This window comes from Notechis scutatus, chromosome 4, assembly GCF_049901735.1.
Source record: "Notechis scutatus isolate UNSWTSFEM ecotype Mainland chromosome 4, rNotScu1.2, whole genome shotgun sequence".
Classification (NCBI taxonomy): Eukaryota; Metazoa; Chordata; class Lepidosauria; order Squamata; family Elapidae; genus Notechis; species Notechis scutatus.
Window position 1 is genome coordinate 165,259,670 of NC_142012.1, and position 67,500 is coordinate 165,327,169.

At 46.0% G+C, this 67,500-nt stretch overlaps 3 protein-coding genes across 5 annotated transcripts in view; 1 reads left to right on the plus strand and 2 right to left on the minus strand.

Annotated features, from left to right (window-relative positions):
- Positions 1-13,893, plus strand: part of ECEL1 (endothelin converting enzyme like 1) — a 75,985-nt gene extending 62,092 nt beyond the window's left edge. Inside the window, exons 11-17 of the mRNA XM_087965558.1 lie at positions 36-87; positions 3,755-3,822; positions 4,941-5,065; positions 6,510-6,575; positions 8,691-8,786; positions 9,966-10,042; positions 13,604-13,893. Of these exons, the coding sequence (XP_087821684.1) occupies positions 36-87; positions 3,755-3,822; positions 4,941-5,065; positions 6,510-6,575; positions 8,691-8,786; positions 9,966-10,042; positions 13,604-13,703 (584 nt within the window). The 3' untranslated portion in view covers positions 13,704-13,893. The remainder of the gene's footprint in view (positions 1-35; positions 88-3,754; positions 3,823-4,940; positions 5,066-6,509; positions 6,576-8,690; positions 8,787-9,965; positions 10,043-13,603) is intronic.
- Positions 13,894-18,639: 4,746 nt separating this feature from the next.
- ALPI (alkaline phosphatase, intestinal) lies at positions 18,640-53,898 on the minus strand. Its single transcript, XM_026689488.2, has 11 exons — positions 53,673-53,898; positions 35,220-35,336; positions 31,258-31,373; positions 29,972-30,146; positions 28,766-28,938; positions 26,989-27,123; positions 26,166-26,238; positions 24,844-24,978; positions 23,785-23,976; positions 22,554-22,670; positions 18,640-19,266 (listed from the first exon to the last, which is right to left on the minus strand). The coding sequence occupies exons 1-11, from the start codon at positions 53,728-53,730 to the stop codon at positions 18,995-18,997; spliced, it is 1,563 nt and encodes a 520-aa protein (XP_026545273.2). The 5' UTR covers positions 53,731-53,898; the 3' UTR covers positions 18,640-18,994.
- A 10,579-nt stretch (positions 53,899-64,477) lies between these two features.
- The window catches only part of DIS3L2 (DIS3 like 3'-5' exoribonuclease 2), a 241,485-nt gene continuing 238,462 nt past the window's right edge, over positions 64,478-67,500 (minus strand). For all 3 annotated transcript variants that reach the window (XM_087965561.1, XM_087965559.1, XM_087965560.1), the window contains one exon: positions 64,478-65,494. In XM_087965561.1, coding sequence (XP_087821687.1) covers positions 65,396-65,494 — 99 coding nt within the window. In that variant the 3' untranslated portion in view covers positions 64,478-65,395. The remainder of the gene's footprint in view (positions 65,495-67,500) is intronic.

Consider the following 67,500-nt stretch of genomic DNA (forward strand, 5'->3'; position numbering starts at 1 on the left):
GTCTCTGTCCGCTAACTTGTGTTTTATTTCTTCAGTGTTCCCAGCTGGAATTCTTCAGCCTACACTCTATGATCCTGAATTCCCACAGTAAGTAATATTTTTCTCATCCAGGAAACATTTTATATATAAAATGTACATACATACATACAGACATACTACTTACAAAAAACCAATGGCTCCCTAGGACACACCATCCACCGGAAGAAACACACACCAACCTCTACTTAAATGCACAATCCCATCACCACCCTGCACAGATCAACTCCGTAGCCAAGACCCTCATCTCCAGAAGCAAACGCCTAGCCGACAAAGACCACCTGAGAACAGAATTACACACCCTCACAAACATATTAATTTCCAATGGATTCCAAAGAAGCACAATTACCAACCTAATCCTAAGGGAGACACCCCCAGAAACCGAGACACAAAAGGACAACGGTATCGCCTCCTCCCCTACATCAAAGGCACCACAGATAAAATCAGCAAAATTCTCCACAAACACAATATCAGGACAGCCTTCGGCACTGACCAAAAATAGCTAACATCCTAAGAAATCCCAAAGACAAGATCCAGCTAGAAAACCAAGGAGTTTATGAAATACCATGCAACAATTGCCCAGCCACATACATTGGACAAACCAACAGGAGAATAAATGCACACATACGCAGAACACAAAAACGCAGTCAGAAGAGAAGAAAATACTTTCCTCCCTCTTCCAGCACCTTAAAGCCTACAGGACATGAAATTAATTTTGAGGGAACCAAATTAATCTCCAATACTGAACACTTCAACAAGAGTATAATCAGGCAAGCCATCGAAATAGAGAAACACCCCCATAACATGAATAAACAGGATGATGCCTCCTGCCTACCAGACATCTGGAAACTTGCCCTCACCAACAAACGAGTCCCAGCCATGAAAACCAACACCGGACCCAAAACAACACATGACACCACCACCATTCTCCCTCACCAGACTAAACCCAAACCCATCCCATAGATGAAAGACAACCACCGTCCAGAAACCAGACCACGGCTGCATCACCAGCTGCCACACACCCCGACCCCCAAACCAAGCAAACGGACACACGCCATGAACACATATCCAGGCCTCAAACTCGAAGCCAAACCAAAACCCAGAACGTCACATCACAGCCACCCGCTCAGGATATCACATCACAGAACTCAGGATATCATACCACAAAACCTCAGGATGTTGCAACACAGCCAACAACCCAGGAGATTACAGCACAAGACCCAGGATACCACAACAATACCGTGTTTCTCAAAAAATAAGGCCGGACCTTATTTTTTTTTTACCCCCCCAAAAACAGCTAGGCCGTCTTTTCGGGGGTGACTTAATTCCCCCACCCCCGCATCCTCAGGCAGGCGGGCGACGACAGCTTGGATGTTGACCTCAGCGTTGGTGGGGCACTTCGTATCGGGAGACCTTCCGCCACCGTTGCTTTCCCTTCTCCCCGTGCTGCTGCGGCATTTAGAGCAATGCCGCGGTGTTTGGCGCAGCCGCGCGTGGCCAGCCAGGGCTCCTCCCTGCAACCGGAGCCTGGTGGAGACACTCGGCTTTAGGCGCTCCTGTCGCCGCCTTCCCTTCACCTTCGAAGGCAAAGCCAATTCTTTTAAAAACAATGCCCTACTACCAGTACGACAAAGCCTCCCCTGCCCAAGAGGGCAGCCCAACCCCACGTGGGGAGGCGAATCTCCCGGGGCCGCAGCGCAGGGAGAAGCGCCCAGCCGTCATCCCTGCCTGGCGCCGGGCAGAGCGCAAAGAGCTTCACCTGGGGCACCCAGCGCAGCTAACATGCAGGCCCTCCTGCCTGGCGGCGGAGCTCTCGTGAAGGCAGCAAGCACCTCCCTGCCGGGCCCTCCGCTCATCCCGCCAGGGCCACGCCAGAGCTGTGCGGGCTGGGCAGAGCCGGGAAAGCGAGCCGTGGGTGCACGCCTGCCTGCCAAGCGAAAGAGCCGGGCCGCCCCGAGCTTGGCTTCCTTCCCAAGTCCCTCCATCCCAAACCTGAAGGGGCCACCAGGAGAGGCCACCTGAGGCAGTGATAGTGCCCACCCATCTGTGGACAGGGAGGCAATGCGACGGCCTGGGCCGCGTCCTCCTCCGAGCTGAGCCCCGCCGAGTGAGCGCCTCTGCCCGATGTCTGTGCCGCTGCAGTGTTTGGAGCTGCCAGCGCATTTGGAGATGCGTGGGGACAGGGATGGGCTGGGCGATGGGTGGAAAGGACGGGCGGCTTCGGGCTCTCTCTGCCGGACCCGCCGGCCAGGGAAGCAGCACTGCCATCGCCTCGCCTCCCTCAGCCACACATGTTCTTACGAAAAAGCCAGCCAATCTGCAAACATCAACTCCACCAACCAATCAAGAAATGACAACACAGCCAACCTCCACACCAGTATATAGGGAGAGGCAGCTCCGATCACGTTTTGCTCGCACAAGCACGAAGCCGAAAGCATCAGCCTGAAGATGGCGAGTGGGACCTCGTCGAAACATTGCCAAGATACTCTCAATCTTACACGGGACAAGACCCAAACACACCAAGGCCTGCATACCTGTACCCATGAAAATCTACGAAAACAAATACATACATATGTATATATTTGTTTTCTTAAGTTTTCACGAGTATTTATAGGTACGGGTATTCAGCTTTGTTCGGTATTTCCCACGTCATTACAAGCCGGACAAGCTTGATGATGGCAGATGAGATTCTGCCGAAACATTGCTACACAACTTTAAAAGCACAACTATAATGACGTGGGAAAATACCCGAACAGAGCTGAATGCCATATATGTGTGTGTGTGTGTGTGTGTGTGTGTGTGTGTGTGTGTGTGTGTGTGTGTGTGTTTTCTTAAGTTTTCATGGGTACTTACATGTATGGCATTCAGCTTTGTTTTATATATATATATATATATATAAGGCAAACACCTGGGCACAAACATCTGATACCTCCAGCTCAAACACACCCCAACCAGGCACCCAGATGAAACCCAGCTTCCTAACTAATGATAGCCGTCCATTTACCCGAAGCCAAGCTGCACTAAAGGCCTCCAATAAAGTAACACAATGTTGCCAGCCAATCAAGATACAAAAAGAGCCAAAAAAACAGACAGAAGATATTAGAAGCAGAACACAGCAAACTCCGAGACCAATAAACACAGACCAAGACTCCCAACCAATCAGGATGAAGAAAAAACCATTCTGGCACAGCAATAGGCTGCCCCAAATTTAAATCTGAAACCACTGTAAAAGTCTGACTCACAGATGAACACTATACAGAAGCCTGATAATGGCAGATGAGATTCTGCTGAAACATTGCTACAACTTTAAAAGTACAACTACTATGACGTGGGAAAATACCCGAACAAAGCCGAATGCCATACATGTAAGTACACAGCAAACTGAAGAAAACAATACACACACACACACACACACACACACACACACACACACACACACACACACACACACATATTTCTTACGTACAATATATACTGAAGATGGCATTTAATTTCATTGCACTACTTAGTGCTTCTGTCCTGCTTCAATTGGAGGCCATCCCTTCCTCTTTCCGGATTCCACAAAATCCCATTATTTGCAAGGGTTTTTCTGGTCAGATGCAGATTAATAGAGTTGGAAGGGACCTTGTAGGTCATCTAGTCCAACCCCCCCCTCCCCAAGCAGTTGATTGTCCTCTTCACCCGTCCCCAACTCACCGTGCTTGTCTCACCCCTACAGGTCTTTGAATTATGGGGGAATTGGTACAATTATCGGGCACGAGCTGACCCACGGCTACGATGACTGGGGTGAGCCTTCCTCTTTCTTTCTCAGCGCCATGAAAGGGAAGTTGCCTTGTGCCAAATTGTCAAAGACCCTCCCATGGAGGCCCCGACCCAGAGCCAGGTGTCCTGCTACTCCCACTGCCCCACCTGCCACTTCAAGGAAGAAAGAAGATGCGAGAAGGAAGGGAGGGAGGGAGGGAGGGAGGGAGGGAGGAGAGGGAGGGAGGAAAGAGAGAGAGAGAAGGAAGGAAGGAAGGAAGAAGGAAGGAAGGAAGGAAGGAAGGAAGGAAGAAAGAAAGAAAGAAAGAAAGAAAGAAAGAAAGAAAGAAGGAAGGAAGGAAGGAAGGAAGGAAGGAAGGAAGGAAGGAAGGAAGGGAGGAAGGAGGGAGAAGAAAGAAAGGAAGGAAGGAAGGAAGGAAGGAAGGAAGGAAGGGAAGGAGGGAGAAGAAAAAGAAAGAAGGAAGGAAGGAAGGGAAAGGGAGGGAGGAAGAAGAAAAAGAAAGAAGGAAAGAAGGAAGCAAGGAAGGAAGGGGAAGGGAGGGAAAGGGAGGAAGGAAGGAAGGAAGGAAGGAAAGGAAAGAAAGAAGGAAAGAAAGGAAGAAAGAAAAGAAAGAAAAGAAAGAAAAAGAAAGAAAGAAAGAAAGAAAGAAAGAAAGAAAGAAAGAAAGAAAGAAAGAAAGAAAGAAAGAAAGAAAGAAAGAAAGAAAGAGTGGGGAGGGTAGGAAAGGGAGGGGAGGGAGGGAGGAAGTAGGAAGGAAGAAAAGAAAGAAAGAAAGAAAGAAAGTAAGTAAGTATGGAGGGAGGGAGGGAAAGGGAGGGAGGAAGGAAGGGAAGAAAGAAAAAAAAAGAAAGAAAGGAAGAACGAAGGGAAAGAAAGAAGGAAGGAAGGAAGGAAGGAAGGAAGGAAGGAAGGAAGGAAGGAAGGAAGGAAGGAAGGAAGGAAGGAAGGAAGGAAGGAAGGAAAGAAAGAAAGAAATTCTGCAGGAGACAAATCAGGTTCTACGTAAACCAGAAATCAGAAGTAGAAATCACGGTAGGCTCTTTTCCAAAGGCAGGTGTGTATGTGCCATGTGTATGCGTGCGCGTGTGTGCACGAAAGCCACATCACAACCATGTCATTCCCCCAAGCGCTTGCTTTGCAGGCGGACAGTACGACCGGTACGGCAACCTGGTGCACTGGTGGACCGACGCCTCCTACAGCCGGTTCCGCCAGAAGGCCGAGTGCATCGTGAATCTCTACGACAACTTCACTGTCTATAACCAGAGGGTGAGTCCAGGGAGGCACAGCGCTCCCTTCCGCCCCCCCTGCCCCACCCCCCGAATTGGCAATCTAAAAATAGAGGGAGTCCTCCACTTACGACCACAACAGAGCCCAACACTTCCGTCGTTAAGCAAGCCAGTTGTTAAGGGAGGGGGTTTTTTGCCCCATTTTGCGACCTTTCTTGCCACAGTTGTTAAGGGAATCCATGCAGTTGTTAAGTGAGGAACCCGGTCATTAAGCGAATCTGGCTTCCCCGTTGACTTCGCCAAAAGGGGATCACCCGACACCCCTCCCCCGGGGACACTGCGACCGTCGTAAATATGAGTCAATCACCAAGCGTCTGGATTTTGATCACCTGACCACGGGGTTGTTGCAATAGTCGTAAGTGTGAATAAAGGCCCTAAGTCACTTTTTTTTCAGTGCTGTTGTAACTTTGAGCAGTTGCTATATGAACCATTATAAGCCAAGGACTGCCTGTACAGAGTGGAATGATGTTTCCCTATAAGATTCCTTGCATGCAGAAATCCAGCAGGGTGGGAACGGTCACTAAATGAACCGTTATAAGTCGAGGACTAACCTGTATTTTAACCATCCTGTATCTAATGTTGGAGGTGTCAGGATTCTGGCAATTAAATCCTGAGTCTCGAGACAAACTTCTTTTTCCTGGTTACCTTCTGGGCTGGAGAAAAACTGTCCCAGGAACATCCTTTGGCTGCAGAGAATCAAGTCCAAAACAGGGTAAACACAAACTGTAACTTAAACAAACCAAACTGTAGTAATTAGTTTGGTAGGGCAGAAGCAAGAATTCCAGACTTGAAGGCACGGCAAAACTCACTCAGTTGGGAAGACACCAGGAACACAGATAAGCCAAACAACACAAGATAAACTCACGTTTGCTCCCAACAGCCTGCCACACGCAGCCTGCCTTTCTTATTAACTCTCATTCCCAGCTGCGGCTAATGAAGGGAATCAGGGCCCTTTCCTCCCCGTAAGCCATGCCACCCACGTTGCTCCCTTCTCCGTTCCTCCCTGCGTGCCCTAGGATGAAGAGGGGGTGCGCCTGGGTCTTCCTCTGAACTCCCTCTCCCTTGTTCTACCTCTTCCCTGCTCTGCCCAGCCGGACTTTGGCCCTTCCCCAGTTTCCTCCACAGCCAATGGAGCCACACTCCCGTTTCCTGTCAGCTGTTCGTCTTCCTCCTCAGATTCAGACTCTGACAGGGACATGACCGGAAGCTTCAGATATTTTGCCTTGAAGTTTACGTTGAATCTTGAAAAAAAACAAAACACCTGGATTTGATTCCAGACAGTTCCCTAAACGAATGGTTGTAAGTCAAGGATTACCTATATTAACATGCCGTGTTAGGAGAATCTAGAAAACCAACTTAAGCATGTCCAAGGATGTAAAATTTGATTTTATTTTCCCCTCCCTTCTCTTCTCTTCTTCGTGCAGGTGAATGGGAAACACACACTGGGAGAAAACATCGCAGACATGGGAGGATTGAAACTGGCCTACTACGTGAGTTTATTCGTTTTATTTATTTAATGCATGGCCAAGACCACCCCTCTCTTATGTAGGCTGGGCCGCTAACCATTAAAATAAAAACAGAGTTTTTTTTAAAAAAACCACGCAACCGATAATGAAAAGCATAATTCCTCCCACTCTCCTCTGGAGAGAAAGAACTACCGATAAAATAGAATATTTGTAGCTCAGGGTTGACACGAGGGGTCCTTGGTGCTCTCTGAGCTTGGTGGTTTTCTTGCAGACGTTTCATGACCCAGCTAGGGAACATCATCAGTGCTGGAAGGGAGTGGGGTTTGGGGGGAGGAGGAGGGGGGAGGGGGAGGTTAGCACTGTGGGGGTCTTTGGTATTCTCTGAGCTTGGTTGTTTTCTTGCAGATATTTCTCTCAAACTCTCTCTCCTTTCCTCTCCTCTCCTCTCCTCTCCTTTCCTTTCCATCTCTTTCATTCCTCCACTCTCCTTTCCTTTCTCCATTCCTCTATTTCCCTTCCTTTCTTTCATTCTCCACTCCACTTTCCTTTCCTTTTCCTTCCTTCTTTTATATCTTCCTTCCTCTCCTCTCCCTTCCTTCCTTCCCTTTTCCTTCCCTCCCTCTCTCTTCCTTTTCCTTCCTTCTTTTATATCTTCCTTCCTCTCCTCTTCCTCCCTCCCTCTCTTCCCTTTTCCTTCCCTCCCCTCTCTTCCTTTTCCTTCCTTCTTTTCTATCTTCCTTCCTCTCCCTCCTCCTTCCTCCTACCTTCCTTCTTCTTCCCCTTTTTCCTTCCCTTCCTTTCCTTTCCCTTCCTTCTTTTCTATCTTCCTTCCTCTCCTCTCCCCTTCCCTCCTTCTCCTTTTCCTTCCTTCTTTCCTTCCTTCCCCTTTTCCTTTTCTATCTTCCCTTCCTCTCCTTTCCTCCCTCCTTCTTTTCTATCCTTCCTTCCTTCCTTCTTCCTTCCTTCCTTCCTTCCCCCTTTTCCATCCCTTCCCTTTCCTCTCCTTCCCTATTTTCTACCTCTCCAATCTCTCCTTCCTTTCCTCTCCTCTTCCTTCCCCTTCCTTTGTTCCTTCCGGAGGGTGTGTGTGTCAAAACTCAAGCGGGGCACAGTTTCGCGATCCAAGCCCTGCCCTGCACCCAGATCTGAACAGGCGGCCCCCACCCCATAACCCAGGACCCCCACCATGGCCTTCCTTCCTTCCTTCCTTCCTTCCTTCCTTCCTTCCTTCCTTCCTTCCCTTCCTTCCTTCCTTCCTTCCTTCCTTCTTCTTTCCCCCATCTCCTCTCCTCCTAACTCCTGTCCTCCATCCTCCTTCCTTCCCTCTCCTTCCCATCTCCTTCCTTCCTTCCTTCCTTCCTTCCTTCCTTCCCTCCCTCCCCTCCCTCCCTCCCTCCCTCCCAAAAGATATAAAGCAGTGTATAAGTTTAAGGGCTATTGCCTTCCTTCCTTCAAGGTATATAAGCGGTATATAAGTCTAAGGGACCTTCCTTCCTTCCTTCCTTCCTTCCTTCCTTCCTTCCATCCCTTCCTTCCTTCCTTCCTCTCCTACCCTATTATTCTACCTTCTAAATCTTCCTTCCCTTCCTTCCCTTCCTTCCCTTCCTTCCCTTCCCTTCCTTCCTTGCACTCTTCCTTCCAAGCCTTCTTCCCCCATCTCCCTCTCCTCCTAACTCCTGTCCTCCATCCCTCCTTCCTTCCCTCTCATTCCCATCTCCTTCCTTCCTTCCTTCCTTCCTTCCTTCCTTCCTTCCTTCCCTCCCTCCCTCCCTCCCTCCATCTCCCTCCCAAAGATATATCCTAAGCAGTGTATAAGTTTAAGGGCTATTCCCTTCCTTCCTTCTCAACGTATATAAAGCGGTATATAAGTCCTAAGGCCCATTGCCCTTCCTTCCTTCCTTCCTTCCTTCCTTCCTCCCTCCCTCCCTCCCTCCCTCCCTCCCTCCCTCCCTTCCAAAAGATATATAAAGCAGTGTATAAGTTTAAGGGCTATTGCCCTTCCTTCCTTCAAGGTATATAAAGCGGTATATAAGTCTAAGGCCCATTGCCCGCCCTTCCTTCCTTCCTTCCACCCTGAAGCGAACCGTGTCCAACTTGCCGGATGCGTTGTGTGTTTTTTCCCTCCCCTCCCCCTCGCAGGCGTACCAGAAATGGGTGCGAGAACACGGCCCCGAAAACCCCCTCCTCTGGCTGAAATACACCCACGAGCAGCTCTTCTTCATCGCCTTCGCTCAGGTAACGTCCCTTGGCAAGGCACTGGCCAGAATCCAGCCAGAACGAGACCCGGGTGGTCCTTGACTTACGACGGTTCGTTTAGTGACCGCTCACAGTTGCAACTTAGAGTGCACTTAGCGCCGTTTCTCACCCTTGCCAGCCTCGCCACGGTCACCTGATCCAAATTCAGATGCTGGGCAAACGATTCATATTTATGACGGTCGCAGTGTCCCCGGGGGGGAGGGTCATGCGATCCCCATTTGCGACCGTCTGATGAGCAAAGTCAATGCAGGAAGCTGGATTCACTTAACGATTGTGTTAGGTACTAAAAAACGGCAGTGTTTCACTTAACAACCGGGGCAAGAAAGGCCGTAAAATGGGGCCCTTAACCAATATCTCGCTTAGCGACAGAAATTTTTTGGCTCAATTGTGGTCATCATTCGAGGACTATCTGTATTAATAACTATATATATATATATATATATATATATATATATATATATATATATATATTTGTTTTCTTAAGTTTATATACTTATATGTATGGTGTTCGGCTTGGTTTGGGTATTTTCCCACGTCATTGTAGTTCTTTTAAAGTTATAGCAACGTTTCAGCAGAATCTCATCTGCCATCATCAGGCTTCTGTATTGTGTGTCCGTCTGTATATTCTGTATATATATTCTGAGGTTCTCGCGGGTATTTGTATGTGGATCTTTGGTTATTCGGGTTTTCTCCCGCGTAAGATTGGAAGTATCTAGGCAACTTTTCGATGAAGTCTCATTCATCATCTTCAGGCTTGTGTCTTCGGCTCTGTGCTTCTCAGTGTGTGTGTGTGTGTGTGTGTGTGTGTGTATATTCTTAAGTTTTCGCGGGTACTTACATGTATGGCATTCAGCTTTGTTCGGGTATTTTCCCACGTCATTGTAGTTGTGCTTTTAAAGTTGTAGCAACGTTTCGGCAGAATCTCATCTGCCATCATCAGGCTTCTGTATTGTGTTTGTCTGTTGTGTTTGTCTGTTTGTCCATATATATAATATGTTTCCTTGCAGACGTTTCGTTACTGAACTAGATAACGTCATCAGTGCCAGGAGGGAGGAAGTTTGCAGTTAGGGGTGAGGGAGTCTACCTTTTAATCGCCTCTTTTGTAAGAGGCTCTGAGAAACGAGATCGGCATCAAAATGTTTCCCTTCCTCCCTGCAGAACTGGTGCATTAAACGGCGCTCACAGTCCATCTATCTCCAGGTGCTGACCGACAAACACGCCCCTGAACATTACAGGTACCAGCAGGGGCATCCGGGAAACCCCGATTCGGGAGGGTGGCGGGGGGCGGGGTCAAAGATGGGGAAGACATTATACACTGAGGGCCGCCTTTCCCCACTCACAGCCTCTGGCTGGGGAATTCTGGGAGTTGAAGTCCGCCCCGTTTGGAAGCAAGCGGAAAGCGGCTTCCATTCGGGAGGAAGCCACACAAGGGGCCCCAAAGTACTTTTTTTGATGAATAGTTTTATTATTGCTGTTTTGTTTTGTTTATTTTATTATTTTGTTTATTATTTTATTATTTTATCATATTACTTACTTTATTTTCTTTATTCGACCTTATTATTTATTCACTTTATTTTATTATTTACTTTATTTTATTATTTATGTTATTTTATCATTTTATTTTAATTATAATTTTATAAATAACAGAGGCTGCTTCCTCCTCCTATTTTCCCCATAACAAGAACCCTTTGAGGTGGAATGGGATGAGAGACAATGATTGGCCCAAAGTTACCCAGTTGGCTTTTAATGCCTAAGGGGGGACTAGAACTCCCAATCTCCTGGTGATTCACCAAAGTTACCCAGCTCGCTTTTTAATGCCTAAGGGGGACTAGAACTCCCAATCTCCTGGTGATTGGCCCAAAGACACCCAGCTGGCTTTTAATGCCTAAGGGGGAACTAGAACTCCCAATCTCCTGGTAATTGGCCCAAAGTCACCCAGCTGGCTTTTAATGCCTAAGGGGACTAGAATTCCCAATCTCCTGGTGATTGGCCCAAAGTCACCCAGCTGGCTTTTAATGCCTAAGGGGGATTAGAATTCCCAATCTCCTGGTGATTGGCCCAAAGTCACCCAGCTGGCTTTTAATGCCTAAGGGGAACTAGAACTCCCAATCTCCTGGTGATTGGCCCAAAGTCACCCAGCTGGCTTTTAATGCCTATGGGGGGACTAGAATTCCCAATCTCCTGGTGATTGGCCCAAAGTCACCCAGCTGGCTTTTAATGCCTAAGGGGGATTAGAATTCCCAATCTCCTGGTGATTGGCCCAAAGTCACCCAGCTGGCTTTTAATGCCTAAGGGGGACTAGAATTCCCAATCTCCTGGTGATTGGCCCAAAGTCACCCAGCTGGCTTTTAATGCCTAAGGGGGAACTAGAACTCCCAATCTCCTGGTGATTGGCCCAAAGTCACCCAGCTGGCTTTTAATGCCTAAGGGGGACTAGAATTCCCAATCTCCTGGTGATTGGCCCAAAGTCACCCAGCTGGCTTTTAATGCCTAAGGGGAACTAGAACTCCCAATCTCCTGGTGATTGGCCCAAAGTCACCCAGCTGGTTTTTAATGCCTAAGGGGGAACTAGAACTCCCAATCTCCTGGTAATTGGCCCAAAGTCACCCAGCTGGCTTTTAATGCTTAAGGGGGGACTAGAATTCCCAATCTCCTGGTGATTGGCCCAAAGTCACCCAGCTGGCTTTTAATGCCTAAGGGGGGAACTAGAATTCCCAATCTCCTGGTGATTGGCCCAAAGTCACCCAGCTGGTTTTTTAATGCCTAAGGGGGGACTAGAACTCCCAAACTCCTGGTGATTGGCCCAAAGTCACCCAGCTGGTTTTTAATGCCTAAAGGGGAACTAGAACTCCCAATCTCCTGGTAATTGGCCCAAAGTCACCCAGCTGGCTTTTAATGCCTAAGGGGGACTAGAATTCCCAATCTCCTGGTGATTGGCCCAAAGTCACCCAGCTGGCTTTTAATGCCTAAGGGGGATTAGAATTCCCAATCTCCTGGTGATTGGCCCAAAGTCACCCAGCTGGCTTTTAATGCCTAAGGGGGAACTAGAACTCCCAATCTCCTGGTGATTGGCCCAAAGTCACCCAGCTGCCTTTTAATGCCTAAGGGGGGGACTAGAATTCCCAATCTCCTGGTGATTGGCCCAAAGTCACCCAGCTGGCTTTTAATGCCTAAGGGGGATTAGAATTCCCAATCTCCTGGTGATTGGCCCAAAGTCACCCAGCTGGCTTTTAATGCCTAAGGGGGACTAGAATTCCCAATCTCCTGGTGATTGGCCCAAAGTCACCCAGCTGGCTTTTAATGCCTAAGGGGGAACTAGAACTCCCAATCTCCTGGTGATTGGCCCAAAGTCACCCAGCTGGCTTTTAATGCCTAAGGGGGACTAGAATTCCCAATCTCCTGGTGATTGGCCCAAAGTCACCCAGCTGGCTTTTAATGCCTAAGGGGGACTAGAACTCCCAATCTCCTGGTGATTGGCCCAAAGTCACCCAGCTGGTTTTTAATGCCTAAGGGGAACTAGAACTCCCAATCTCCTGGTGATTGGCCCAAAGTCACCCAGCTGGCTTTTAATGCCTAAGGGGACTAGAATTCCCAATCTCCTGGTGATTGGCCCAAAGTCACCCAGCTGGCTTTTAATGCCTAAGGGGAACTAGAACTCCCAATCTCCTGGTGATTGGCCCAAAGTCACCCAGCTGCCTTTTAATGCCTAAGGGGGACTAGAATTCCCAATCTCCTGGTGATTGGCCCAAAGTCACCCAGCTGCCTTTTAATGCCTAAGGGGAGTAGAATTCCCAATCTCCTGGTGATTGGCCCAAAGTCACCCAGCTGGCTTTTAATGCCTAAGGGGAACTAGAACTCCCAATCTCCTGGTGATTGGCCCAAAGTCACCCAGCTGCCTTTTAATGCCTATGGGGGGACTAGAATTCCCAATCTCCTGGTGGTTGGCCTAAACTCACCCAGTTCACTTTTAATGCTTAAGGGAGGACTAGAATTCCCAATCTCCTGGTGATTGGCCTAAACTCACCCAGCTGCCTTTTAATGCCTAAGGGGGAACTAGGATTCCCAATCTCCTGGTGATTCACCCAAAGTCACCCAGCTGGCTTTTAATGCCTAAAGGGGGACTAGAATTCCCAATCTCCTGGTGATTGGCCTAAACTCACCCAGCTGGCTTTTAATGCCTAAGGGTGGGAATGGAATTCCCAATCCCTGGTGATTCACGCAAAGTCACCCAGCTGGCTTTTAATGCCTAATGGGGAGACTAGGATTCCCAATCTCCTGGTGATTGGCCCAAAGTCACCCAGCTCACTTTTACTGCCTAAGTGTGGGACTAGAACTCCCAAACTCCTGGTGATTCACTCAAAATCACCCAGCTGGCTTTCATGCCTAAGGAGGGACTTAGAACTCCCAATCTTACCCAAAGTCATCCAGCTGGCTTTCATGCTGAAGGCCAGAACTAGAAACCACTGTCTCCTGTTGATTGGCCTAAGGAGCCAGCCATCTTCCATGCCTGAGGCCGGACTCGAACTCCCAGTCTCCCGGTTTGTAGCCTGATGCCTTTCCCAGTAGACCAAACAGACCCTCAGTGCACAAAAACACTTCAGCCTCTGAATCTGATGGTGAATCGAAAAGGATGCTGCTGCCCCCTCCTCCTGATTTTGGGGGGAGGGGGCTCCTGTAGGCTAACGTTCTTGGACTAGATGACCTCCCCCATCCCTTCCAACGCTGTTTATTCTGTGTTCTATATCGCTTGATCTCTGCAGTTTTTTCCTCCTCTTCCCTTCTCTTCCCCCTTGCAGGGTGCTGGGCAGCGTCTCCCAGTTTGAGGAATTTGGACGGGTCTTCCACTGTCCCAAGGGCTCCCCCATGAACCCCACACACAAGTGCTCCGTCTGGTGAAGCCCCCGCCTGCCCTCATCCCTGCCTGCCCCCAAACCCGGATCAACAGCCGGCTGGCATCTCCCTGCTCCGTGCCACCGGAAGGGCAGAGGGAGAGAGGAGAGAAGACCTCCTAAAATTCCTAGAGTGGTCCAGGCTCCGGGGATGTGTCCACATCTGCCAACAGCCCCCACACTGCACCCCAAAAATCTTTGGTGCGCCAGAGTATAAATAGGTAACACAAGGTCTAACACACCTCCTGCGATCTCTCTATCCATCTTGTGGTGACCCAAAGGGGCGTGGCACAAAGGCAATGCAGTCAAATAAGGAAGAAGAGTCCCTTTATCATCTCCAACTTTCCCCCCAATGTCCAATGTTACCTTCTGGCTGGAAAAAAACTCTCTCAGGAACAGCCTTTGGCTGCAGAGAATTCAGTCCAAAACATGAGCAACACAAACTGTAACTTAAAAGTCCAAACAAGCCAAACTGAAGTAATTAGTTTGGCAGGGCAGGAGCAAGAATTTCAGGCTTGAAAACATGGCAAAACTCGCACGGTTGGAAAGATGCCAGGAACACAGATAAGCCTCGACGATGCCAGATAAATTCATTATTTGCTCCCAACAACTTGCTGTGCAGAGCTTCCCTTTTTAAACACTGTGTTCCCAGCTGCAGCTAATGAAGGTAATCAGGGCCCTTTCCTCCCCATAAGCCACACAACCCATGTTGCTCCCTTTTCCGTTCCTCCCTGCATGCCCTAGGATGAAGACTGGGTGGGCCTGGGTGTTCCTCCAAACTCCCTCTCCCTTGTTCTACCTCTTCCCTGCTCTGCCCAGCCTGACTTTGCCCTTCCCCAGTTTCTTCCACAGCCAACGGAGCCACACACTCCGTCAGTTGCTCGGCCTCCCCCTCCGAATCAGATTCCAACAGGGGCATGACACATCTGTGCAATCGCTCAGGACACAAAAAGAACCGTTTCCGGATGAATATTTTTCCACTGTTCATTTTGGATTGCACCAAAGCTTTTCCCCATTTGCTTCCAGACCCCCGATTTCTTTCTTTGGGGTGGGTGGGAAGGAAAGCGGGGGGAGGTTTGCTATTCTAGCTTATTGTGCTAATGCAGCTTAAGTTCCAAAGCTTGTCATAGTCCTCAACGTATGACCGTTCATTCAGCGACCGTTTCAACAGCACGGGGAAAAAAGCGAGTTACAACTAGTAGTACAACCACCGTCCCCTCAGAATCCGGGCAGTTGGCAAATGGCGTGTGTTTATGGACGGTTGCAGCGTCCTGGGGTCGAGCAATTTCCCCTTTTTGGGACCTTCCCACAAGCAAAAGTGAATGGCTTCACTTAATGACGGCATTATTCACTTTAACGACGGCAGCGATTTGCTTAAAGGTAAAAAAAAAAAAAAAACAGGTGGGAATTTCCTGACATCGGACACAGCTCACTTAACAACTGCCTCGCCTAGCAACAGAATTTCCTGTCCCAATTGTGGTCATAAGTCGAGAACTACCTACAGTTGATGCAGCGTTGTCCTCTCTTTGCTGGCCTCAATATTATTACGCCTTGTATTTTAATTTTTTTTAAAAAAAATCCAACAGACCAGCACAACGGCATATTATAATTAGTCCTTTTTGCTGTCAATCTTTATATATATATAATTATATATATGATTTTTTAGCCTTTCTCCCTGCATGCTCTTGAATGACTTCTCTGGAGGATTCAGGATGATGGACTGGATTTATATTCACATATATTGTAGGACTGAAATTTCCGTGAGCTGCTGATGGTCGCCGCATCCCTCAAATCTGCACCCCAGATTAGAATTGGGGTTCAGTCCATCCCCCCCCCTTTTCCCTCTCCCCCATCTGGCCACTTCTTCCTTCTGTGCCCGAAAAACTCTGGAGAGAGAAGCACAAATTGCCCCATCTTGCACCAAGAAGATCTGCTTTAACCACACAAGCACACTTTCTCTGTTGTTTGGAAGAAAGGCCTGGGGGAATCACAGAATAACAAGAGTCGGAAGGGACCTTGGGAGGTCATCTAGTCCAACCCCGCCCTGCTCGAGCAGGAGAGTCTGTTCCAAATATTAGCCTCTAGCTAGGATCGAACTCACAGCAGCCCTCCTGGTTTTTGTGTTGCGAAGGTGACTAGATTGCTTCCTTGCGATCGTGGCCTGACGCCAGCTTATCTGATCAGTTCTGAGCGCCGAAAGAAGCCTCCAGAATGAATCCCAAGAATATGCCCCCGCCCCCAATTCAGAATCACAGAATAGCAGTTGGAAGGGACCTTGGAGGTCTTCTAGTCCAACCCCCTGCTCAGTCAGGAAACCCTACACCAGTACCTTTTGGGGCTCCTGCGCCAAAAATTGTGCACGCGCTTGCACGCTCATGCTCTCGTGCCAGCATCCAGAAGGCAATGCACGCCCCCCCATGCCCCCTACGCATGCGCACGCAATCCCCACCCACCCCTGCCGCCCCCTTACCTGCACTGCGCCTCACTGCTGATTTTTGGCGGGTTTGAGGCCTTTTTCAACCTCCCAGAGGCTTGAGGAAGGCTTCTGCAGGCTTCTGCAGGCTTTGCAGGCCGAAAACTAGGCCCGTTTCGTCACTTCTGATATTTTCGGAAAAACAGGAAGCGATGAAGAGGGGCTAGTTTTTGGCCTGCAAAGCCTGCAGAAGCCTTCCTCAAGCATGTGGGAGGCCGAAAAAGGCCTCAAACCCGCCAAAAAGTCAGCTGTGAGGCGCGCGCATGCACAGTGAGGCACGTTCGCCTGCAGCTCATGTGCCGGCACAAATGGCTATGCGTGCCATCTGTGGTACGCGTGCCATAGGTTCGCCATCACGGCCCTACACCATTCCAGACAAACGATGGTTCAATCCCTTCTTAAAAACTTCCAGGGTTGAAGCAGCCACAACTTCTGGTGGCAAGTTGTTCCGCTGGTTAATTGTTCTGTCAGGAAATTCCTCCTTCGTTCCAGGTTGTTTCTCTCCTTGATGAGTTTCCATCCGTTTGCTGCTTCTCCTGCCTTCAGGTGCTTTGGAGAATAGGCTGACACCCCGACTTTTTTTAGTGGGGGGGAGGCAGCCCCTTAGATAGTGGAGGTGAGAACTGCCCGAAGACCAACTGGATAGAGATTGGAATTGGGGCCACACCGCAGACCAAGAGACCAGGTGCAAAATTCCCTCTTAAGGGGATTTTTTTAAGCTTATTGGTTTGTTTGTTTTTAAGCTTAAAGGGGCTTAAGAGGGATCCAGACTTTTAACTGAAATGGTGGGAATCGACCCGGTGGGCTCAAATGTGGTTTGATGGGAGATCCACTTGGGTTACACTCCACCCCTACCCCAATCTGATGGTTGGGATCAGAAGTCCTAGAGATTATAACCGCTCAGGAACTCTGGGAATTGTAGTCCAACTCATCCCTTAGTTTAACCTCACCGCGTCACGTTGCCGTCACCTGACATTTTGTGAGGTTTTCCCCCCTTCGTGGAGCTCGGGTGGGCGTGGTCTGCGTGTGATACATCCGCGCGCACACACACACACACACACACACACACAGGCTGCCAGGTTGACACCCCTGGTATTAGAGAAGGCAGGCCCAAATTCATGCTGAGCCAGGCAGTTGCATGCCTGTGTGCATACAGACATACAATTCACACGTTCTCTCTCCCTCCCTTTTCTCTCTCCCTCCCACCGTCTCCCGCTCCCTCCTTCCTTTTTTCCAACCACTCTCTCCCTCCCTCCCCCTCTCTTCCTCCCTCTCCTCTCTATCTCTTCCTCTCTCCCTCCCTCCCCTTCTCTCTTCCTCTCTCCCTCCCTCCCCTCCATCACCTCTTCTCTTCCTCTCTCCCTTTCTCCCTCCCTCCCTCTGTATCTCTCACTTTCTTTCTCCCTCCCTCTTCCTCTACCCTCTCTCCCTCCCTCCCCTCCATCACCTTTTCTCTTCCTCTCTCCCTTTCTCCCTCCCTCCCTCTGTATCTCTCACTTTCTTTCTCCCTCCCTCTTCCTCTACCCTCTCTCCCTCCCTCCCCTCCATCACCTCTTCTCTTCCTCTCTCCCTTTCTCCCTCCCTCCCTCTGTATCTCTCACTTTCTTTCTCCCTCCCTCTTCCTCTACCCTCTCTCCCTCCCTCCCCTCCATCACCTTTCTCTTCCTCTCTCCCTTTCTCCCTCCCTCCCTCTGTATCTCTCACTTTCTTTCTCCCTCCCTCTTCCTCTACCCTCTCTCCCTCCCTCCCCTCCATCACCTCTTCTCTTCCTCTCTCCCTTTCTCCCTCCCTCCCTCTGTATCTCTCACTTTCTTTCTCCCTCCCTCCCCTCTACCCTCTCTTCCTCCCTCTCCTCTCCATCTCTTCCTCTCTCCCTCCCTCCACTTCTCTCCCCTCTCTTCCTTTCTCTCTCCCTCTCCCATCTCTCTTCCTCTCCCTCTCTCTCCCCCTCCATCACCTCTTCTCTCTTCCTCCCTTTCTCCCTCCCTCCCTCTGTCTCTCCCTCTCTCTCTTCCTCCCTCTCACTTTCTTTCTCCCTCCCTCTTCCTCTCCCCTCTCTTCCTCCCTCCCTCCCCCTCCTTCCCTCTTTCTCCCTTCCTCCCTCCCTCCCTCTCTCTCCCCTCTCTTTCTCCCTCCCCCCTCTCCTCTCCCTCCTCTTACTTTCACTCTCGTGAGTAGAACTGCCTGGCCAGTCGGCCACAGCAGCCTTTTGTACAGAAATGTCGCTTTGTATTTTTATCTGCTGCTGATGACATCAAAATAAAAAATAAAAAATAAAAAGGCCAAAGCCGTTTTTTTTGTGTGTGTGTGCATGCGCAACGGAGCGTCTGGCATTCATTGATCATCCAGGTAGTTGCAGGTATCAAAAAGATAGGTAGGGCCATGGCCCCATCGGAGGAGGAGGAGGAGGAAGAATCTCGTGTGTGTGTCCTCTTAACCTTCACTTTGCAAGCTAAACATGCCACGAATCTGGAAACCCCGAAATCTTAATTTACTTGGAAAGGAACTCGCAAACAGTGCAGAACAGAGGTCTCCAAACTTGGCCACTTTTAAGACTGGCGGACTTCAACTCCCAGAATTCTGGGAGTTGAAGTCCACCAGTCTTAAAAGTGGCCAGGTTTGGGGACCCCTGGTGTAGAAGCTTGGAAAGCCTGCCAGAGTCCAGGCATGGGGAATTCTGGGAGTTGAAGTCCACCGAGGTGTTTTTAAAAAAACCATGATTTAGAAACCCACCCACCCCTAGGAGAAGATACTGAGAGGGCGGCTCCGTTCCAGATGGAGGAGGAGGAAGAGCCAGATTTACCCAGAATGCCCCAGGGGAAGGACTAGCAGATCCAGAGGAGCAAGGGAGTGAGGAGGAGTCCCGCGAGGCCAGCCTTGGGAGCAGCTGCAGACTTAAATGGCACATTGGGCAAATTGCACGTCTGGTAGGGCTCCAAGCAGCCGGCGTAGGCCATGACGTGGGCGACGTAGGATTGTTCCTGCACCCCGTGGAAAAGGTGGGCCATAGGTCCCTTGGCCATGATGGCCACGTCCTCCCCTCCATGGGTCTCTGACGAGAGTGGCACGGCGGCCTGCTGGTGATAATCGTTGTCCTCTGGGGAGAGAAGACCGGAGGTTAGATGGGCAGGAGGGATCTTTTGGGAAAGGTAAAAGGTAAAGGTGCCCCTCCCACATCCCTGCTAGTCATTTCCGGCTCTAGGGCGCTGCTCATCTCCATCACCAAAGCCGAAGAAGAGCCAGCGCTGTCCAAAGGCGTCTCCGTGGTCATGTGGCCGGCAGGACTAAATGCCTTTGAAGGTGCCCGGAACGCTGTTCCCTTCCCACCAAAGGGGTCCCTATTTTTCTACTTGCGTTTCTTTTGACCTGCGTTCGAACTGCTAGGTTGGGCCAAGGAACGGAAGCTCACTCCGTGACACAGCGCTAGGGATTCGAACCGCTGAACTGCCGACCTTTCTGATCGACAAGCTCGGCGTCTTAGCCGCCGAGCCACTGAGCGTCCCTATTTTGGAAAAGGAAGATGCTTAAGAAAAAAAAGACGGTGACCCGAACTCGGCACCCTTGATTCACTGGGGCGCCTGGGTCGAACCGCTGCATGATGGCCTCTTCGTTGCTCGCTCAGAGGAGGGCTAGGGACCATAGGAGTGCCATAGCCAGACCTGTAGTTAGAGTCCTCAGCTTACAACAGGTCGTTTAATAACCGTTCGAAGTCACAACGGCACTGAAAACAGTGACTTAGGCCCGTTTTTCAGACTTATGACCGTTGCAGCGTCCTCGTGCGATCAACGTTTGGACGATTGGCAACTGGTTCACACTTATGACCATTTTCCCACAACCATGGCAGCGTTCCCTATGGTCCCCTGATCAAAATTCAGACTCAACCGACTCCTATTTATGTCTTGGAATTATGGGGTCACCTTTGGAGACCTTCTGACAAGCACAGTCAATGGGGAAGTCAGGCTCACTTAACAACTGTGGTCCTCACTTAATAACGCCATTGATCTGCTTAAATGGGCCAAAAGTCACTTAACAACTGCCTCGCTCAGCGACAGGAATTTACAGAAGGACTAACTGTAAACAGCAAGCAGAGCTTTGATGATTACACCATCATGGTTGCCATATTGACTTTTCTGACCTCACCCTGCAAACACCCCTACCTAAACCAGTGACTGAAGTGTTTTTCCCTTCCAAGTTTAATTCCACCTCTGGCAGCATCCAGACACCCCTTGTTTTCCAAGCAAAGCAGGGTCTGCCCTGATTATTGATCAGAAAGGAGACCACAAGGAGATCCCAGGATATAAACTAGATGTGGAAGTCTAGGGCCGTGATGGCGAACCTATCACATGTGTGCCACAGGTAGCATGAAGACGCATTTGTGCCACCACATGAGTTGCAGGCAAATTTACCTCACTGTGCATGTGTGCTGATTTTGACGCCTTTTTGGCTTCCCAAAGGCTTGAGGAAGGCTTCTGCAGGCTTCTACAAGCTTTGTAGGCCGAAATCTAGCCCCGTTTAGTCACTTCCTGTTTTTCTGAAAATACCGGAAGTGATGAAACGGGCCTAGTTTTCAGCCTGCAGAAGCCTGCAGAAGCCTTCCTCAAGCCTCTGGGAGGCCAAAAAAGTCCTCAAACCCCCCGAAAATCAGCTATGAGGTGCAGTGCAGGTAAGAGGATGGAGGGGGGTGGGGATTGCGTGCGTATGCGTAGGGGGTGTGGGGGGGCGTGCATTGCCTTCTGGGTGCTGGCACGAGAGCATGAGCGTGTAAGCGTGCGCACAATTTTTCGCACAGGAGCCCAAAAAGCTTAGCCCACCTCTGGTCTAGGGAAAATATCCCTGGGAAAAGGGAGTAGTAGCTACATAGTTGTCCCCAAGGTGCTTTTTTTTCAAGAGGCAACTGGACTTTCTTGTTTTTTTCTTTGAAGACGTTTCGCTTCTCATCCGAGAAGCTTCTTCAGCTCTGACTGAAGACCCCGGGGGATGCTGCAATGGTCATAAACGTGAAAATGGTCATAAGTATGAGCCAGCTGCCAAGGGTCCAAATGGTCACATGAGAATGCTGCAACGGAGTGTGGAATGGAAGGATTGATGCTCCTTGCAGACAGCTGGTTGTTTGCATCCTTTTAGAGGATCGTTGAGGCCACTTGGAGGTTTATCTGTGTCCTCAGGGTCAACTGAGTGGTGCAAATGGTTCCTGTGGCCTGCAATTTTTTTCCTCTGGAAATCCATTCCTACTCCCACCCCATTCCAAGGGTGTCCACCCCAAACTGCATAGCTAAAAGTCTGTAGAGATTCTCCGTCATCCGGGTCCTGGTTCTCCCAAAGGTGCTTTAGTTCAGGAGGCAACTGGACTTTCTTGTGAGTGGTGCAATGGCCTAGATCACCTCACAATCAGGAGGCTGTGAGTTTGATCCTTGGTAGAGGCAGCTATTTCTCTCTCTGGGCACACTGGGAGTATATCAGCTGAACAAAACTCTGCATTGGCTACAGGAAGGGCATCCGGCCAGTAAACACTCTGCTAGCTTCATTCAGTTGCCCAGACTCCAACCCTGCAAAGGATTATGGGGTTGTTTAAATGAAGATGAACTGGGCTTTCTTGTTTTTTCTTTGAAGACGTCTCACTTCTCATCCAAGAAGCTTCTTCAGCTCTGGCAGGACGGTGGGAAATGGAAGGATTTATACTCCTTGCAGACAGCCGATCATTTGTGTCCTCAGGTGACTCTGAGGATGCAGATAAGCCTCCAAGTGGCCTCAATGCCCCTCTAAAAAGGATGAAAATGACCAGCTGTCTGCAAGGAGTATCAATCCTTCCCTTCCCCGCCATCCAGTCAAGAGCTGAAGAAGCTTCTTGGGGGTGAGAAGCGAAACGCCTTCAAAGAAAAACAAGAAACTCCAGTTGCAAAAAGAACTTTTGAGACAAACCATGACTTGGATGACTGAGAATCTCCACAGACACCTGCAGATCATGTAGTCCAATATTTTTCAATCTTGGCAACTTTAAGCGGCTTGGACTCCGACTCCCAGAATTCCATGCTGGCTTGAGAATCCCGGGAGTGGAAGTCCACACATTTTAAAATTGCTAAGATTAAAAAACACTTGGTATCCAGGGAGTTTTTAATATTGTCCGGCGCTGCTCCTTCCTTCTATCGTTCTTACTCAAAAGCTGCCTTCCCCCACAGAGAGTTTTTTGAGCAAACTAAACTCCCATCGTTCCCAGCCATTAACGCCATCTGGCTGGGAGAGGGATGAGAAACGCAGTTTGCTCCAGTTCAGAATTGCAGCTGGGGATTCTGGGTATGAGGGTGGGGTGGGAGTGTGTGTCTGAGTGCATCCGTCCATTGTGGGCTTTTAACCAGCCAGCCAATTTGGCTTCTTTATCCCTCTTACCAATTTCTTCTGTGGTCACATTCGGTCGGCCTTGGTCAGTGATCTGGTAGCCTGGCCCATTGCCGTAAACGATGGAGGTGTATGGCTTGCCGTCTGTCCCTTTTTGGGGGGCTAAACCTGGAAGGAAGAAGGACACCTTCTGAGCCATGTTTTCCAGCCTGTCTGCCTCTAGGACAACAAAGCCCATTGTGAAGCATTAAACTTCTGGCTGCTTTGAATACAGTAGGAGGCCCCCTACCTTCTATCTCGGGGAAGATAACCCTCAAAATACGTGTGTTATCTTGAATCACAGTCTAAATTCATCAAGCTCTGGGTTATCTCCAAGGGTGACCTAGGAGAAGGTGGCTACAGGCAACTGAAACTGGGAAGGAGACGTACTATGAGATGTATGAGGTGGTGTCTTGTGGTCTCTTCTCCTTCCAGATGTCTTAGATCAGCCCAGGGACCTTGGAACAACTCCGTAGACAAGTATTAACAACCTTAATATACGTGGACTTCAACTCCCAGAATTCCCCAGCCAGCATGGCTGGCTGGGGAATTCTGGGAGTTGAAGTCCTCACATCTAAACGTTGCCAAGATGGAGAAACATCACCTCAGATTATTAAGAGTTCTCACCCAGTTCTCTTTTACAAGATCTTTCATGGTTTCCCCTCCCATATTCTCATCTTTCCTGACCCATAGATTCCTCATGGGGGCTGTAGGTCTCATGACCTCCTTGAGGGCCAAACAACCTCTTCAGATTCTCTTCACCGAAAGCTACCCGCCTTGAGGCTGAACCAGGGGTGGGAATCAGCTAGTACGGGCTGGTTCGGAGAAGCCAGTTGTTATATTTAGATCTGGTTCGCCAAACCGGTAGTTGAACCAACTAGCTGGCCCTGCCCACCCGTCCTCACCCCTTTCAGGAGTCTCCACGACACCCGTTTTGGATGCAGGTAAGTTCAGGGTCTCTGCGGAGGCTCTGGGAGGGGGAAAATGGCCCTCCTGAAAGTTCCGGAAGTCTGGAAACGGGCCTATTTCCGGCTTCCGGAGGGCCTCCGGAGCCCGGGGGAGGCCATTTTCGCCCTCCCAGAAGCCTGAGGGAAGCCTCCGGACTCTGGGGAAGGCGAAAAACGGTCGTCCCGGAAGTTCCGGTAGGCCACGCCCACCATGGCCACGCCCACCCAGCAACCGTGCAGCGAACCAGTTACTTGGATTTTTGAATCCCACCCCTTGGCTGAATCCCTTGCTCTACCGAAAATGGAGGATCCCCGGAGGGTGTAGCCTCCAAAGCTGAAGACATGAGAATGGTCGGCCGTCACGACGGTCAATGTGTCCTTTTCCCTCGTGATCTCCCCAGCTCGTTCGATGGCCTTGTCGAACTCGATCGCCTCCGTCAGGGCTCGCTTCGCAATACCATCGTGGTGTCCGTGGTCAATTCTGCCTCGTGAAATGGGAAGAGCAGGTGCAACTTTTCAGATAGGGGGACTTCAACTCCCAGAGTTCACATAGCCCAGCTGGCTGGGGAATTCTGGGAGTTGATCCACCCATCTTAGAGTTAGGTTAACAAACACTGTGTCAGGATTCCAGCAATCGCTCTAATTAAATCATGATTCTCGAGCCAAACTTCAAAAAACTTCAAAGGATTCATTAGAGGCAACATACTGGCACTGCCCTGTATGAAGCCAACTCTGGCATACATAATTCACAGTCCCCTGTGGCCCTGTTCTCCCCCTCCCCCCTGGGTGTGTCATAAATTAGATTCTCCAACTGAGCACCTTCACGGGCTGAGTATCATCCATCATATTCTCCAATTAAATATATTTGCAGGCAAAAGCTCTGGTAGTTTATTTACAATCTTTCAAAGATAACAGTTGGAATGTACTTTTGCTTTCAAACTGCTACACTGCTCTTCCAGATTTCCTTCCTCCCCCCCTTTTTTATGGCAACTACTGAAACAGGCATAGAAATGTTTTATGAATTGACATTCGGCTCCTCTCACTTCTTGAAGGTGACCTATATAAAGCGAAAGCAAATTGAGTGCAGATATAGAATTTAGGGTTGCGAACCCCCCTAGGCTTGGTTGGATTTTCTGCATGGAATTTTGCTATAAGGTGATCGGCCTAGATGTTCCTACTCTTTACCCAGTGTGTATGATTGACACAGTGATTTAGAGCTTTCCCTGACTTGGTTAGCCCATCTGATGTAAAAATAAGCTATTCGTTCTCCCCCCCAAATCCTCCTCCGCTATCGGTTCCTCCTTCGATCGCTTGGGGAACTGAGAAGGCCATCATGGTAGGGATCCAAGACTTATCTTCAACAAAGAGATAGAAGCCCTTTGGGTTGGAACTGAGGAGTTGGATGGCCACTTCGGTCATCTCGGCCAGAGACGGGTCAGTGCTGTTGTCTCGGTACAGCTCGTATTTCATGTCTGAAGGTTCAAAGAGGCCTGAGAAAAAACAAGAAACGTGGGGTGGATCTTCACACCACCAGTGAAGGCCAAGGTTGAGAGTCCAGGGTTCAAACCACTCAATCACCTCACAGGTGTAACGCGACCAGATAAAGACATGCTGGCTGCAGTCACACAACATATAAAGCTGTGTTGGCAATATCTCCGTTAGCTTTTGGGTTGGCTCCAAATCCATCCAGTTTGCTGATTTTAAAGTTCAAATCTTAGTTTGGGGAAACTACCCATGTTTCCCTGAAAATAAGGCCCCGTCTTATATATTTTTTTTGCCACCAAAAAAAGGCACCAGGTCTTATTTTGGGGGGAAGTCATCCACTGACTAACCTCATTTGTATGAGTCACCCATGGCCTCCTTTTTGCTGTCAGAGGCCTTCAGGAATTAATTCTAAAGCCAGCAAGGCTTTCCTGAAGGTCTCTGCAGCTGGTAACAGAGCTCTGGATCGATCCAGAGCTTTGTTCTTAGCTCCAGAGGCCTTCAGGAAAGCCTTGCCAGCCTTGCCAACTGCAGAAAAATGGACTAGCAAGGCAGGTGTCAGGGTGTGTGAGGCCTGGCTACAACTGTCCAAAGGTAAGCAGTAGGGTAGCTTCATCCCCTCTCCATCCCCACCCTAGCTTAATTTTTACCCATGCACTCTGGGGTGGGCGGGATCTTAATTAGGGCTTATTTTGGGGGTAGAGCTCATATTGGGTGCATGCGTAAAAATCAAACTAGGACTTACTTTCAGGGTAGGAAGTATTTTGGGGGAAACAGGGTAGTTAGAAAGAGGGAGGGCATTTTTAATTCCCTTCTCTTATTCTTCCATCAGCAAACACAAATGCAACACTGTTTTCAGCATGCAATTTTGAGATGGGGGTTAAACTGCATGTCAGAATGCTGCTGTCTAAAGCTATCCCTCTTGAGCTGGACAGGGAAGTCCTTTCTTCTGTGTAACATTTCACAAACACATACACACAAACACACACACACACTGTAATAGTGAGCAGCCCGAAAACAACCCAATCTTTGTCACCAGCTCCCCCAGAATATGCAAACTGAGTTTAATAGCTATAAATTCAACTATATTTAGAGGGGGGGAAAAATCAATGGCACACACAGACACACAAAGACACACAGAGAGAAACACAAAAGCACACACAGGGGAGGAAAAAGGCATTTTGAAATCCTTTACCCATCAGACGGCGAACTTTTGGGTCCCTGGCGGCTTTCAACATGTCATTTCGGTTCCAAACATATTTACTACCCTAGAACAGAAAACCAGAGACTGGTGAGAAAGACCCCTGCCCAGGGAGGAGGTGCAAGTTGGGTCAAAAAAGTCACAATGGCGGACACCACAGTGCAGTTGAAGCTCTACCCACAACCATTGTGATTTTTTTTTCCCCCCAGTTACAACAGGGTTTTCCAATCTCGGCTCCTTTAAGACGTGTGTCAGGATTCCAGCCATTAAATCCTGAGCCTGGAGCCAAACTTCCAAAACTTAAAAAGGATTTGTTGGGAGGTAACATGCCGGCACTGCCTGGGTGTAGCTGACTCTGAAACACATAATTCATGGTCACCCTTGACTCTGGTTTTTCCCCCACCCGCTGGGTGTATCATAATTCATACTCTCCAATGGGACACGTCCATAGCCAAGAGTCATCAATCATGCTCTCTCCAGTTAGAATTTTGCAGAAACTTCCGTCACCTAGTTATAATCTCTGAAAACATTTATGGAATGCAGTTTCGGTTTTGCAAGCTGCTGCAATTCTTCCCCCTCCCTTTCTGTTGGCAACTCTAAAAAGACCAGAGAAATATTTTATGAATTGACAACGTGTCCCTAATTTTCACAGCAGTGGTGTGACTTGGAACCGTCACTAACTGCACAGTTGTAAGTCGCAGACTGCCTGAAACTCCCATTCTGCTAGAGAAATATTTTTGAGATTTGTAGTTCCCCCCCACAAACGGAGGGCACCAAATTGGAGCATAGGCAGGGAGGAAAAAAACACGAGACTTACCGGCGAAGCTTGGAGCCATTCCTCAATTAGGTTCCTGTTATCTTTACGGTTCCCATTGGTTGAGTTTTTGGTGGGGTATTCGGGGTCTGGGGTGCCTTTGGGAGTCATGTATTTCCTGCCCCCACCCAGGACCACCTGCCAAGGAAAGGACAGGGTGCAGAAAACATGAGTTGCTGGGGTCCTTGGTGCTCTCTGGGCTCGGTTGTTCTCTTGCAGATGTTTCATAACCCAACTAGGTAACATCATCAGGGCTACAAAGAAATGGGGTTTATGGGAAGGCAGTCAGGAGGAGGAAGAGGAAGAGGAAGAGGAAGAGGAGGAGGAAATCTGTAGGGTCCTTGGTGCTCTCTGAGCTTGGTTGTTTCATTGCAGATATTTCACTACCCAACTAGGTAACATCATCAGTGCTAGAAGGGACAGGGGTTTACAGAGGAGGAGGAGGAGGAGGAGGAGGAGGAGGAGGAGGAGGAGGAGGAGGAGGAGGAGGAGGAGGGAGGAGGAGGAGGAGGAGGAGGAGGAGGAGGAGGAGGAGGAGGACAATGACTACTCTAGGGTTTCTGCTCTCTGAGCTTGGTGGTTTCTTGCAGACGTTTCATGACCCAACTAGGTAACATCATCAGTGCTAGAAGGGAGTGGGGGTTTGAAGAGCAGAGGAGGAGGAGGAGGGGGGGGAGGAGGAGGGGAGGAAGACAACAACAACTACTATAGGGTTCCTGCTGCTTTCTGAGCTTGGTTGTTTCATTGCAGATATTTCATTACCCAACTAGGTAACATCATCAGTGCTAGAAGGGACAGGGGTTTACAGAGGAGGAGGAGGAGGAGGAGGAGGAGGAGGAGGAGGAGGAGGAGGAGGAGGAGGAGGAGGAGGAGGAGGAGGAGGAGGAGGAGGAGGAGGAGGAAAACTGTGGGTCCTTGGTTCTCTCTAACCTTGGTGGTTCATTGCAGACGTTTCATGACCCAACTAGGTAACATCATCAGTGTTAGAAGGGAGTGGGGTTTACAGAGAGGAGGAGGAGCAAACTTTTTGGGGGCCACTGACTCTTATGAAGGGCCCCTGGGTCGAATGCCTTCTTCCGAGTCAAATAATGGCAAACCTAAAAAAAAGAAGAAGAAATACCACTAGAGGAAGAGATAATTAAGAAGATAGTGGACTGTGCACCAATGGACAGACTTACATTGAAGATCAATCAGAAAGAAGATATAGAAGACACAAACCAAACGTGGAATTTATTTTATCCATGGCTGGAAAAAAGTGGGGGGGGGGGTAAAGAATAGGAATATAATTTGTCTTGTTTAGCAAACAAAGCAATCCGGACAACACGATTGTTTATTAAACATTAAATGTAATAGTAGAAAATTAATAAAACATTATTTTAAAAAAAAAAAACCAAGAAAGGTCCAGGGGTGGGCTTCGAAAAACTTCAGCAAATGGGTTCCCTGCTTGGTTGCTGGGTGGGCGTGGCCATGGTGGGTGTGGCCTAGTTGGCCTCCTGCACCATGGGGGAGGGGCTATCTCCGCCCTCCCCAAAATCCGGAGGCTGGAAACGGGCCCATTTCTGGCCTTCCAGAGTCTCCGGGACCCCAAAAGCGCCATTTGGAGACTCCCGGAAAGGGTGGGGTGGGCGGGCCAGCCCGTCATTGCAACTACCGGTTTGGCAAACCAGATGTCAAATTTACACCCGGTTCTCCCAAACCAGTGCGAACCGGTAGCAGGCCACCCCCCCACCCTGGAACTGTCTTCAAACAAGACCGATGGGTTTGGATTCCTCTGACTTACTGTGAGATTCACATTTTCGATGAGTTGTACGGCGATGTCCTTGCAGCCATCCGCGAGCGCTGACTTAGGCAGGCTGTCGTCGCTATACCAGTTTCGGTTCACCACATGGGCGTAATTGCCAGCCGGGGAAGCGTGCTGGACTCGCGTGGTGGTCACAATCCCCACGGACTTCCCTGTGACGGAGGGAGAAAGGGAGAAGGGGCCGTTCACACAATCAGCCTGAAACCACACCCACGGTGTGCGAAAAGCAACCGAGAAGTTAGGCGAAAACGACGCCTTCAGATGAAACAAGTATTCAAACCAGAAAGATACAGGCAGTCCTCGACTTACGACCATGAGGGAGCCCCCCCCCAATTTTCCATTGCTAAGCGAGTCAGTTGCTGAGTGAGCTTTGACCCATTTGACCATCTTTCTTGCCACGGTTATTAAGTGAATCACTGCAGGTGTTAAGTTTAGGAACCTGGTGGTGAAGCGAATCTGGCTTTCCCTCCCTTGGTGTTGCTTGTCAGAAGGTCGCAAAAGGAAATCACAGGACCCTCCCCCCCCGGGGACGCGGCAACTGTCATAAATACGAGTCAGCGGCCAAGCGCCCCAAGTGCCCCAATCACATGATCATAGGGGTGCGGCAACGGTTGTAAGCGTGAAAAAGTCATAAGTCGCTTTTTCCCCAGTCCCGTTATAACTTCGAACGGCCCCTAAACAAATGGTTGTAAATCGAGGACTACCTGTGTTGCTTGCATAATTCCATCCGCTCCATTCTGGCGTGCAAAAATATGGTGTGCACGCAATAATGAAAGTGAGAGTGAGAGTGAGAGTGAAAGTAAAACTGAAAGTGTAGGTGAAAGTGAAAGTGAAAGTGGTGAAATTGAAGGTGTGCGTGCAAGTGAAAGTTATGGTGTATGTAAAAGTGAAAGTGTATGTGAACGTGAAGGTGTATGTGAAAATGAAAGTGAAAGTGTAGGTGCAGGTGAAAGTATGTGAAAGCGTAGGTGTAGGTGAATGTGAACGTGTAGGTGAAAGTGAAAGTTTGGTGGAAGTGTATGTGCAAGTGAAAGGTGGGTGGAAGCGACAGTGAAGGTGAAGGTGAAGGTGAAGGCGAAGGTCAAGACGAAGGCGAAAGCAAAAGCAAAAGCAAAAGTGATGGATTTATTTATTCATAAAGTTCACCAACCCCAAATTCCCCCCTTCCGATCCTCTCCTCCTTACCAACCAGCTGAGCCCGCTTCAGGACTGAAATGACTTCGTTGCCCGCGGTTGTATTGCACTGGTTAAACCGGGCGGCGGCACTCACGCCAATGGTCATGTAGTTGGCCTTCACCCCGCAGAGGTAGGCAGTGGCCGTTCCCGCACTGTCAGGCACTTGGCGGTCCACGTTGTAGGTCTGCACAAAGCAAGAGAGACAGCTGGGAGAAAGTCCCAAGCATCCACGCTCCCAGGGTTTCAAAGCAGCTTCTCCGGGTTGGGGGCATGTCGGGGGAGGAGGAAAGTCCAGCCCTACTCTGGGGTACAAGCGGCCCAGGCAGACCCGGTTCAAACCAGCTCTCTCTCCTTTATGGCATCAGAAAAATTGCAGAATACAGGTAGTCCTTGACTTATGACCACAATTGAGCACCAAATTTTCTGCACCAAAGGAGAAAAGTACATCTTCTTAGCCCTTTCCTTACCACTTTCTATAGAGGGATGATTGAAAGTATCCTGTCATTGAATTATTGTCTCGTCCCATCCCACCTCTTCCCATCCCTTCCCTTCTTTTCTCTTCTCTACTCTTCTCTTCTCTTCCCTTCCTTTCTCTTTTCTTCCCTTCCCTTCTCTTTTCCTCTTGCCTTCCTTTCTCTTTTCTTCTCTTCCCTTCTCTTTTCTCTTGCCTTCCCTTCCCTTCCCTTCTCTTTTCTTCTCTTCCCTTCCCTTCCCTTTTCTTTTCTTCTTTGCCTTCCTTTTTCTTCTCTTCCTTCCCTTCTCCTCTCCTCTCTTTTCTTTCTTCTCTTCCCTTCTCTTTTCTTCTCTTCTCTTCCTTCCCTTCTCTTTTCTTCTCTTCCTTCCCTTCTCTCTCTCTTCTCTTCTCTTCCTTCCCTTCTCTTTTCTTCTCTTGCCTTCCCTTCTCTTTTCTTCTCTTCCCTTTCTCTTCTCTTTTCTCTTCCCTTTCCTTCCTTCTCTTTTCTTCTCTTCCCTTCTCTTCTCTTTTCTCTTCCCTTTCCTTCCCTTCTCTTTTCTTTTCTTGCCTTCCTTCTCTTCTCTTCTCTTCTCTTCCCTTTTCTTCTCTTCCCTTCCCTTCTCCTCTCTTTTCTTCTCATCCCTTCCCTTCCAATCCCATCCCATCATCGGTTTGTCTTCTCTTGTCTTCTCTTGTCATCATCTTATCTGATCTGATCATCTTATCTGTGTCCCAAGAACTTTTGAGAACAGGGAAAAACGAGATCCCCCTGTCCCCCCCGTCCACGAGGAAATCCACTGGGAGCGCCGAGGTCACAAAAATAAAAGCATCGGCTTCCTACCTTGGAAAGCGCCACGAACGGAAAAGCGTCCATACTTAAAGGCGACTCAGGAGTCGGCGGGTTCTGCATGTGCCCCTTCAGGATGCGGGTGGCTGTGATGGTGGGAATTCCCATCCCTGCCAGGAAGACAAACTCAGCATGAGAAAACCCGTGTGGCTGAATTAGACCCTCCTTCGTTCTGCAACGACCTTTCCTTCTACGGGAAAAATTTAAAAAAATATGTTCCATCAGTCCGTGCAAATATCAACTTGCACGGCAGTCACCTTGTAGCCCCCAAGGATGAAAAGTGACCTGGAAAGAGGTCACCCGTCTTGTCCTTCCGCAGTTGCTCTTCCACAGAATTAACATTGCATCCTTTTTCACGCCCACAAGTCCTAATTGCTGTCAGAAGTCTGCGTCTGTCTTGTTGGGTTGCAGAACCAAACCCAGGGGTTAGGATTCTACCGGTTTAGACCGGTTCTATAGAACCGGTTGCTATGATTATGCACAGTTCAGAGAACTGGCAAATCATGCCCCTGGCTGGTCCTGCTCCACTCCACCTGCCCTGCCCCCCTCCTCTCCACCCAGTCAGTCCTTATCGCTCATGCCCGACATTGCTGACTGCATTCTCCTCCGCCCAGTCACTTCTTAAGGCATTTTTCCCCGCTCCCAAGGATCAGCTGTTCTGATGATCAGCTGTGCCGGGATCCCCCTCGCTGTCTTACTGCTCCGCCCAGGAGGCTTCCCTGAGGCCCAGGAGGCAAAAAAGGGGTGCCAGGGGTGGGAGCAGGGTGGGTGGGTGCTGCATGTCCCCCCCCCCCTGCGCTCTGTTTTTTGCCTTCCTGGGCCCCAGGGAAACTTCATGGGAGCAAAAACACACACACCCCAAGAGGCTTCCCTGAGGCCCAGGAGGCAAAAAAAAAACAAAACAGGGGAGGGGTGCTGCAAAAAAAATGAAAGAAAAAGCCACGCCCACCCAGTCACATGGCCACGCCCACCTAGCCACGCCCACAGAACCAGTTGTTAAAAAATTTGAATCCCACCCCTGACCAAACCAGACGGTTATAGAGGTGCAGATGATACACTCAATAATTCCTCTGTGAAACTGGATCAGCAGCTCCTTGGGCAGTTTGAGCTTTCTGAGTTGGCGTGGACTATCTGTATCTTAATATTTTCATCCTTGGTTATTTATTTTTTATTTATTTATTTATTTATTTATTTGCATTTCGGTAGTTAATGCTACTCCACTTCCTCTTTTGTTAGATCTGTTTCTTTGGAAAAAATTAAACCCTCCTAGCAGTACATTCCAGTCATAGGTTTCATATACCACAAAGTTTCGGTAATAGCAAGAATGCTGTATCTGCCCTCATGTACCTGGACTTCAAGTTCTCCACAATTGTTCCTCATACTTTAATATACAGGCATTGGAGTCCTGGAACGTGACGTACTAATAGATCACAAACTACTTCTTGGTAAGCTGGTAGAATGTGGAATAGACAACATCACCACCAGATGGATTCGTAACTGGCTGACAAACCGTACTCAACGAGTAGTCCTTAATGATACTACATCCACATGGAGGGAAGTAAGCAGTGGGGTACCACAAGGCTCCATCTTAGGCCCAGGACTCTTCAATATCTTCATTAATGGCTTGGATGAGGGAATAGAAGGGGAACTTGTTATGTATATGTAAATAACGTAGTTGGGTTGACAATATATAAACTACAAATATATATGTCTGTAGCTTTAAGGAAAAATACTGTAATGTATTATGCTGTGTTCTGGTTGGTTAATTATGCTACAAGTTGCCATAAGAGGGAGCTATAGATCATGGTTTAATTCTCTTTCTCTTTTTCACAGATGATCTTTCTTTATACTGATACTGACTGACTACAGACTGATACTGACTAACCCTGCGTGCATATCCTTTTTATACAAGGGTTACTCTGCACATATCCTAACAGAACTCATCAAATTTGCAGATGACACTAAGCTGGCAGGAGTAGCCAACTCCCCAGAAGACAAGCTCAGGATCCAAAAAGATCTTGACAGACTGGAACAATGGGCTCTGTCCAACAATATGAAATTTAATGTGGAGAAAAGCGAGCTTTTACATTTAGAAAAGCTAAATGCACAGGTACAAATCAGATGGCACCTGACTCAATAGCGGTAACTGTGAGAGGGATCTTGGAGTCCTAGTGGACAATCACTTAAATAAGAGCCAGCCGTGTGGCTGCAGCAGCCAAAAAAAGCCAACACAGTTCTAGGCTGCATAAACAGAGGGATAGAATCAAGATCATGTGAAGTGTTAATATTACTTTATAAGGCCTTGGTAAGGCCACACTTGGAATACTGCATCCAGTTTTGGTCACTAAGTTATAAAAAAAGATGTTGAGATTCTAGAAAGAGTGTAGAGAAGAGTAACAAAGGTGAGTGGGGAACTGGAGGATAAAACATATGAAGAATGGTTGTAGTAATTGGGTATGTCTAGTCTAGTGAAAAAATGGAATAGCGGGTGAAATGATAGCAGTCTTATGATATCTGAGGGGCTGCCCCAAAGAAGAGGGGGTCAATCTGTTATCCAAAGCAGGGGTCCCCAACCACCAGTCCCCGGACCGGTACCGGTCCGTGGAACAATTTCTACCGGGCCACCGGTTTGCTGGGTGCCGCCATCTTGTTTTGATGAAAAAGTGCTTCTCATGAGCTTTTCCGGGTAGAAAGCGGCGTTTGGGTGCTGAAAGAATCCTCGCGCCTTAGTTTCATCGGGGGCGGCTTCGAACAAAACTAAGGCGCGAGGATTCTTTCAGCATGCATGGCAAGGCGAGCCGAGCGACCGTCCCGAAGCCGTCGCAAGCCCATCGACACAGGTACAAAGGAGGAGTTGAAGGTGGTGGGGAGAAGTGGGGGATGGCTGGCTGGCCGGTCGCTCGGCTCGCCTTGCCATGCATGCTGATGCCGGTACCGGGCCGCGGATGATTTTGTTATGCTGGTACCAGGCCGCGGATGATTTTGTGATGCCGGTACCGGGCCGCGGCACAAAAAAGGTTGGGGGCCACTGCTCCAAAGAACCCAAAGGCAGGACAAGAAGCAATGGATGAAAATTAATCAAGGAGAGAAGGAACCTAGAATTAAGGAGAAATTTCCTGACAGTGAGAACAATTAACCAATGGAACTACTTGCCTCCAGAAGTTGTGAATGCTCCAACACTGGAAGTTTTTAAGAAGAGATTGGACAATCATTTGTCTGAAATGGTATAGGGTTTCCTGCCTAAGCAGGGGGTTGGACTAGAAGATCTCCAAGGTCACTTCCAAGTTTGTTATTCTTTCATTCCTTTTCAACATCTTTGAAGCAAAACGGACAATGTAAAGATAAGATTTTTCATTGCATTCCATTTGTTCACCAGCAATGAAGCATAACCTGATTGGATCAAGGGATTAAAAACACAAACAAATGTTTTCTTGCAAAGCTGAAATCATAAAAAAAGTTAGAATATTGTGGACATGTAATGCAACACCCGGAAAAATACGGCATCCTTCCCTTAATCCTCCAGGGAAAGATTGAAGGCAAACGAAGTCCAGGCAGAAGAAAAACATCATGGCTTCAAAATCTAAGGGACTGGTTTGGACAACACCAGCATGTTTTTGGGCAGTTGTTGATAAAAATAGGATCACCAACGTCCGATGACGGATATGGAAGACGAAGACGAAAACGAAGAAGATGAAGAAGACGAAGACGAAGACGAAGACGAAGACGAAGAAGAAGAAGAAGAAGAAGAAGAAGAAGAAGAAGAAGAAGAAGAAGAAGAAGAAGAAGAAGAAGAAGGCTGAAATCTTGAGTAGAAGCGAGATTTCTATAGCCACTTGAAGGAGAAAATCGAATGCTGCAATAATTCCATATAAAGAAAGAGAGAGAAAGGCCAAGAAAGAGCATAATAATTCTGATTCAGCCATCTGGTTAGGCTTCACCCTGGAGTAACTACTCACCATCTCCCAGAAAGAGGATGAGGTTCTTGGCCTTGTAGTTGCGGTATTGTAACTGGTTCGCTTTCTGAATGGCTTTATCCGCCAGTTGATTCCAGAACGACGGTTTTTGTTCTTTCACTGGGAAGAAAGGAGAAAGAAAGGGATTAGGATCAACACTGAATTGTTCAATTGTTCAAATGTTGTAGCTTGTTGATCCTTGATGGTGTAAATTTGTGTGTCCTCAGCAATTTTAAGGTGGGAAGACTTCAACTCCCAGAATTCCTCAGTCAACATTTGTGGCCCTCAATTCCCAGAATTCCTCAGCCAACATTTGTGGCCTTCAACTCCCAGAATTCCTGGGAGGGATCATTGGGGGATTCTGGAAGTCCACCCATTTTAAAGTTTTCCAAGTTAAGAAACATTGCTATATACAGGTAGTCCTCAACTTATAACAGTTCATTTAACGTTACAACGGCACTGAAAAAAGTGACTTAGAATCATTTTTCACACTTGAAAAATTTTTCACACTTGAAAAATTCAGATGCTTGGCAACTGACTCCTATTTATGACGGTTGCAGTGTCCCGGGGTTATGTGGTCACCTTCTGCAACCCAAAATTTTCATTGATGATCAAGATACTTGTTAAGTTGTTCAGGTTTTGCCCCATTTCACAATCTTTCTTGCCACAGTTGTTAAGCGAATCATTGCAGTTGTTACCTTAGTAACACAGTCGTTAAGCGAAGCTGGCTTCTCCCTTGACTTTGCTTGTCAGAAGGTCGCAAAAGGGGAACACAGTACCCTGGGACACTGCAACCGTCATAAATGTGAGTCAGTTGCCCCAACGTCTGAATTTTGAGCACATGCCTAACGGGGATGCTACAAAGGTCATAAGTATGAAAAACATTAAGTTATAAGTCACTTTTTTCAGTGCCGTTTGTGATGACCCAGGGTGGGATAACAAACATAACAAAATCCAAAATGTAAATAAATGTCCTTTAATGCCTCCAACTTGGCCCCACTGTTCAATAATACTCAGTTGGAGATAAAACGTACTCAAAAATAGTCTTCAAAAGAAAGCAATACAGTCCGAATTTAATAAGCAGATAGAAGTGAAATAAAAAACCAAACAAACAACAAATTTCCACAGCGGAACAGGAGAAGTATTTACCAAATTCAAGGAGAAAACAAGGCACAGTCTGTTGGAAGGATGCCAACCAAGATAACTTTAGACCAAAATAAAACACGCTTTGTTTCCAGCGTTTGCCAGTAAGCAGGTCCAAACTCTTATTCAGTTCTCACAGCTGCAGCCCATGAAGAGGATCAAGGCCCTCTCCTCCCCAGTAGACCACATTTCTCCCTTATCCTCTCCTCCCTGCGTGCCCTAGGATGGAGAGTGGATGGGCCTGGGTCCTCCTCTGATGGCCCAGCCGGCCTCTGCCCTTCCCCAGCCTCCTCCACCACCTCTGGAGCCCCACTTCCACTCCCTGTCGGCTGTTCCTCCTCTCCCTCAGAGTCAGTCTCCACCAGGGGCAGGACACCGTTGTAGCTTTGAATGGTCACTGAACAGGCGGTTGTAATCAAGGGTTATCCTGTATTTCTTGATCAAATTTATAGACTGCTCTTCTTGCTGAGTGACTTCCATTCTGTAAAATGGGTACATCCTTGATTGGTTTTTTTTTTTTTTTTTGCACAATTCTATCGAGCCTTGCCTTTTGAGAGTTTTTCTACTGAAATCCTCAAGCAGCTCAGAATTAAGTGTTAGGGATAACATTGTTTACCCTAACTGGTTTGGGTAAAAATAATAAATAAGTTATCATGGTTTGTTGGTTAAAGTGTGTGTAATTTTAACTACAAGAATGTAATTAAGGGTGTGGTTGTAAAAGCACCATAAAAGAAGCAAGTCAATTGCAGCTCTCTCTCTCTGGCTTAATGATCCCTAATTACTGGATGGACTGATGACTGCGTTTTTCCTTACTGGAACGGAGGAGAGAAAGGAGTGTTGATTTCTCAATGGAGAGAAGAGATAATACGGACTGATTTATTGTAAGTGAACTGACATTTGCTATTCAACACGGACTTTGCAAATTGAGTATCCTCGACTGGACTGACTGAAATGATACATGACTAATGGACCGTTTATTTTGACTATGCTATAATTCCTAATGGAATAAACTATATTTTTGATAGCACAAGCGTATCTGTTTTTTACCGCGTGTTAACTAAAATACAAACTTATCTCACACATTTACCTGTCTGCCTATCTGACTACGCTACACATTCTGTTTAGTTTGTTTTCCTTAACACTTGTTGGGGAATTCAGGCTTAACACTGGTTATGGGCCCAGAGACTGCAAAGTCAGTTTAACTAGGATAAAAAACAGGTTTATGTAAAAAGTGAGATTTTGTGTTGTTACACGTTACAGTAAACAGACAGCTGTGTTTTTATTAATTATAGTTTTATACCCATATATTGAAACATGGCACAAGTCAGTCTACAAAGTTTGTCCCTTATATCCAAGCTGGATGTTTCATGGTCTATGAAATGTAGTCCACTTCTACGAAGAGAAGGTCTGTGGAACATAATTGAAAACCCACCAAACGTAGAGGAATGGGATACTGAAAATGAGGAAGATAGTCAAAAGATAGAAGACTTTAAACAGAAAAATGAACAAGCTCTTTGCATCATAGGACTAACACTATCTGATCAGCAACTTGTTCATATACGCGGAGAGCAAACAGCTGTTGCTTGTTGGCAAAAACTGAAGAGGATTTATGTCCGAGATAACGTTGGTGCTCACATAAATCTAACACGGAAGCTTTTCCAGACGCTAACTGATATCACTGGCAGATTGATTGAAGAGGCCAGAAGAAGGCTTGAAAGAGATCAGTTAAGGAGGGAGCAACCTCAAAAGGAAGATAATGAACCTACTGCATACGCAATTAAAAAGTGTTCTAATTGTGGAGGAAGAGGACATTTAGCAAGATTTTGTAAGAAGGCAAAGCACCAGAATGCAACTCAGAATACTGGAAGTCATCAAAGAAAAGATAAAAATTTTGAGTTAGCCATATATAGTAATGGAGTTGTAAAAAATAATTTATGGGTGGTTGACAGTGGAGCATCCCACTGTATAACAAATGATAACAAAAATTTTGTAAAAATGTCCATGAGTTCACAGCATATCTCATTGGCAAACGGCTGGAGAATGAAAGCAAAAGGTGAAGGTATTGCATATTGTTCTTGTATAAAAGAGAATGTAAAAATGTTATATGTACCTCAACTTAAATTTAATTTGCTTTCAGTTAGAATGTTGGTTAGATTAGGATACGTAGTTACCTTTAGGGGAGATACTTGCTTAATTGAAAAAGAAGGTAAGAAAATTACTGCATCTTTAAGAGGTGAATTGTATGTGTTAAATGATAATGGTTTAGAGGTGGCTAACACGGTTTATGATAATAAGAAACCTCATGATGAATGTATTCACTTGTTACACCGACGGCTAGGTCATTTAAATTTTAAAATTATTAAGAGAACTGTTCAACTATCTAAAGGAATAAGTTTGAAACCTTGTAATAAGTATTTGCAATGTTCTGCTTGCAATCAAAGCAAAAGCAAAGTCATACTGGCAAATAGAGTTGATGGATTTACTACCAAAGAGCCTTTAGAGGTAGTATTTGCCGATATAATAGGTCCTAAAAAACCAAGTGTAGGTGGTGCTAGATACATATTAAGCATAATGGACCACTATTCTAGGTATGGTTTCTGTTTTCTAATGAAGAGAAAAACTGAAACATATCTAAATTTCTTTAATTGGTTAAAATTTGCAGAGAGGAAAACTAAAAAGAAATTAGTAACTCTTATAACAGATAATGGTGCGGAATTTACAAATAATAAATTCCAGAGTAGACTTAGGATGGCAGGTATTCAACATAAAAAGTCTGCACCATATAGGCCTCAACATAATGCCTTTATAGAGAGATGAGGCCAAACACTGCAATCAATGGGACGGACTATGTTGTCTGATTCAGGATTACCTGACAATTTGTGGGGAGAAGCTATAATGTGTGGTAATCACATATTAAATAATGTTGTTAATTCAACAACAGGTGAATTACCATTCACACTGTGGCATGGTAGGAAACCTGATTTAAGTTACATTCACACATTTGGTGCACCAGCATGGGTGCATATCCCTACACAACTCAGAAACAAAGGACAGCATAGAGCTAAAAGATTATTTTTTGTTGGATATCAATCAAACCATAGATCTTATAGATTCTGGGAACCAGGTACATCTAGAGTATACTGCAGTGCTAGTGCACAATTCCTAGAACATATAGGATGGAATAGATTAGAGCAAGATTCAGATAATGATGTAATTATAGAACCCTACAAGAGGCAGAAAGAAAAGACTAGTTGTAAGAAAAGTCCAATTAAAGAAGAAGTCCACGAAGAGCAAATAGAACCAGAACAAGAGGAAATAATTGATCAAGAAGAGATAGATAATCAAGAACAGGAAATAAAGGAAAGTCCACCTGTAAGTCCTGTAATATCTAGACGCACAACACGTGTAATCAGACCACCTGAAAGGTATCAGGCAAGTATAGTTTGCCAAGTAAATAAAGTTCCTACTAGTATAGATGAACTTAGGATGTATCCTGTAAAGGATCAGGAGAATTGGCAAAAGGCAATGGAAAAAGAGTTAAATTCATTAAAGGAAATGAAAGTATATGAAGATACAAAATTACCTCCAGGAGAAAAATCCATTGGGTGCAAATGGATATTCAAAGTAAAGACTGGAAATAATGGGACAGTTACTTATAAGGCTAGGTTAGTAGCTCAAGGATTTAATCAAAATGCATTTGATTATGATGAGGTATTTGCACCAAATTTAAAGGCTACAACTTTAAGAACAGCTTTAGTGTGGGCAGCTAAGAAGAATTATATCGTTAACCATTTAGACTTAGAAACTGCCTATCTACATGCACCATTGCAGCATACAATATATTTGAAAAAACCAGTTGGTATAAATGATAATAAAGCAAATAGCAATGATTGTTGGAAACTCAAAAAGAGTCTATATGGATTGAAACAATCTGGCTATGAATGGAACCAATATATTGTAAAAGAATTAAACAATATAGGGTTTAAATCTGGTTTAGCAGATCCATGTATGTTTAAAAGAGAAAATAATGGAACGGTGTCATTATTGTTATTATTTACAGATGATATTGCTTTGATTACTAAGACCAATAATGAAGCTACTGAGATTATTTCATTATTAGCCAAAAAGATAAAATTAAAGCATTTAGGTGAAATTAAAAAGTATCTAGGATTGACAATTAACAAAACCACAAATGGATTTAAGATATCTCAAGAAGATAAAATTTAATTAATTAAGTTGTATAAAATGGAACTTTGTAAGCCGGCAAAGACTCCAATGAGTCAGGAAGTTTGCCAAACTGATGCTCAAAGTCCCAAATTCGATAAGACCATCTATCAATCTTTGATTGGTAGCTTATCATATATAAGCAATTGGTCAAGGCCAGATATTGCTTATAGTGTTAATCAGCTGGCACGATTTAATAATGATCCACATCAATGTCATTGGCAAGCATTAAAGAGAATTTTAAGATATCTTAAAGGAACAATGCACCATGCATTGTATCTAGAGCCAAAAGGTGATTTGATTCTTAGTGCCTATGCAGATGCAAGTTTTGCAACTGACATAAACACTAGAAAATCAACATCTGGGATGGCTATATTATTTGGTAAGACACTAATAGGGTGGAGGTCAATCAGACAACAGCATATCAGCTTGTCCACGATGGAAGCAGAATTTTCATGTCTGTCATTACTATGCACTGAATTAATTCTGTACAAACAGTTATTATTAGACATGGGTATAACTGTTAAAGATTCCATTATTGTGTACGAGGACAACCAGGCAGCTATACAGTTAGCTACTAATATTGCTGTAAAGACTAGATCAAAGCATACTGATTTAAGATACTTAAATGTTAGAGAATCTGTGAAAAATGGTCTAATTAAACTAGAGTACTGCATGACGGAAGAAAACATTGCAGACCAATTTACAAAAGCTCAAGGTGTAGTAAAATTTAAAGAGAGTTGTAACAATTATGATTTAAAGGTGTAAATGGTTATATTATTATTATATTATTATTGTTACCCAAAAGGGGAGAATGTTAGGGATAACATTGTTTACCCTAACTGGTTTGGGTAAAAATAATAAATAAGTTATCATGGTTTGTTGGTTAAAGTGTGTGTAACTTTAACTACAAGAATGTAATTAAGGGTGTGGTTGTAAAAGCACCATAAAAGAAGCAAGTCAATTGCAGCTCTCTCTCTCTGGCTTAATGATCCCTAATTACTGGATGGACTGATGACTGCGTTTTTCCTTACTGGAACGGAGGAGAGAAAGGAGTGTTGATTTCTCAACGGAGAGAAGAGATAATACGGAGTGATTTATTGTAAGTGAACTGACATTTGCTATTCAACACGGACTTTGCAAATTGAGTATCCTCGACTGGACTGACTGAAATGATACATGACTAATGGACCGTTTATTTTGACTATGCTATAATTCCTAATGGAATAAACTATATTTTTGATAGCACAAGCGTATCTGTTTTTTACTGCGTGTTAACTAAAATACAAACTTATCTCACACATTTACCTGTCTGCCTATCTGACTACGCTACACATTCTGTTTAGTTTGTTTTCCTTAACACTTGTTGGGGAATTCAGGCTTAACATTAAGTATAATTCTTTATTTGCAATTATTCTCCTCTGCCCTCAACCGTCACACAAGCTTAGGCATTGCCAGGCCGTGATCTAAATGCACAACCTGTTAGCTCCACTCTTATTGTGTTTACACACTTCCTTAATGAGCACCAGGTCCCAGGTGATTACATGCAATTACAAGCAAACGCAGTTAAAACTAAACAACTCAAGCAAAACAGTAAAAATCAACGGAGAAAGGACCCTTGTTTCGGGACAGCTACTTGTCTGAAAAAGTATCGGGTCTCCTGATTGAGTAAGGGGGTTGGGCTAGATGACCTACAAGGCCCCTTCCAACTCTGTTATTCTGTATTCTGTACTAGCTCGATACTCGTGCTTGCTACGAAACTATGTGATTGGGCTTAGTTTTTTGGGAGGAAAATAAGGGGGGGGCTTATACCTCTGCCTACCAGCATCCATCGGTATTCATCTGGCTAGCGTCCTGTCAGTGTGTGAGAGAGTTGAAGGCTGTTTGGAAACTGAAACAGTATTTGCTGTGTGAGCAAGAAGGAGACAGCAAGGAGCCTGGGCGTGGCTTAGCTCAACTGTTCTGTACTAAAAGCTGCTTGGTGCTCTGAAACTGAAACTGAAATTCCTCTGCTTGTGTTTTGCATTAGGAACAAATTTCTTTTCTGGTAGAGCTGGGGAGTAGAACTCCTTAGCATCAGAGCATGTTAATAATAATAATATAGGAAATACTAATAGCTCTGATGGTCATTTTGAAAAATCCTTTCTTAGTGGGCACCTAGAAGCCAAGAGGAACATACGGGCCACATTTCAAGTTTTACAGCTTTACAGTTCTGGAGATTTTGTGATGATCCATGAGTGGTATTGTGCTTTTATATATATAGATTCTTGCTGTCGTTTTTAATTATTTTTAATTATTGATTAAGATTTTTAATTATTGATTATTGTATCAATCTAAATGAACAAATGAAATAAAGACATAAATTACTGGAAATCGCTTGAGGTCAAAATAAACCCCAAAGCTCAAATTAGCCTCAGGGCAATTCTGTTCTTGCAATAGCTGTGCTTGTTTTTCCCAGCTAGCAGAGATAAATGTGCATCGATTCATTGGTGCAAAAACATATTTTTTTGTATGTTTTTATTTATCACAATACTGCCGTTTGGCCAGAAACAAAGAATGGCCATTGGTCGGACTCTTGAGGTGTCCAGAAGGAGGTCAAGAAAGTCAAAATGGCCACCTCACTAGCAGGAAAAAAACACCTTGCTTTCCTCATGGCTCTCATCTTGACCATAACCTCCAGGCAGAAGTTCACTTGCATTATTTCAGTCAGCCCTAACATTCTTTCATCATAGCCTATGGATACCCCTAACTAATATGTCCATTTTACAGATGGGAACACTAAGGCAGTGAATTGGAATCTACTGGATCCATCCTTCCTTTCGCTACTGGAGCCTAGAAATTGTGCGAATCAGAATCATAAGGGGGTCTCCCCACTTAATAGGTCAGCTGCTCCCCAAAATCTAACACTGAATCTTCCCCCGACCATCTCTGGTGAATCACCTAGTCTAGCCCGTGCCTCTAGTTTTTCAAACTTGGCCATTTTAAGATATGGGCTGGGGAATTCTGGGAATTGAAATACACGTGTCTTAATGAGGTTTCTCTGGGAGTTGAAGTCTACACGTCTTGAACGGAATTCTGGGAATTGAAGTCTACATGTCTTGAAGAGAATTCTGGGAGTTGAAATAAACATGTCTGGAAGGGAATTCTGGGCATTGAAATAAACACGACTCAAAGGGAATTCTGGGAGTTGAAGTCTACATATCTCAAGGAATTCTGGGAGTTGAAACCCCCCCCCCCCTCGCAGTGCAACAAGCCAAAAAAGAGGGGAAGGGGCCACAAAACAAAAAACATCTGAAAAGAGTTTAATTCCATTTGGGTTTAAAGCTTGTAATAACTTCCAGTTCCATCAAAGGGACTATTATAGAGGAGTCTTAATTTTATCAGATAAAACACGGTGCCTCTAGAAAGCGGATATTCACATAGCTAGTAGAACAGTTGAAGTCCACAGGTTTTAAAATTGCCAAGTTTGAAAAAGAAAGTGCTAGTGGATGCCCCCCAAATGTACTGGACCACATGTCCCATTTTCCCCCATCAGCAGCTGAGCATTATAACTCCACATCATGGAAAGCAGAGGGCATCATGTCTGAATTTGGGTATGTAAGAAGAATTGGAGAGAAAAACAATTTGTAATTTATGGTTTGTTTTGTTTTGTATGTTCCTTGGAGTTTGTACCTTCATTCACCATCAAGACACTTGTTCCTATTTTTTAATCAGGATTGTGATAAACCGAAGCCTGGAATTTTTTCCTTGGCTCTCGCTTGCAAAGTAAGCAAATGTCAAGATTACAATAGCTTGAATGTTTATTTAACAATTTAGCCCCATCATGCAGAATCAATTGCTCATTAACTACTTGGTTTATCATGCACAAGGGCATTTTTGATAAAATGTCAACTCCCTGCCCTGATAAGACAATCATCAAATATTTAAACTGTGGGAAAACAGGAAGACAGTGAAATAGCAGAAGAGAAAATGTTTTCAGGCATTTCTCTCTGGAACCAAAAGTCTCCAAACGTGGCAACTTTAGCTGGCATGCAAATTACCAATGAGCGATTACAAATTGCAAACTATTTTTCCCCCTTCCAATTCTTCCTACATACCTAAATTCAGACACGATGCCTTCCAGGCTTTCCTTGTGGAATTGCAATGCTCAGCTACAGACGGGGAAGATGGGACATGTTGTCCAGTACATTTGGGGGCATACACTAGAGCTGTCTTTTTCAAACTTGACAACTTTAAAACCTGTTTAACTTTGCCTCTCAGAATTCCCTTTTAAGATATGAGGACTTCAATTCCCACAAATCTTTATCAGATGTGTGGACTTCAACTCCCAGAATTCCCTTAATGAGGTGTGGACTTCAACTCCCAGAATTCCCTTTAAAATATATGGATGTCAACTCCCAGAATTCCCTTTAAGATGTGCAGACTACAATTCCCAGAATTCTTCATCGGATGTGTAACTTCAACTCGCAGAATTCCTTTAATGAGGTTTGGACTTCAATTCCAGAAATTCCCTTTAAGATACAAAGAGTTCAAGTCCCACAATTCTTCATTGGATGTGCAGACTTCAACTCCCAGAATCCCCTTTATGAGGTGTGGACTTTAATTCCAAGAATTCCCTTTAAGATATGAAGACTTCAACTCCCAGAATTCTTCATCGGATGTGTAACTTCAACTCCCAGAATTCCCTTAATGAGGTGTGGACTTCAACTCCCAGAATTCCCTTTAAGATATGAAGACTTCAGCTCCCAGAATTCTTCATCAGATGTGCAGACTTCAACGCCCAGAATTCCCTTTATGAGGTGTGGCCTTCAACTCCCAGAATTCCCTTAATGAGGTGTGGACTTCAACTCCCAGAATTCCCTTTAAAAGATGTGGATGTCAACTTTCAGCATGGTGGCTGAGGAATTCTGGGAGTTGAAGTCCACAAGAAACCATGACATCCGAACATTGTTAGCTGAGGTTAACAATAGACAGCTAGTCTTCAAGTTACCATCACAGTTAAGATTAAAATTTCCACTGCTAAGCAAGACCGTTGTTAAGTAAGTTACCATCTTTTTTTTTTTTTGCCATGGTTTTCCTCATGGTCATGGCAGTTTTGCTTAATGACTGTCATTAAATGAATCTGGCTCCCCCTCCATTGACTTTGCTTCTCAGAGACTGACCGGGAAAGTTGCAAATAGCGATCCCGCGATACCAGAACGTTGCAAGTATCGTAAATATATGCACATTTTTCAAGGGCCCCGAATTTTGATCCTGTGATCATGGGGATAATGCAGCAGTTGTAAGTACGAGGACTGGATGGCAAAGTCACTTTTTCCAATGCTGTTGGAGCTTTGAACGGTCACTAAACAAATAATAGGAAGCTGAGAACTACCTGTATACTTTGCTACCTGTAAACCTTGTCAGGAGTAAATCCACTATAATTATTTGCAAAAAGCACATACTTTTTTGGGACATTGGCATCCAGACAGATTTTTTTCCCCCTCTTTCTTTGCAGGGGGAGGTAACTGTGGACAGCCCTACCTCTCTTTTACCTGTCCCTGCCCACCCCACAGGTATCCCTACGCAAATGCTTGCTGACTCCTATCGATAGTAGAATAACTGCATTTTAGCATCCTAAACTCCATTCTGTCCTCCGCTGTCACCAAATGCTTGTTAATGTATATGGAATGAAATTATGTAATATTATTATTGGATTTAGCAAAGTAAGGATTGATGTTAGGAAGACTGTTCTGTACAGTCATTTGCATACTCGTAAGCGCCGCGTTACGATTGGCTAAAGCACACGGCACCCGGATTGGTCGAGCGAGCCGCACTGATTGGCCCGCTGCGAGTCCCCCGCGATTGGTGGAAACTAATTGCGGGAGATTCAAGTGGTGCCATTGCCGCGCCGCCGCGGCTTGGGAATAAAAAGCTGCTGTTTTTCACTGAGAGTTTAAGCTATTCACGGAGCACAATAAAGAGCTGAAACCAGTCACACGCGGCCGGGTGTTACATAAAAAAAGGGGGAACAAGACACGGACGTCAGGAAACCGACAAACAGACGTCATACAGAAGGTTGTAGGGGCTCATACCAACGAGCCGACCTGGGGACCGAGGCTTGGACAAACAGATTGAGGCTTGGGTGGCCAAGTGCTCGCGCTGCCAAGAAACCAGACCAAACCCTCCCGCCGCGCCAATCCTAGAATGGGAAACCCCCAGGGGGCCATTGTCCAGGGTCCATATAGATTTCGCCGGGCCCACAAAGGGAAACACATTCCTCATCACGGTGGATGCTTACTCCAATTGGCTGGAAGTAAGCAACATGAAAACCACCACAACAGAAGCCGTCACCAAGGTACTCAGCAAGCTCTTCACAACCCACGGCCTCCCAGATGTCATCGTGTCAGACAACGGGCCCCAATTCACCTCGCTAGAATTCGAAAAATTCCTAGCGGAACGGGGCATACGACACACACTGACAGCGACGGCACATCCGGCGGCTAATGGTAGGGCGGAACGGATGGTTCAATTTACAAAAAAAACCATCCAAAAAATCGAACACGGGGAAATACAAGAAAAGATAAATAAAATGCTTCTGATACAACATATAACCCCAAACACAACGACGAACAAAAGCCCGGCAGAATTACTAATGGGGAGAAAGCTAAGGTCCCCACTCGACAGACTGCACCCCACATACAACCCGGAAAAACCCCCAGACTTATCAAGCAAGCACCGGGTTTTTGCACCAGGCGACATAGTCTACGCAAAAAACCTTACCGGAGACCCACTATGGGTACCGGCAACCATAACCCAACTGACAGGCCCCCACTCGTACCGGCTGCAGACAACAGACGGACAGACATGGAAATGCCACATCGATCAATTAAGATCAAGAACAAGAAACACAACCGACACGCAATCAAACACAGACAACCCCATTAACACAAACCAAGAGGGGAGGGAATATACAGAGAATCAAGAAATAATAGAAAATAACTGGCAATACTCACCGGTTAACAGCCAGCTCGAAGCCTCACCAGGAAGAAACAGCCAGGCCAGCTCAACCAGCCCAGAAAGACTAGGCGGGAGCGGCGAGAGTCGCAGCTCAACCAACCCGGGTAGACCGGGGGGGAGCTGCAACAAGAGGCCTGGCGACACCTTCCAGGCGGTTCCATCGACGAGGCCAAGAGAAACAGAGGACCCGACCGAACCGGCCGAGAGCCAAACAACAACTAACCTGCGCAGGTCCAGTAGGCAAGTACGGAGCCCCGCCTACCTACGGGACTACATCACGTAGGACCAAACCAAGAGGGGAGGGGTGTTCTGTACAGTCATTTGCATATTCGTAAGCGCCGCGTTACGATTGGCTAAAGCGCACAGCACCCGGATTGGTCGAGCGAGCCACACTGATTGGCCCGCTGCGAGTCCCCCGCGATTGGTGGAAACTAATCGCGGGAGATTCGAAGCGGTGCCATTGGCCGCGGCCGCCGCGGCTTGGGAATAAAAAGCCGCTGTTTTTCACTGAGAGTTTAAGCTATTCACGGAGCACAATAAAGAGCTGAAACCAGTCACTGACTCCGAGCTTCCTTCCTGCGACGGACACAACAAAGACTGTACCAGGTTCAACATTTTTATTGTAATTTTTGTTTGTGTTTGTGTGTTGGTTTAATAAAGGACATTTTTTAAAAAAATCAAGCTTCAAATAAAAATCAAACCCTTGCTTGCTGGTTTCATTCATTAAGTTGAATCATGTAGGAAATTCTTCAAAGCGATATTATTTTCTTACATGAAAGCAAACTCCCGGGGGGGGGGGAGAGGGAAGCGGTTTATGGCACCCGAAATTAAACGCTATTTGTAACCACAAGACCGGATGATCATTGGGAACTAATTGTGAAGAACTTTAGCAGGCAAATTGGATTGATGTTAACCAGGTTCGTGGCAGGGGACGCTAAATGCAAATCTGCAAACTCAGGCTTGGAAGTTAGTTTAAGGTCCCGGGTTTTTAGGCCAGGAGCCACAAAACATGATATTTCAATAAACAGGCTAAACCAGCTGGACGAATCTCGCCTTAAACGATAATGCATGGATGTTTGGAAGACTTAAAAAGGGACGGATCAGTTGCACGATTGACGTTAGAGGTTTGCAGAGATCTGTTTGTTCCCTGCAAACAGAGCGAAGAGGTATCGGCAAATGTAACCACAGGTTCCCTTTTAAGCATAACAAACAAAATTCTCTATTCCCCCCTCCACCCCTTTCAAATCTGATTGAAGAAACTCCTCTGCAGGGATGGGGCTTAGAAGCTGAATTTGAACCCATGACTGGTTTTTCCTTTGCAAAGGAACGGCTCGGCTGAGCAACCACTGGCCGGGAAATTTAACGTCTGAGTTGGTATCAGTGGTGGGATACAATTTTTTTTTACTACTGGTTGGTTCTGTGCGCATGGCTTGGTGGGCATGGTGTGGCTTTGGTGGGCATGGCAGGGGAAGAATACTGCAAAATCCCCCTTCCCTCCCCAACCCACTAACCTGCTTTCCAGCTCCGTTCTCCTGTGCAGGGCAACCAAAGAAGACCCAGCCAATCCGCTGGGACTCAGGAGGCGGAGAATAGATGGGGGCGGAGCCCATCAGAGATGGGATTTGCCGGTTCTCCGAACTACTCAAAATTTCTGCTACCAGTTCTCCAGAACTGGTCAGAACCAGCTGAATTTACCACCTCTGATTGGTATCATCGCTGGCGGAATTTCAGAGAAGGCCAAACTTTTCCAATCTGCCTGCCCTAAACCAAAATTCCAATCAAGAGGTGGAAAAAATAGGAAAAGATCAATTCGCTCTAAAACACGGCAGTCAGTCTGCCTCCCCATTGGTGCTGGGATGAAAGGCTGAGCTAAGCAGGGGTGGCATTCTACCAGTTCGCACCTATTTGCTAGAACCGGTTGTTAACCTTCTAAGCAGTTCGGAGAACCGGTTGTTAGAAGAAATTACTGGGCTAATCCTGTAAGGAAGGCAGGAAGGAAACATTCTGGGGTTGCTTACAGAAACTGCCTCTCCGTTAACCCTTATTACATTCTTGGCAGGACTAGACTTCCCGTCTCAAGAACGTCTCTGGAGTTTTTTTCCCCCTCCTTTGCTGGTACTTTGTGTGGAGTGACCATTCAAAGTTACAATAGCACTGAAAAAAGTGACTTATGACCATTTTTCACGCTTACGACTGTTGCAGCATCCCCACAGTCGCGAGAGGCCAGGCGAGGAGATGCGTGCCTCGATGTGAGCGATGTTGAGTTGGCCACGCCTAGCCAGTCACATGACCACCAAGCCACGCCCACCAACTAAGCCACGCCCACCAACTAAGCCACGAACCAGTTGTTAAAAAAAAAATTGCATCCCAGCCCTGGAGCTAAGGCCCTGGGACGACGCAATAGACTGCAGGAGTCTCCTCCAGAACTTAGCCAAAAGGCATTTGAAACAACCGTTTGCAAAAAGAACCAGTGCTGAAGCACCCTGACCCCGAGCAGCCCTTTATCATCCAGCGATGTGGCAGTGGGAGCAGTGTTACTCCAAAGTAACCAAGGAAGCCTACAGCGCCCGGTATTCCCAGGGCGGTCTCCCATCTGAGTACTAACCAGGCCTGACCCTGCTTAGCTTCCGAGATCAGAGGGTGTGTTCAGGGTAGTATGGCCGTAGAAGGGACCGAGGGGGCTGGGCAGCAGAGGGTTGCAGCAGGCGGTCGCAGCCAAAAACAGGGTCCGGGAAGGACTCGCGCAGCCCCCACCCCCCAAGCTCAGTTTTCTCTGGAAGAGGGCTAGCAAAACAAACTAAAAGCAAAATAAAACGAGAAACGCTTCTCCTTTTGCATTTGAGCTTCCAAGAAGGGGCAGGAAAGGAGAAAGGGAAAGAGGAAAAGGAAAGTAGGAAAGTTGGGAAGAGAGCAAGGAAGGAAAAAGAAGGAAAGAGGGGGAGGAAGAGGAGAGAAGGAAAAGAGAGAGGGAGGGAAGGAAGGAGGGAGGGAGGGAAAGAAGGAAGGAGGGAGGGAGGGAAAGAAGGAAGGAAGGAGGCAAGAAAGGAGGGAGGGAGGGAAGGAAGGAAGGAGGGAGGGAGGGAAAGAAGGAAGGAAGGAGGCAAGAAAGGAGGGAGGGAGGGAAGGAAGGAAGGAGGGAGGGAGGGAAAGAAGGAAGGAAGGAGGCAAGAAAGGAGGGAGGGAGGGAAGGAAGGAGGGGGGGGGAAAGAAGGAAGGAAGGAGGCAAGAAAGGAGGGAGGGAGGGAAGGAAGGAAGGAGGGAGGGAGGGAGGGAAAGAAGGAAGGAGGCAAGAAAGGAGGGAGGGAGGGAGGGAGGGAGGAAGGAAGGAGGGAGGGGAAAGAAGGAAGGAAGGAGGCAAGAAAGGAGGGAGGGAGGGAAGGAAGGAAGGAGGAGGGAGGGAGGGAAAGAAGGAAGGAGGCAAGAAAGGAGGGAGGGAGGGAGGGAGGGAGGGAAGGAAGGAGGAGGGGGGAAAGAAGGAAGGAAGGAGGCAAGAAAGGAGGGAGGGAGGGAAGGAAGGAAGGAGGGAGGGAGGGAAAGAAGAAAGGAAGGAGGCAAGAAAGGAGGGAGGGAGGGAGGGAGGGAAGGAAGGAAGGAAGGAGGAAAGGAAGGATAGTTTAGCATGTTTATCCCTTGGCTACCAACAGCCCTGCTGCCCTTTCGCCACCACAGCCTCAATTGAGCCCAAAATTTACACCGCTAAGCGAGACGATTGTGAAGTGAATTTTGTTTGCCCCATTTCCCAGCCTTTCTTTCCACAATTGTTAAGTGAATCTGTGCCCTTGTTCAGTTAGTAACAGGGTTGTTAAGTGGAGCAGGTTTTTCCCTTTGACTTTTGCTGGTCAGGTCACAAAAGGGGATCCCACAACCCCAGGACACTGTTGCAACTGTCATAAATACAAGTCAATCGCCAAGCGCCTTGAATTTTGATCACGTGGCCATGAAGGGGTGTGTGTGTGTTTACAACGGTCGTAAGGGTGAAAAAAATGGTCCTAACTCACGTTTTTCGGTGGGTGTTGTAACTTTCAACGGTCGCTAAATGAACTGTTGTTGAGAACAACCTGTACAAATATCTGTTCTGTGAAAGCACAAAACTACCTTCTGTATCTGTGCTTGGACATATCCTGTTTTTCTTAAATTTACTTTTACTTATTCAATTCCGACAGCCGCCCAACTCCATCAAGTGACTCTGGGAGCAGACGCAGAATTTTAAAGTGATCAAAAAGAGTTAAAAACAATTTAAAAAACAAACAAACGTGAAAGCCATAAAAACACCTGCTAACTAAATATGTACAAACAGCAGCTGTGATGATTACTTAATCGACTAACAGTAAAAGTCCAGCAGTGGGGCTCTTCATATATTATCCTTGCAGAATTTCAGAAAGTATCAGAGTTGGAAGGGACCCTGGAGGTCTTCTAGTCCAGCCCCCTGCTCAAGCAGGAGACGCTATACCAGTGGTGGCTAACCTTTTGGGGCTCCTGTGCCAAAAATTGTGTGTGCACTTGTGTGCGTGCGCTCGCATGCCAGCACCCAGAAGGCAATGTGCGCGCCCCCCACACCTCTGCGCATGCGTGTGCAATTCCCCCCCTCACGCCCCCTTACCTGCACTGCACCTCCCAGCTGATTTTTGGCCCGTTTGAGGCCTTTTTCAGCCTCCCAGAGGTTTGAGGAAAGCTTCTGCAGCATTTGCAGGCCGAAAAATGGGCCCGTTTCGTCACTTCCGGTATTGATTTTTGGCCCATTTGAGGCCTTTTTCAGGCTCCCAGAGGTTTGAGGAAAGCTTCTGCAGCATTTGCAGGCCGAAAAATGGGCCCGTTTCGTCACTTCCGGAAATACCGGAAGTGACGAAACGGGCCCTTTTTGGGGCCTGCAAAGGCTTTCCTCAAGCCTCTGGGAGGCCGAAAAAGGCCTCAAACAGGCCAAAAATCAGCTGTGAGCCGTGCGCATGCGCAGTAAGGTAAGTTTGCCTGCGGCTCGCGTGCTGGCCCAAATGGCTCTGCGTGCCACCTGTGGCAGGCGTGCCATAGGTTTGCCATCACGGCACTATACCATTTCAGACAATGGTGGCTGTTCAATCTCTTCTTAAAAACCTCCAGGGATGAAGCTTCTAGAAGTTTTCCACAACTTCTAGAGGCAAACTGTTCCGTAGGTTAACTGTTCTAACTGTGAGGAAAATTATTCTTAATTCTAGTTGGATCTCTCCTGGATTATTTTCCATTCATTTCTTCTTGTCCTGCCTTCAGGTGCTTTGGAAAATAAATTGACCCCTTCCTCTTCTTTGGGGCATCCCCTCAAATACTGGAAGACTGCTATCGTGTCTCCCCTGGTCCTTCTTTTCTCTAGACTAGCCATACCTAATTCCTGCAACCCTTCATCATATGTTTTTGTCCCCTAATTTTGGAGTTACCTGCTTCTTTGCCCATCTCCAACTCACGATATGTCAGCTGTTCCACCGGATCAGCCTTCCCTAACAAATCTTTTTTTTTTTAAATTTTGACAACAAACATAGACAAACACACAAACACAAAACATAAAACCGTCTTTCCATTGTACAGTGTGTCGGTTGGTACCTATCTCTTGTGCACACAATATTAACAGTCTTTCCCTGCTAAACTTAAATTAAAGTTCATATTATGTAAATCAGCTATCCACATCGTATTATATTGTTATCGAATCGTTATTGGACTTAGATTGTAAGTTCATGTCATCCTTTTCGAGCCAATCTCAACTTTTACGATGTCTTGTTCATAATATCATTCATTTTGCAATAATCAAATATAACGTATCATTACAACGCATAACCTTTATTATATCTATATTACAGTATGTTTTATTTCTCTACTTTCTTGCCTAGCCATTGATAAAATAAATCCCGTATTTTATAATATTCTTTCTCTTCTTGCTCTCTAGTAGCAAATTATCATTCTACTCCTTTCTGCACATAGCATTATTCTTCCCTCACAAATCTGAAGGGGGCTCCCTTCAATATAGTTCCCTTAACCAGAATTCTCCTCCTTTGCATCTTTACGTCCCATAAGGTGTCCTCTCTACTTATGCTGGCCACCCCGTGCCAGCCCACCTGCCCAATTTACCTGGGATAAGTGCAGCGGTAAATGACACCAACCCCAGGACTAGTCCTGCCCGCCACATGTCTGCAGGTAGAGCTGAGCACGCGGTCAGATGGTAAGGAAGGACCTCGCCAAGATCTGAGGCTTTATAAGAACGAACTGCAAGGAACTTTGGACAGCGAGAGGGCGGCGGGAATCCTTGGGCAGCCACGTTCGTTCTCTCTGGGTCCTACCTGGGTACGAGTTATACAACTTTTGGCACCAGGAAGTATTGATATATAGCTGCAAGAAATTGGACCCGTGCCCAGGGCTGAACCCTGCTTTGTTTTTGTTCTGCTTTACTCTTGACAAGTAAGGCTTCTGTTCCAAGCTTCTAGTCCTCATCCTTCGCTCGCATCAGCCTGGCCTTAGTTTCTTCTCCCAAATCTTGAATGGAATGAATTTTTGAAAAAAAAATATTCTACACAAGAGCGCAGGCTCGCTTTCTGTTGGGCTTGATCATCTTGGTCCTTCCTGTCACTTGATCGTAGTTCTTGGAGTGTTTATGCTCCGGTGGTTACTGGCAGGATGGCAGGGCAACTGTAGTCAATCAATCAATCAATCAGAATAGAGCTGGAAGGGACTTCGAAGGTCTTCTAGTCCAGCCCCCTGCTCAAGCAGGGATACAATTTCAGACAGGTGACTGTCCAATTTCTTCTTAAAAGCCTCCAGTGATGGTGCACCCACAACTTCTGGTGGCAAGTAGTTCCATTGGTTAATTGTCCTCACTGTTAGGAAATTTCTCCTTAGTTCTAGGTTGCACCTCTCCTTGATTAGTCCTTGACTTACGACCACAATGGAGCCCCAGATTTCCATTGCTAAAACGAGACAGTTGTTAAGTGAGCTTTGCTCCACTTTGCAACCTTTCTGGACACAGTTGTTCAGTGAATCACCACGGTTGTTAAGTTAGTAACCTGGTTGTTAAGTGAATCTGGCTTCCCCGTGGACTTTGCTGGTCAGAAGGTCGCAAAAGGGGACCACGTGACCCCCGGGGACATTGCAATGGCCATAAGTATGAATCCATTGCCAAGTGGCTGAATTTTTCTTTTTTAATTTTTTATTGAAAATAAGCATTAAAAATATTGAACGTGGTGGTCTTCTTTGACATATATTTCAGTCTAAACATTTTACACTAGAAAAGATCAAAAGATATAAACATTTATACACATATAGGTGCATATACACATTTAAGCTTTGTACCAGTTTGAATCTTATTCTTATTCCTCATTTCTATTTCGTCTTTAATTCTTATTTCAATTTTGTGAGCTCCCTTTCATGTCCCTCCAATAGTAAAAAATTGTTCCATAATTTAGAGTATTCTGATTTATCTTGTTCTCTCAATCCTAATGTCAAACTATCTAATTCGGCGCACTGAAAAATCTTATCGATCACAGCATCGTCACTTGGGATTTCTTTTGTTTTCCAAATTTGGGCGAATAATATTCTTGCTGCTGTGATTACGTGTATAATTATATAGGCATCTGCTTTACTAAAAACAAATTCTTTTATTATTCCTAATAAGAACATCTCCGGTGTATAGCTAATTTTTAGTCCCAACAATTCCTCTAACCATGACCAATTTTTTTTACCAGAACACCTGTGTTCTTTTACAGCTCCACCATATATGGGAGTAAGTGCCCCCAAGCCAGTGGTGAGATTCAAACATTTTTTACTACCAATTCTGTGAGAGTGGCTTGGTGGGCGTGGCTTGGTGGGTGTGGCCATGTGACTGGGTGGGCGTGGCCATTTCTTTCTTTTCTTTTCTTTTTGCTGTTTTGCAGTCCCCCCCCCCCCACCTGTTTTTTGGGCCTTCTGGGCCTCAGAAGAGCCCCTGGGAGGGCCGTTTTTGCTCCCTGAAGGCTCCTCTGGGGCTCAAGAGGGCACAAAATGGAGGGGGGGGGGGCCCTGAGCCCCTCCCTCCATTTTTTGCCTTCCTAGGCCTCAGCAAGGGGAATACCGGCTGTTCATATGATCAGCTGATTGTCGTGAGGGAAAAAAAGTAATACCTTAACGGGTGGAGCGTCAAGCGGGCAGGGTGAGCGAGCATCGGGTGGGCGGGGCAAGTGAGCCAGCGACCGGGTCGGGGGCGTGGCCAGCCAGAACTTACTACAGTTTCAGCGACCCACGCCAAATCCTTGCTACTGGTTCGCCCGATCCGGTGCGAACCGGCTGAATACCACCCACTGCTCCAAGCGGCTGAATTTTGATCAGGTGGCCATGGTTGTAAGTGTGAAAAATGGTCCTAAGTCACATTTTTCAATGCCTTGGTAACTTCGAACAGTCACTAAATGAAAGGTCGTAAGCCGAGGACTACCTATATGTCTGCTGAAAGAAAACTGAGAGGAGAGAAAGCTCTGGACCGGGTAAAAAAGCCACAAGAAACAGACTTTTAGTCGCCGCCCAAGTTGGAAATTCCAGCCATTAACAAAACGCGTTGGCCAGAATTGCAACCCACAGGACATCCTAAAGCCATTCTTTTATCTATGGAGATTCTCATTCATCCAGGCGAGGGTTGTCCCAAAGGTGCTTTTTCTTTTTTTCCAATAGGCAACTGGACTTGAAGGCATTTCACTTCTCATCCAAGAAGCTTCTTCAGCTCTGACTGGATGGTGGAGAAATGGAAGGATTTATATTCCTTGCAGAAAAGCTGGTCATTTGCATCCTTTTTAGAGAGTCGTTGAGGCCACTTGGGAGGTTGATCTGTGTACTCAAGGTCTCCAGAGTGGTGCAAATGGATGTGGAGCCTCACCGACCTCATCTATCTCCAGTCTACAACACCGTCCTTTCAGCGGTTCCCAGAAGCCTCCTCGCCCATTTGGCCCACTCAGGTGACCCTAGGCACACAGATAAACCTCCAAGCGGCCTGGGGCAATATCATTAGTGTAAACCCTACCCCCTTCTAGCACTGAGGACGTTACCTCGTTGGGTCATTGAAACGTCTGCAAGAAAACCACCCAGTTCAGAGAGCAGCAAGGGCCCCGGAGCTATAAATATTCCCCTTTATTAGAATTCCTCAACATCGCTAAGCGTCGAGGTTCGAGCAGAGCAGAGTCTTCCCTTGTGCAAAGATCAGAAGAAGTGTGTGTGTGCAACACACAGAGCCTTGTAGAAGCCTCGTTTTGTTTCCTCCAGGATATTTCCAACCCCAGGTGGGGTGGGGTGGAAGCATTCATGCTACGCATCCTCCCCCCCCAGCTTCCTCACAACAACCTTGTGAGGTGGGCTGGGCTGGCACACATCACCCTGCAAGCTCCCACACCACATGAATGCTTGTTTCCCTCCACACCTGTTGCAAAATTCCCCACCTGAGGGATGGGCCCAGTTGTCTTTGGGCCACACACCCTTTCCCAACCAGGAGGTTTTGAAACGGACTTTTGGGGATTCGGTTGCAACTGGCTCCCTCATGCGCTGCTTGGAGCCATCAAACCACCCCGGCTGGATTTGCAAAGCATCCAGCCAGGCCAGAATTGATCTAGTGCAGAGTAAAAAGCAGTAAAAAGAATGCAGAGTAGAGCAACCAGAATGATTAGGGGATTGGAGGCTAAAACATAGGATGAATGGTTGCAGGAACTGGGCCTGGATAGTCTAGGGTAGAGAAGGACCAGGGGAGACAGGAGAGCAGTCTTCCAATATTTGAGGGGCTGCCACAGAGAGAAAAGGGTCGAGCTATTTTCCAAGGCACAAGAAAGAAAGAAAGAAAGAAAGAAAGAAAGAAAGAAAGAAAGAAAGAAAGAAAGAAAGAAAGAAAGAAAGGAAGGAAGGAAGGAAGGAAGGAAGGAAGGAAGGAAGGAAGGAAGGAAGGAAGGAAGGAAGAAAGAAAGAAAGAAAGAAAGAAAGAAAGAAAGAAAGAAAGAAAGAAAGAAAGAAAGAAAGAAAGAAAGGAGAGAGAGAAAGAAAAAAGAGAGAAAGAAAGAAAGAAAGAAAGAAAGAAAGAAAGAAAGAAAGAAAGAAAAGAAAGAAAGAAAAGAAAGAAAGAAAGAAAGAAAGAAAGAGAAAGAGAGAGAAAGGAAAGAAAGGGAAACAAAAAGAAAGAAAGAAAAAGAAAGGAGAGAAAGGAAAGAAAGAAAGAAAGAAAGAAAGAAAGAAAGAAAGAAAGAAAGAAAGAAAGAAAGAAAGAAAGAAAGAAAGAAAGAAAGAAAGAAAGAAAGAAATCTTAGCAAACCATGGATGGATAGAAGACATGTCTATTTTAAGGAAAAGAAGAATGAGGTGACAAGATAGCAGTCTTCCAATATCTCAGGGCTTCCCACAAAGAAGAGATGTAAAAAAGATGTTGAGACTCTAGAAAAAAAAAGTGCAGAGAAGAGCAACCAGGAGGATTAGGAGACTGGAGGCTAAAACATACAACAAACGGTTGCAGGAACTGGGCCTGGCTAGTCTAGGGAAGAGAAGGACCAGGGGAGACAGGAGAGCATCTTCCAATATTTGAGGGGCTGCCACAGAGAGGAGGAAGGGGGTCAAGCTATTTTCTAAAGCACCTGAAGGCCAGACAAGGAACAATGGATGGAAACTGAATAAGGAGAGATTCAACTTGGAAATAAGGAGAAACTTTCTGACAGTGGGAACAATCAACCCCATGGAACAGAGGTTGCCTTCAGAAGTTGTGGGAGCTTCATCCCTGGAAGCTTTCAAGAAGAGACTGGACTGCCATTTGTCAGAAATGATGCAGGGTTTCCTGCTTGGGTGGTGGGTTGGACTAGGTGACCTACAAGGTCCCTTCCAACTCTGTTATTCTGTATTCTACACTCCCTGTCTTGAACACCCCGTCTCTCTGCCTATGTTTCCAGGAGGGTTGTTTCCTCACGACTCTGGCCATAGAGAGGCTGACCTTATCAGGCTCGGAGAAAGAGCAAGGGCCATGCCGCGCCTCAGTTTCCTGTGGGTTTCCTCCCTGTGAGGAGCGTAAAGTTTCCTCGTGGGGAATTCTGGGAGTTGAATTCCACCCATTTGAAGTCACTCCTATTGAGGAGCAGCGAGTTAGTCCGGTTGCAACCGATCTCATGCATTTGCATAAAAATAAGGCAGCTGTTGGGAAGAAAAGAGACATTTCTTAAATTGCACCTACACGTAAAATATGCATATCTATAGAGAAAAATCTGCTGGTTGATTTAATCATGGGACAACTTTTTAAATACAGAATAACAGAGTTGGACGGGAAGGTCTTCTAGTCCTGCTTGGGCAGGAAACCCCTACCATTCTGGACAAATGTCTAATCTCTTCTTTAAAGCCTCCAGTGTTGGAACACTGACAACTTCTAGTGGCAAGCAGTCCCACTGGTTCATTGTCCTCACTGTTAGAAAGTTTCTGCTCAATTCCAGGTTGCTTCTCTCCTTGATTAGTTTCCATCCATTGTTTCTTACCTTCCGGTGCTTTGGAGAATAGGTTGCAATAGGCCGTGTCTTGCGCAGGAATATTGACTGGGGGATTCTGGGAATTGCAGTCCACAAATCTGAAGTCACTTCAGGCTGTGAAACACTGAGTTAGTCTGATTGCAAACCATCCGTTTCTGGTGCATTTGCATAAAAATAAAGGCAGCTGTTGTGAAGAAAGGAGAGGTTTTTGTTAAATTGCGCCTACACACAGAATATGCATATCTATAGAGAAAAAAAGCTTTAATCAGGGGCCACTTTTTAAATCTTTCAAAGGGATAAATCCGAGGGATGAAAAGAAAAATAACTTTCCAGATGTAGGAGAAAAGCAAGCAGAGCTATGAGGCGGAGTTAAACATGTCATCAGTTTGGAAACCTTGAGTCCAGCCCCCTTCAATCTGTTGACCCTTTATCTAGTGCCCATTCAGTGCTGACCATTAGTTGACCGGATTGTTGTGTCTGGGCTATAAAAATAAACCTCCTATGATTGAACTTAACAAATGAATCTGGTTTTTTTTTGCACCTGACATTGACACACATTTATGGCCACTTTTGGCATTCCATGGGCACAATGGCGATAGATTATAATCTTCTTGCAGAAACCAGCAAAAATATTGTAATTACTTCCAGTTTCCAGCAAAAAAATGCCCCATAGTGAATAGAACATAGGAACAGAATAGAATACAATAGAATGGAATGGAATGGAATGGAATAGAGTAGAATAGAATAGAATAGAATAGAATAGAATAGAATAGAATAGAATAGAATTCAATTCTTTTATTGGCCAAGTGTGATTGGACACACAAGGAATTTGTCTTAGTGCAAATGCTCTCAGGGTACATAAAAGAAAAGATACGTTCATCAAGGTACAATAGGAATAGAATAGAATAGAATAGAAATTAGAATAGAACAGAATAGAATTGAATTGAATTTAGAATAGAATGGAATAATAGAATAGAATAGAAAATGAATAGAGTGGAAGAAAATGGAATAGAATAGAAGAAAATGAATAGAATAGAGTAGAATAGAAGAAAATGAATAGAATGGAATAGAATGGAATGGAATGGAATAGAATAGAATAGAATAGAATAGAATAGAATAGAATAGAATAGAATAGAATAGAATAGAATAGAATAGAAGAAAATGTCAGCATCCTGGACCAATCTTCCAATCTAGAGCAGGGTCTCCAGCCTTGGCAACTTTAAGCACAAGTCTTAAAGCTCAGCTCCCAGAAGTCTACAGATCTGATAAAGAATTCTGGGCATTAAAGTCTGCACATCTTAAAGGGAATTCTGGGATTTGAAGTCCACACATCTGATAAAGATTTCTGGGAACTGAAGTCCACACATCTTAAAAGGGAATTCTGAGAGGCGAAGTCCACAGGTTTTAAAGTTGTCAAGTTTGAAAAAGACAGCTCTTAGTGAATGCCCCCAAATGTACCGGACAACATGTCCCATCTTCCCCGTCTGTAGCTGAGCATTACAATTCCACAAGGAAAGCCTGGAAGGCATCGTGTCTGAATTTGGGCATGTCGGAAGAATTGGGGGTTGGGGGGGGGGAACCAGTTTGCAATTTGTAATCGCTCATTGGTAATTTGCATGCCAGCTGTGGGAATCGATGTCCACCCATCTTAAAATGGCTAAAGTTGAGAAACGTTGCTCTGGAGCCACTATGGCCTCTTGGTGACCTGTGGACTTCAACTCCCAGAATTCCTGAGCCAGCATGATATAATCCATCGATCGATTGTCCTCTGGAATGAGATATGGGCTAATTTCCAGGTGAGGCTCACCTGATGTACTTTCGAGCCAACTTGGCACCTGTACCTACCTACCTACCCCTCCTGCCACCCACACCAGTCCAATCTTTTTAGAAGGTTCCGTTCCTACAAATACCTCATAAAGCAGAGGTATAGCCCCTTTTACCACCTGTGGACTTCAACTCCCAGAATTCCTCGGTCAGCCAGGCTGACTCTGAGGTGTCATGCTTGCTCAGGAATTCTGGGAATTGAAGTCCACAGGTTATAAAGGGGGCCATGATTGCCCACCCTTGCCATTGAAATTTCCTTTGTTACATTTAAAAATTAAACAATGGTTGCAAGAGATTATCAATGAACCAATAGAACTAGAACTGGGATTATTTTGATTGGGGATATTCAAAAAGAAACATGGGAGAAGTATAAAATATATAGTACTGCATATTCTAACTGCAGCCAGAACTGCTTATGCCTAATGTTGGAAACATACATGTGTACCACCAGATGAATTGACTATTCAAAAAATAATGACTTGTGCTGAGATGGATAAATTAACACTGATGTTACAAGAGAAAGAGGAGACTGAGTATTATAAGACTTGGGGAAAATGGTATGACTGGATTGAGCAAAGATAGATAAATTAATGATAAGCAACATATAAACTAATGTTTACATTTGCATAAATTGTATATATTTGTAAATAATCCACAAAAATAGTAGTATAAGATGAATGCCACACACTGTTGAAGTCAAGATATTTGTACTGTTTTGTTTTTTTTAAAGTTTTAAAAGATAATAAAGGGTTTTTTTAAAAAAAGAAATTTCTCTTGTTACCAGTGGTGCGATTCAAATAATTTAAAAACCGGTTCTCTGTCCTAATGATTTCTTCCAACAACTGGTTCACCAAACGGCTCAGAAAGTTAACAACCGGTTCCTTTAAACCAGTGCGAACTGGCTGAATCCCACCACTGCTTGTTACTTACGAATTTTGTGGCTTTGAACCACAGAATTTTCCAACATGTGCCAGGCCAATTAAGCTGCTGCTCCACTTTGTCATGATGGTATACAGGTAGTCCTCGATTTACGACAAGGGAGCCCAAAATTTCTGTTGCTAAGCAAGGCAATTGCTAAGGGAGTTTTGCCCCACCTTATGAGCTTTCTTGCCACAGTTGTTAAGTGAGTCACTGCAGTTGTTCAGTCAGTAACAAGGTTGTTAAGCGAATCCGACTTCCCCATTGACTTTGAACATCAGGAGGTCGCAAAAGGGGATCAAATGAGCCCCGGGACACTGTGCAACCGTCATAAATAAAATGAGAAAATACCAACGCAGGAGGAAGTCATTAAGAAAATTATGAACTGTCTGAAATGAGTAAATTGACATTTGAAATTAGAGAACAAGAAGATAAACAATCTTACAAGGTATGGGATTTATTTTATCAATGGTTAGATAAAAAAAATATGGAAATGATATATCTTAGATAACTTTATAATACAAGGATAACAGAATTATAGAGGATATAACATAAGGATGTATTATTATTGGATGGATTTATGATGGGGTATTGAATGTTATAATGTAATTAATCCAAAATGTTGAATGTCTCGCATAAAATGATGGAATAATAGTTATGGTTAAATAAATGATTAGCAATGATAATAATATATATATATATATACATATACTAGATGGATAATATGAGCATTTATACAAAGTATAAGTGAGGACTATGGAGATGAAGCACAAAAGACTTGTAACCAACCGACACACTGTATGTAACTGGAAGATGGTTTTATGTTTTGTTTGTCTATGTTTGTTTAAAATAAAATTTTTTAAAAAATAAATAAATAAATACGAGTCAGTTGCCAAACGTCTGAATTTTTAGATCGTGTGACCAGGGGGATGCTGCAACAGTCATAAGTGTGAATAACAGTCCTAACTTATATATTTATGGTGCCATTGAAGCTTTGAATGGTCACTAAACAAATCATCATGGGGTTGCTTCATACGGCCATTCTGGCATGCCTCAATTTACAACCGTAAATTGAGCCTGGAGTTACGCCTGTAAGTCATGCCGGTAATTAAGTGGTTCCCCACAAGATCGCATCCGATTTTGACATTTGTGGCGGGTGTTAAGCAAACACAGTGGTCCTGAAATGATGGCGGGCTTTGTTCAACGAAAGCCATGGTCACTAAGTGAATCCATTATATGCAATGGGTGGTTTTGGTGGGGGGGTTTTGGGCCAGAAAGCAGAAGTAAATGTCAATTTCTGGTCAAAAACATTGTATATTGCGATCACGTGACTGCAGGAATGCTGCAAATGGCTGTCTGTCTAAAATCCGATTGTGTGATGGTAGAAGTGGGGTGGCCATCAGAATTTTGAATCTGGGTTGTAAGCAGGGTGTCAACTCATAAAACATTCCTATGCCTGTTTTAGTAGTTGCCATTAAAAAAAAGGGAACCGATAGCGGAGGAAGATTTTGGGGGGAGAACGAATAGCTTATTTTTACATCAGATGGGCTAACCAAGTCAGGGAAAGCTCTAAATCACTGTGTCAATCATACACACTGGGTAAAGAGTAGGAACGTCCAGTCCGATCGCCTTATAGCAAGATTCCATGCAGAAAATCCAACCAAGCCTGCGGGGGGTTTCACAACCCTAAATTCTATACCTGCACTCAATTTATATAGGTCGCTTTATATAGGTCACCTTCAAGAAGTGAGAGGAGCCGAATGTCAACTCATAAAACATTTCTATGCCTGTTTTAGTAGTTGGCATAAAAAAGGGGGGGGAAGGAAATCTGGAAGAGCAGGGCAGCAGTTTGGAAGCGGAAGTACATTCCAACTCTTTATCTTTAAAGATTGTGACTAAACTACCAGAGCTTTTGCCCACGAATATATTTAATTGGAGAATGTGATTGATGACCCCCAGCCTGTGAACGTGCTCAGTTGGAGAATCTGATTTATGACTCACCCAGGGGGGAAACAGAGTCACAGGGGACTGTGAATGATGTATGCCAGAGTTGGCTTCAAACAGGGCAGTGCCAGTATGTCGCCTCTCATAAATCCTTTGAAGATTTTTGAAGTTTGGCTCGAGAATCATGATTTAATTAGAGTAATTGCTGGAATCCTGACACAGGGGTGGGACTCTGCCAGTTCGGACCAGTTCAGGTGAACCTCTAGGCTTTGAAGATCAGCTGGGAGTGAACCGATTCACTCCGATGATCATGTGGGCTCGCCCGCCTGCCTGTGCACTGTACTGACCTTTATCGTCCCATCTGATTGGTGCAGAAGAATGGATTGCTGCTCCGCAGCAGTGTTACTCCCCCGAAGTAACATAGCAGGTAAGGATTTTTGCATTGCTGTTCACACGCGCGCAAGCAAAGCACGCGATCACCGAACCGGTTGTTATACTGGCAGCATCCCACCCTCGGTTCTAAGTGGCCCTGGGCAGATCCATCATAACTTCAAACAGTCACTAAGTGACCTGTTGTAAGTCAAGAAGTATCTGTAATCTCCCTCATAGATCCCTGTTTGCAATGCTTCTCTTTCAAAGTTTGTTTGGCCTGCCAGCCAGGCAGATACTTAAAATAAAATTATGACATGTAATCAATAGATTATTTTGCCCCCCACCCCAGCTGCCGTAAAAAAAAAAACCACAATGGAAGCCGATTTTAAAAGGATTCCAGGAATTTATTTCGTTGTCGTTTTCCAGTTTTCCAGTTTTTCTTTATTAGAATTTCGGGGTTGGGGGTGGGGAGAGCCAAGAGGAGACAATGTCATTCTTACAGAGCACTCAGACTCTCCAAACTCATGTGGGCGGACCAAGAGATTGTTAAAAACGTACACATACCACACACACAACTGATTTAAGTTGCAGCTTGGCGAGAGGCGGAGAAGTGGAATTGGAAAAAAAGAGCAACGCAACTCCATCACAGACGTCACAAACTTCCTTTGCTACCGCAACGGAGAATCTTCCAGCCAGCGGATGTAGGAGCCACAGATGGGAAACGTGAGCCTCTAAGGCTGAGCAAGAGATTATTTACACCAAGATGGAGTGCCCCGCCGGCCAGACACAACAAGGGAGAGGCTCTGCTCAGGGGGGCCACAAATTCAAACACCCACACCCACAAACACACACAAATTCAACTAAGAAGATGGAAAGATTGCTGGTTCATACTTCCAAGTATTTATGGCTCCCCTCTGGAGACGGCTGAGACCCTGCCAACCAGCTTGAGTAAAAACCAACGACGCCCACACCGAGGTCAAAAAAGTCAAGATGGCAGCTACGGTCTGCAAGCCAAGCTCTATCATTTTTCATTTTTTTTCTTAATGTGGGCTATTGAGGCTTACAAGGCTGCAGCCACCATCTTGGCTTTGGGCCCTCCCTCCCCTCTTGTTAAAAAAAAACAAACAAAACCCTCGGGGATCGAAGCAGCAACATCTGCCAAAATTAAAATTAAAATAAGTCTTGGTTCTTTTCCCAGGGAGTCAGTTCGGGATATCTACCAATATTAGTGGGGGGGGGGTTTGGGGGTTGGGGGGTGGGAGCAAATGGGCAGGATTTGTAACCGGAAGCCAGGCCAGGTCATTCTTCACCGCCGGGCCTCTTCAGCACCGCGCTGTACTTCGTGGTCCCGTTGTCGGCTCGCAGAATCACGTCCACCAAAGCGAATATTGAGATGACCTTGAGAGGGAGAGAGAAGCCAAGCAAAAGTTAAGTCGGATCTCTGGATCGCGATGCTCGTCAGATCTCAGAATTTTGCCCCGAAAGCCACATCTATTATTGCTGCAGGTATAGTCAGATACAGGTACAGATTAACAGAGTTGGAAGGGATCTTGGAGGTCATCTAGTCCAACCCTCCCCCCCAAACAGAAGACCCTACACCATTTCTGACAGATGGCAGTCCAGGGTCTTCTTGGAAGCCTCCAGGGATGAAGCTCCCACAACTTCTGAAGGCAACTTCTGTTCCATGGGTTGATGGTTCTCCCTGTCAGAAAGTTTCTCCTTATTTCCAGGTTGAATCTCTCCTTGTTCAGTTTCCATCCATGATTCCTTGTCTGGCCTTCGGGTGCTTTAGAAAATAGCTTGAATCCTTCCTCTCTGGGGCAGCCCCTCAACTATTGGAAGGCTGCTCCATCTCTTCCCTAGACTAGCCAGGCCCAGTTCCTGTAACTGTTCTTCATATGTTTTAGCCTCCAGTCCCCTAATCATAGTCCTTGACTTATAACAGTTCGTTTAGTAGCCAAAGTTACAACCGCGCTGAAAAAAAGTGACTTATGACCATTTTTCATTCTTTAAAACGGATGCAGCATCTCCCTGGGCAGGTGATCAAAATTCGGACACTTGGCAACTGGCACATATTTATGATGATTGCAGTGTCCTGATCCCCTTTTGCGACCTTCTGACAAGCAAAATCCATCCATCCATCCATCCATCCATCCATCCATCCATCAGAATAGAAGTGGAAGAGACCTTGGAGGTCTTCTAGTCCAACCCCTTGCTCAAGCAGGAGACCCTATACCCGTGATGGCGAACCTATGGCACACGTGCCACAGGTGGCGCCCAGAGCCATTTGTGCGTGCACACGAGCCCCAGTCAAACTTACCTGCACTGCGCATGCGCGCATCTCCCAGTTGATTTTTGGGCTTTTTTTTGGCCTCCCAAAGGCTCGAGGGAAACCTCTGCAGCCTTTGGAGGCCGAAAAATAGGCCCGTTTTTGTCACTTCCTGTATTTCCAGAAATACCAGAAGTGATGAAACGGGCCCATTTTTTGGCCTGCAAAGGCTGCAGAGGCTTCCCTTGAGCCTCTGGGAGGCTGAAAAAGGCCTCAAACGGGCCGAAAATCAGCTGGGAGGCACAGTGCAGGTAAGGGGGCGACAGCCAGGGGGTGGCGGGGGGGATTGTGTGCGCATGTGCAGGGGGCATGGGGGCCCCGCACGCATTGCCTTCTGGGTGCTGGCACGCAAGCATGCGAGGGCAAGCACGCACAAAATTTTTGTCACAGGAGCCCAAAAAGTTTAGCCACCGCTGCTCTGTACCATTCCAGACAAATGCTTGTCCAATCTCTTCTTAAATACCTCCAGGGATGGAGCACCCACAATTTCTGGTGGCAAGCAGTTCCACTGGTTAATTGTTCTGTTAGGAAGTTTCTCCTTAATTCCAGGTTGCTTCTCTCTTTGATTAAGTTCCCTCCATTGTATCTTGTTCTGCCTTCTGGTGCTTTGGCAAATAAGTTGACCCCCCCCTCTTATATTTATAATACTGGAATATTCATATTATGTCCCCACCAGTCTTTCTTTTCTCTAGACTAGCCAAACCCAAATCCTGTTTTATTCTCCAGGCCTTTGATCATCTCCATTGCTCCTCTCGGCACTTTTTCCAAAGCCTCAAACATCTTTTTTTTTGTAAAGTGGCGGCCAAAACGGGATTCAAATATTCCAGGTAGTGGCTTTACTAAGTCCAAAAGGAAGCCAGATACAACCGTGTTTACTAACTTGACTGCTGCAGCGATTGGCTTAACAACGTTGCAAGAAAAGTCGTAAAATGGGGCAAAGCTCACTGAACAAATGTCTCGCTTGGTGACGTACATTTTGGGCTGTGGTTCCTTGCGGTTGCCTGTATTGCAAGGCATAAAAGCAAAAACATTTCCAAGCGATTGTGTGGCTACTGGTTTTCCTCGCATCGCTTCA

Bases quoted from the DNA above. Each gene is read 5' to 3' on its own strand.
- ALPI (XM_026689488.2), bottom strand. From the start codon at position 53,730: ATGTGGCGGGCAGGACTAGTCCTGGGGTTGGTGTCATTTACCGCTGCA. The intron at 35,337-53,672 runs GTAAATTGGGCA...CTTTCTTCCCAG, and splicing joins TACCGCTGCACTTATCCCAG to TGAAAGAACAAAAACCGTCG. The intron at 19,267-22,553 runs GTAAGAGGGATA...TTCTCTCCCCAG, and splicing joins TGTGACCACAGAAGAAATTG to AGGACAACGATTATCACCAG.